The sequence below is a fragment of the Grus americana genome, chromosome 1 (genome assembly GCF_028858705.1).
Source record: "Grus americana isolate bGruAme1 chromosome 1, bGruAme1.mat, whole genome shotgun sequence".
NCBI lineage: Eukaryota > Metazoa > Chordata > Aves > Gruiformes > Gruidae > Grus > Grus americana.
The window spans coordinates 28768576-28840664 of record NC_072852.1 but is presented as its reverse complement, the minus strand read 5'-3'; the positions used below and the strand labels follow the sequence as shown (position 1 = coordinate 28840664).

At 40.1% G+C, this 72089-nt stretch overlaps 1 protein-coding gene across 1 annotated transcript; it reads left to right on the top strand.

The window, feature by feature from the left end:
* The first annotated feature begins 38085 nt into the window (after positions 1-38085).
* TES (testin LIM domain protein) lies at positions 38086-68389 on the top strand. Its single transcript, XM_054812462.1, has 7 exons — positions 38086-38322; positions 50224-50309; positions 60251-60503; positions 61621-61956; positions 65259-65474; positions 66037-66195; positions 67389-68389. Exons 1-7 carry the CDS (start codon positions 38296-38298, stop codon positions 67578-67580), a joined length of 1269 nt encoding a protein of 422 aa, XP_054668437.1. The 5' UTR covers positions 38086-38295; the 3' UTR covers positions 67581-68389.
* The last annotated feature ends 3700 nt before the right edge of the window (positions 68390-72089 follow it).

Here is a 72089-nt window from a genome sequence, read left to right as displayed (position 1 = left end):
ATTTTTATAATATAATGAAGCCTTTTAACTACACAAGACTAGTTGGTAGAATCTTTACTGCTCTTGTGGTTAAAACCAGTATAATTTCATGATATGATGAGGCATTAAAGTGTATTATGACACAGAGTTCAGTTTGGATTAGGTGATTTTTCCGTCTGAACTCCACAGTTTTTTGTGTTTTTTTAATATAGCTCTTAGGTTCTTGAAAGATAAAATTCAAAAAAACTTGCTGTGCCTAGGATTTTAGTGTTCAGAAAAACTGTTATTAGCACAACCTGATAGATGGTCTGAACCAGCACTCTTTCTCCTGTCAAATGTAATACTTCTTCCAGAACAGACCGCATTCCTATCATAGAAATAAGAAGCCCAGATTCAGGAAGATCTTTCATCAGTTGTCCGGAATCGAGTTGGTAAAGTTACTGTGTTACTTGCACTCTCACTCTTAAGTATGTTTTTAAGTGATGGGGAAGCTGAAGCATTCTGAATTTTAATTTCTGGATAAAATATTAATTTAAATTAATTTAGCTTTAAAAAACTAATTTCCCTTAAAAGTTCAATTTTAACAGCTCTGTTCGTTACCTTGCAAGGAGTTCCTTCTGAATGTAAGTCTCTCTTCTAACATAAAAGCTGCCAAGCCTTTCAGATGTTCTGCTAGACCTCAGGCAGACCTCAAACCCGGTATTAAATCATTACAGTCTAGGAGCACACCTTTGAAAGATGCTCGTATTACACTTTTTTTCTTCTTTTTTTTTGATGGAGATTAAAATATTCCCAAGAACTAATAGCAGTGAAGAGGAATTGCCAGTAATCCTCTGGACATCCCTAAAAGCAATCCTCAAAGACAAAATAAATGCTTTTTTGAAAGGCATAGCACTGGGCAGAGAAAATTCTTTTGATCCTTTAGGATCATAATTGCACATTTTAAGGAATGCAACACAAAAAAGTCCCACAGGTATACTGCTAAAATCTGCGAAGTGCAATAGAATGGAATTATAATAATTGTAAAAATAATAACAATTGTAATAATAATAATAATAGAACAACAACTTAAAACTAACTTGAGAGATGTATAAAATCAAACTTGGGAAGGACGGTGCTGACATTTTATCTGAGGGAGCAGCAGCCCTCCACCACAAGCCCACATATTTTCTATTTGTTTTTCACTAAACCAACAAAGAAGATGGAGCTCCAGGTTTTCCTGTCAAGAATAGGAACACAGAACAACAGCAATCCCAGGTCTCAGCACCGAGATAGAAATCTGCCTGATTACTATCACAGAACTTCAGCACCTCTCAGAGAATTGCTGGGAGAGTGGAAGAGTAAAATACTCATCATTAAGCCTTTTAGCACTCATAGAATTCTAGTCACTACTGGAAAATCTCTACTGAACTGTGAAGAGTATAAAGTAGCCAGCATTACAGTCATAAAATAAAATGTAAAAAAAACCAGAATTCATCTGCTTTTACAGCAGACCATATAGATTAAAATGCACTGCTACAGAAGTACTTCTGGTAGTGACTGTTCAAAAACCATCTATATCAAGGGGACTCTCTCCAGCTGAGGTTCAGCTCAAGATTAAGAGACGTCAGTTTGGGTGCCTGTATGTAGAAATCCTCACTGTGTTAGGTATCTAATCTTCCATTACAGTCAGTGGCTATCAAGGCAGCAATCAAAGAGCAATTCAGTTCACCTTGGAGTAGCTGGTCAGCTGAATCATTCTCCAGGCAGCTCTATTGACCAGATCTCCACTGAGTTTAAGGGAGTTTAGACAGCTAGCTCACAGGCAGACACACTGGTGTCTGAATCCCAAAACAAATCCCATCTCTTTAAAGGACTTGAAAACATGATATTCTGGCACCTCCTGAGTACAGTAGAGTTTTGTTCTGTTCCAGTCTGTTTCCACTAAGACTCAGCCTGCTCCCTGGCTTGGAAGAACAGCTGAAATGCTGTATGCCAATTAAGGTATGCAATTGCTGTTGTTCTACCTTTTGTATATGTGACAGGATGTATTATTTAATTGTATGATCATATGCTGTTATTTTTTCCCTCAAGAAGCTGTTTTATTGAGTGCAGAAGGCTGATGATACATGTGATAAAAGGAGACTTTCAGGCACAGAACAAGAGGACACTGCACACCTGTTTGAGATCTCCTTCCACAGTTCTCATATGATCTACCGAATCTTGTTCTCGAGTATTTCTCATGTTCTTTGCCATTGTATTCTTCAATGATTACTCCTCTCTCTTGTTGAATGTGTCTCTCGACTTCTCATTATTTTTTTGCAAGCAAGTGATTTTTTTCCCCCTCTTTCATCCTAATTCAGAGCATCCTAAGAAACACCTTACATGTAGAAGCTGGATACTTCAGTCCAGCCAAAACATTACAAAAAAAACCAGATAGGAAGGAACTGATCTGCGAAGTATTCTCAGACTACATATAATGTGCTTAGAAACACTGACTTCAATGAAAAATGACAGTAGTCACATTGAGAAAAGCACAAAGAAGGCTCTAGCAGTGATTTCTTATGTTAAGAAATTATTATAGTGCTCCAAGAACTGTAAAACCAAGCTTTGGGGGCCTCCTTAGACTGCTGAGGCTGAAACCTACAACCCACAACTTCCCAGGAGACTACACTAACCACACCACACTTTTTCATCCCATCTCTTAAAACTAGGCCACAGCTCAGCCAGGAGTTCCTGGTACAGAGAGCAAGTAATGTGGACTTTGATCTCGTAGCCCACTGATGAACACCATGAGAGGGAAGGGTCTTGGGACCCTACTCAAGGGCCTGCTTATGCATCATGGATTAAAACATCAGTGGAGAAAATGTACCATTGACTTGGGTAGCAGGGACTAGATGCCATTGTTGCAGCCAGGAAAACAAACCAGATCTCTGAAGCCTGGCCCTAGCCACTGCCCTTCCATCATTTATAAATGCATTTGGCTCCTACTCTAAAGAACTGCAGTAGCTTCTGCTGTATTAGAATGATTTCATAGAGATTTTTTAATCCCTTTTTCAAGTAAATGAACACAAAGACCTATAAATAGGTTTTAAATTACTGTCTCTATCACACACAGTTGTGGAGGACATGAAAACTCCTGGGAGTTTGATCTGTGTTAATTAAATCCAAAAAAATCTCCATAAGGTCTAAAGCATGCTTAATGAATTAACATGGAGGCCCTGTTGAGCAAAAGCCTTTTAAACTCCAGTGAAACAAATCAACTCACATTATTATCCACTTAACAAATTTAATCTGTCGCTTTATATCATGTGAAACCACAGGTTTTCATAAATGCTAATTAAAACCATTAAAAATGGAAATCTTCTTCTAAGGGGCTTATGCAAAGTGTGAATATTGATGCAAAGACATAGGCCTGTTTGTCCTTATGAATGAAAGATAGTACTTCTGCTAAAACAAACTGTACTTGAGAAATCTGCTGGGAGTAAGCATAGACACCTAAATAAATTTGAGACAGGGAGGGGCTTCAAAAAGCACCACTTAAAGGAAATTGGCATTGCCATTTCGCTGATGGGGTACCACGAGTTTTGAGGAATGCCATCACTCCTGAACCACAAAAAGCTGGAGAAAGGAAACCAAACTAAAATGAAAAATAAATCACCACCTGATTTGAATCCCTAGAATCCATACATATTGAAGCCAATTTAGTGATAATTTGATCCATGAGTTATTAATGCATGGGAATAGTGACGCTTATAGCAAAACAGTGGAACTCGTTTGTTTGTGCATCTGTTAGGATGCTCAGAGCACCCAAGTGAGTAACCCTCCTAGCAAGCGGCAGGAAGTGTGGGAATTCACATGGACTACACCCCTTCTTTAGCAACTGGTTTTACTCTGCCAAATTTTTTCCAAGCATGCACTGAGGAGCACGTGCACATGATTGCTGCCAGATTTTCTGCTGTTAGATCCTAAACAGGATGGCAGATTAGTAGGAAGTAACATGAAGAGTCCACAGTTTAAAAATCTGCTTGAAGTCCTTGTAAGCAGCCTTTAAATCTTGCTGTCTTTATACATTCATCTGATCTTTTCTGTTTGTCTTACATATACAGAGTTAGCTTTTTATTTTTTCCTCAAGCTCTTCAGACTAATTCACTTCCCAACACTTCAGCATAAATCAGAAACATTAGGGCCTCCTACAGAAAATCATACAAAATAACTACTTGAAGAGTCATCAGGAAATCACCTCATCTATTGCCCAGATCCACTGTGTGATAAACTGTACCCACGTCATTCCCGATGGATGTTCATACAATATGATTTTTAAAAGCCCCAGTGGTAGAAATTCCTTCACAGAAAACAAGACACTTCTCAGTAGGAGCACATGTAGGCCTTAGCATAAACTCAGTTTTTACTATTACCTATTTACTACTATTTGTTAAATCAGAAATCACTTACTTTTACTTGATTTTTATATTGATGTCATATTTCTATTATACATTAAAGTATATGCATATACATATTACATAACAGTATAGTTATGTTTATAACTTCATATTTGTATTTATAACATGAAAATTCTCCTGGCTATTTAATTTTATTAGACAAATATGCCTCACTATTAGAAACAGTATGCGTTTTTTAGAAGCTGCACATCATGTTTTTATCACAGTGACTATTTTCTTTTAATCTGAACTATCCTAATTATCAGGACCTCCAGACAATATTATTCATCTATAAATGACACTCGCTGCCTAACAAGAATTTATATTAACAGATGCCACAATATAGAATAAATAAGCTAAGTTTACCAAAAAGAGTTGTCACCTATTACTGGTAAATGTGATGGTATTTTATTCAATTGAGGAAATTCAAGACAGCTCTGAGTCACTCTCACTCACATGATGTTCAAGTGCCCACACATGAAAAATAATATACACAACTTTTTACCCCAGAAACTTTGTACCTCAAATGTCTTAGACTGATGCTTTCACTCTGGTTTCACTTTTTGTCAACATAACACTCTGAAAATGAAATTTTGCCAACATGGGAACACATCCTCAGACTTGTTTCAGGAGACACTAAGTTGGCTCAATCATTCCAACAAGGGATTTTTCCTCCATCAGGGGATTCCTTACATACTTTTGAGCCAGGATATTGTCTTTCCCCTTTTTCCTAAAACTTAGTCAGAATGGGAAAAGCAAAAAATGAAGGAGCACTACTGTGGTATCTGCTATTACAAAAAAGCTTCCAGTGAATGGGCCAAAACCAGGACACTGAAAAAGTGACAAAAAGCCACCTTTGTCACCTCTCTCTGATTCTGTGTCATAAGCAGGTAAGAAACTTGAGGAGACAGAAAAAAATCATAGCAGTAAACCAGATGTATTTAGGAGGGGAGAAAACTGAGTCATTTCTGAAAAGCCAGTAGTCGACTTCTCTCTTATTTTCAGTAGGACTCTTCAGAAGAAGGGAAAAAAAAAAAAAAAAACAACTATAAATCAACATATTGGGTGGCAGCAAAACTAACACCGTAAGAAGGAAAAAAAAAGGCCAGATAGTCAAGGTAGAGAAAACAATGGGCCATTTCCAAACTTAGAAATTCAACTATGGGCATATTAATTTAAAAAAAAATCCATGGGAGTATTTAGGCACGAATACAATAGTTATTTCTGAAATGGCAGAATGATAAGAAAGTGGCAGACTGACAAAAAGCCACAAGTTAGCCCAAACTTAGACATTGCCCTTAAGTTCTAGTGATAAAACCAAACTGGCATGGATGATTTCTCAGTTACTACTAACAACAGAGTGATATCTGATCAGTAAATAGTTATTCTGTTGGTGTTAGAGCATTTACAGCACTGAAAAATCACCATCGATGTCCACATTGGGTAGGAGGCACATGCACGTGCTCAGGACCTCGCGAACAGAGTCTCTGAGAATTTTGAGAGTGATTCAACAAAATACATAAAAACATAAAGAATAAAGAAAAACTTGTATTCCATCAGAAAGGAGAATGACATGCAAGTGCCAGGCTACATGCTTTGCATAAGGAAATTATTCATATCTATATTTACGAAAACTTAGTGTAAAACGAAACCAAAGCAAAATGGTAACATTAACATTTACGACATATAAGATAAACCTGACTTGTGTGTATGTTCATAGTTTATTGTAATAGTATTTTATCTTGTAAGTCAGGCAGCAGCTTTGCATTTAATAAACAGTTTTTTCTTCCAGCTATCACTACTTTTTACGTCTCTCACTTTTCTACCTTGTCCTTTCACTACCTTATCACCTACCAGCCTTAGTCTTATTAAGAACATGGCATCTTATTTTTTTACATATTCTCAAATAAGTAAGGCCAACAGAGAAACTTTCTGCGTTAGACAGCGGAAGTTAGAGGGAAAAGGGTCACAAAGATCCCGAAACTACAGTGAGTCATTCGGACATGACATAGAGACAATCTTATGGAAAAAGCTACCGATAAAAACGTGGCCAAGATAGAAGAAATTAGTTTAAACAATAATAGCAAGGAAAAAACCACCATTTTGGAATTCAAATACATGAAATTAAAAGAGCTTCTTAAAGCTACGGCAAATTTTATTTTTAAATTAGCTGTTTCACCTCCAGGCCTACCATAACCTCTTCTACTAAAAGGACAGTTTTTTCAGGTAAATGCATAGCCTTTCTTCCTTCTTAGGCCATGAGGAGAAAGGTCCTGATCATTGAGGGTAAGCAGAGAAGAGAAAAAGAGGATTTATGATACTTTCCGCCCAAAAGCTACTTTCAAAGTCATAGGGAGCTAGGCATCCTGCATTGTATACACATATGTAGACGTGTATATGTATTTTGTGCATGTACACCTACATATTGCCTATATATGCCTACGGAGTTTCAAGTACTCAATCTACATCACGAATTGGGTGACGCTGGACTCGGCACTTGCACAATGTGCACACACAAAACAAGTGCCCGCGGCACGACCTCAGAGCAGGCTGTGCCTCTGGAGCCATGGCGTGCACAGTTAGGGGCATCTCCTCCGTGGGAACATGAAGCCCTTGGATGCAAGACGGACGTTTCCTTCACGGACGCCAAGTCCTCGCTCTACACTCCAAGACTCGTTCCCACCAAAGAAACTGGTGGAGAAGCATAACTACGTTTAAGATCGATTTAAAAAGAGCATGCATGATCTCCTGTTTAAACATCACATGTTTTGCAATATGTTGTAAGAGTATAGATCCCCCTTTCTTTATCTCTAAAAATACGTAGTGACATTTGAAAGAAGGAAGTATGGTCCAAATATAGATGTGGGAGATTTCAGCATTGTCATCCTGTGCTGCTAAAAACTGCAATAAAATAACTAAACACCCATTGTTCCATATACACAGACCATTACAAGAAACTGAGCAATTATAGGACATTACATATTTTCCATACATTCAGGGTATGATTTTGATGTCTTTGCTCATATTAATAGTCCTTTACTTCTTGAGTAGCTGCACTTATGTCAGTGGTAGCACTCATGCAATATGAATATTCTAAAACTGTATTATTTTTTAATATTGTTTTATTGTTCTTTTAAAATATAAGTAAATTTAAATACATCCTTCCATTTTTGTGGGTTTATTTTGGAAGAAATTTTCTTTCAAGGATAAATGGACCAAAAAAATCACTGATATATATTTTACCAGAGTAAAATAATAAAATGCTTACTTTAAATCTTGGGTATGTCATGAAAAGATAATGGTCTGCAGATTAATTGAGAAGACAAGATTTTTTTCTATTAATTATGACTGTTAATTGAAAAAAATGTTCTATGTGCTTTGGAAAATATGAGGGAAGTGATTGCTATTAGGAAAGAAAAACCATCTTGGATTTTTGAGACTCTAGCATTTTGTGGTAAGTTGCTGAACACACCTATTTTTATATGACATCCAGTTCTACAGACACTTTGGGGGCAGTAGCACATGAATAGGCTTCTTGCCTCCATCAGATGTGCAGAATCTGAATGCCAATAAAACATCAGTTGAGGGGTTTTTTTTTCCTTTTTTTTTTTATAATGGGCTTTAAATATAAATTGACCAAAGAAGGGACAGAAAAATCAGGACCTGGTTACCTCCTCAGTGTCAGAGATTTTAAAGAACACAATGTCATTTTATTTTTTTCTCTCTCTTTCATCTAGCTTCCTTTTTCTCAGCTTGAGAAACCTCTGACTGTCAGAAAGGAGATTACTTTCCTACTACCTTGCACCCAGGCTAGCTATTCCAATTAGAAAATAAAGTTCTGGATCTGTCACTGTGCCATTCTAAAACTTCTGACCAAAATCAGCGATGATGCAACTTTATGTCCAATGCCATTTATACCTACTTCTTGCAATCGAGAGGTGAGAGGAAGTCAGTGTGTGAGAGTCTAATTGAGTGTGAAATCCTTAAGTTACACCAGATTCTACATCTTTCAAAACTCCACACCACATTTGCTGCTCTGTCTTTCATCAAAAGCACAACATAAAGCCAAGATAAGAGGGATCAAGGCTGGTAAACTATTCTTCCACCTCCACACATTAGGTTTTACATGGCTGGAAATCCTTCCTCCAGAAAAGCTCGACTGAAGAAGCGTGGCCCCGAGGAGGGCATCAGAGCTTGACCAGGACCAAGCCATCAGCCTTGCCCTGGCTGCGGGGCGCACCAGCTGGCAGGACGGGGACAGCCACGGCTGCCTCCCCTGTCGCTCTTCCCTTTGCTCTCCCCCAGCACGGGCGAGGATGCACAGCTGGAGCACGGAAAAGGAGCTGACTCAGGCCAGGTCATCAGCCAGCACCAACGACTAACAAGCACTGCACTTGCACACACTGCTGTAAGAGTGATTTTTAGCAGCATACATCAAAGAATATGATTCAGCCAAGAACAGCAGAGCTGTATCTAAACATCTTAGCGCTGACCTTGTGAAACACTACAATAGCCGTGTAATAACATCAACGTACCCAGTATATCACATGCAAAATTTTACACATAATAATGAACTTCACAGCATCTTCATAAAACAGATAAACACCCTGGTATCAGTGTTACTCTTTCCCTTAACACATTAGTTTTCTCATTTCATTAGACCTTTAAACTATGATACAAAGCATTTCATGGCAATGAAATGTCTTTTCCTGTTTGTCCAATACAATGACCCCCAACCTGTTCAGAACATCTCTGGGCATCGCTGTAATATAAATACATAATTAAATATTTTAGTTCTCATAGCTTGCTGCAATGAAGTTATGTCTTTTGACTTTTTTAAAATCAGTAATAACTGCTTTCTTGTTTCTATTTCCTGAAGAAATATTCTGAAAAATGTTACCTTCAGTAATGCTGCAGGTACATGATTTCCTGTATGTATTTTCTGTATTGGCTTTTCAGCACAGAACATGTTCTCCTTCAGTTCTAAATGAGCGACTCTGTCTCCCTTTAGACAAGGTCATGCTATATAAACCAAAGTCGCTTCCTCTTTTTCGCAGAAAACTCATTTCCCATTTATTAAACAGAAATGTTAAGCTGTGACTAATGTAAAAGCATAATTATTTTGACTACTGTCAGCCTCTTAGAGAAATTTCAGGATATTACTTTAACATTAGAAACAATAGGTATTTCTAAAATGCTATTCCTCTAACACAACTCCACTGAAGAGGCCGTGAAAATAGCACAGTATCTGTTAGCAAGTGTCCAACACTGCATATGATAAAAAATCAAATATACATGTTTAATGAATAACAATACGATTCAATACCAAAACCTAAACAAAAAAGAGTACAACTGATGACTATTTCCTTATGAGGACAACTGCATTTAGAAAAAATTAAGCTATGTAAATATTTTAATGTTGTCTTAAATTATGGGTATGATTTCTCTCCTTATTCACTTTAAGTGTTCCAGCAAATCGATACACAATTTGTGTTACATTTTGCAGATTATAATATTTTATAGATTTTTCAGTAAAATTTGAGTATACTTAACAAGCATTGTGACCGTTAGAGTCAGAAAATAGCATGTGACATTTAATTATTAACACTCAGGATACAAAACACATTTCTTGCTCTGAAAATGGCTCTGAATCAAATTTTTCTTCTATTGCATTTGGTGTTGAAACGTATTTTTTGTCTATATAAGTTTTAGATATTTTTCTGACCAATTCAGGAGTTTTCAGGAAATAAACTCTTTACATCAAATCTCATTTCTTCATTAATGTTGCATCTACTGTACACAAAAATGGCATCTCTGAAAGGAAAAAATACTATTCATTTAATGGAGGTTTCTTTTCCAAAGTTGTTGTGCGTATGTTTTTGCCTTGGGCATGTTCTCTTTTTCCATAAGAAATTTTTTTCCAGGCAAAACTTTCAGGAATTTTTTTTTTTTCCCTTTGTTTAGAATTTTAAGATGCACTTCAACATATTCAAGATGCAGTCAGCTCTGGACATTTCTGAAGTACATGGGTTTCTCAGAAACATCAGATGTAGTATGATGAGGGCTAATTAGTGCCTGTGAAATATGTCATTACGTTAGAAAATTTCTGATATGTAGACATAGAAGCCTACCATCAGCAGGTAATTCAGTGCTCTTCAGAACCTCTGGATTCATAACTTCTGAGCTTCTTAGTGCATGCTCATAAGAAGTAAGATATCTGTCCAGGAAATCCTCTGCTCAAGTCTCCTATTCTTCCCCTAAATAAGGATCAACATTTAGGTTCTGACATTCCTAACACCTACCAGTAACTTCCAAATCCGAAGGCCAAGAGTACATAATCACAAAGACTAGCAACTCTCTCCTCACATTTGGTTTCTAAATTCTTTATTATAACCAGTTTGCTTGCTATTTCTGAGTTTTGCCATTGAAACGCAAGTGACCAATACACACACTGACAGTTTACAACATTTTTGCGCTGCTGTCAGTCAGGCCAAAGCCGCAGCCCTTCTGCTGGCCGCTGAGGAACCAGGTTGGTACCCAGCAGCGTGTGGGAACCACCTGGGTTCCTCCCACCCCTGCTTGAGAGCTCACTGAAGGCCCCATTCCCATCTTCACATTAGACATAACAAAATCTGATCAAATGTGGGTTATCGACCCTCAGGGTGTCATTTTAGTTGATTTCCACCCACACTACCCTTCTCTATACTCCCACGGTTTCATTATATTGCTTTACCTGAAATTCCCTGACTATACACCCTGCTCCCCACCCACGCATACAAATTCTGCGCCTCAACATGCCATTTGGTTTGCATGCTCTTGTGAAGGAACTTTAAGGGAAAGCATCACCCCCAAAATCTCCCTTTTCCATAGTTTAACCTCACTGCAAAGTAAATTCTCATACCACTACAGCTATTATGGGAAGCTGAAGAGTTGTAACAGCAAATGGCAGAAACTGCTAAGTCAGTTAATAACGCTTAATGCATTCCTACTTTATAATGAATATATCCATTCTTTGTGTTCAATCCTTCATTCAGCATCAGTAGCAAAATCTCCTAAGCCTTTAGAGATGAACCAGACCTTGTAGCCTGTAATATTATACACAGCCTGCTGTGATAGGCTGTTCTAGAGCATCCTCTAAGAGCCAAAGCTTCTGACCTCTTTGTCTCTTTTTCCGGAATTTTTTATTGTCTCGACAGTCATGCTGAAGTAGGAAAAAGGAAATATTACTGGCATTTTAGTTATTATATATTTTGGTGTAGGAAGTTTTTCTATGCTTCCCTACTCTACTTACTGGTTACTTCCTCTTTATTCAATATGACTAATTCATAAACTGATAACAACTTAGTTCTTGTTAGAAACTCCCAGGAGGTGCTGTTGCGGCAGATGCTGGAGTTTAACTGCTGAGTCATTGTGTCATCTGATCGTACCAAAAATTACTTCTAAATTTACAGGTTTATATCAAAATTCAATCAAAATCACTAGATGGTAGTAAAATTCTTTGTTATGGATCTGTATTTGTAGATAACTACTGTAAAGCACTCAGGATTAAGAAAAGTTACTGCAGACCTTGACAGTAGAGCAGCACATTCAGTAGGACGGAGTGTCTGAGCATCCTATCCACCATTCAGTGGGACTGCATGTACCTGTCATCCTGGAAGAGTCCTGATGCTAAAAAATAGTATTTCTTAAGAAGAAAGAAAATTCTAGACATATAGCCTCAATTGACAGTCCTCAGTGTAGTGAACCACCATGTTTTGACACTGATTTCATTTGCGATCTATGGAGAGAGAGATTAATGTATTTTTAAAAGCTAAAACAAATGCATGATAATAATAGAAAATAGGAAGATGGAAATAAATACAAGAAAAATAATATAATTAGCAAGACAAGGAGACAAACAATGTATTGATGGCCTCTGTCCCTCCCAAAACATCTGTAAGAACACAGAAACTCCATACAGACATTGCAAGCTGGGTACCACCACAGGCTGTGTCCTCAGAGGGAGAGAGGCAGAGGGGAACCCAGGGAAGGGGGGGGAGCACTCCCTCAGGACCTCCTAGTGATTCTCTAGCTATGGAATAAAGAGAAGCGGGAATATAACCTGCAATAGCTGGGCATTGCCAGTAGTACCTACCAGTCCACACTGATAATATGCTTGCCCTAGCCAAACTAGTTGTCCCACTTTTTCCCTCAAAGATAAAAACCTAATTTCAGCAATCAAATTCTAAGTTTGATGTCCCGTACAGGTTCCCTTAACTAATATATACCCCATAATACCTCTTCTTAAAAAAGATGGCTATGTACTCTCCATCGATTGCCTGCTATCTGAATGCACAAATTATCCAAGTCCAGAAGAAGGAACTAAGCTATAAGAGAAGAATTAGTCATTTTGTACTGAGGCAATTCTATCTTTAGTCATGTATTAACAAGTAGATGTTTAATGACAAATGATAAATTATGTCACATATAAAGTTTTTTCTTTGTGGTAAATAACTGCATGTCATGCTAGAACAGGAACAATAATTATTTCTTTAAAGTCAAAAGGAGAGATCGTTGGAGTGAGAGCTGTACGGAGACATACATGTTGTCTTGTTCTGGCTCGAAATTTTATTCACAAGGCTTATTGAATGACTTACATACTTTTAAATTCCCTGAAAAAAAAACCAAACACCCCCCACCCCCCCCAAAAAAAAACCCAAAAAACCCCACAACCAACTGATTCCTGAAATTTATACAACTGAAGTATAGGTGCATACAAACCACTCACCCCACCGCATCTTCCTTTAAATGAGTAGCCAGGTAAAGAAATGGAAGAGCATTAGATAGAATAATATATTTCTGCAACTAGCATGAGGTCCATGATCCCATGATCACCTCTCTGGGTGTATTTAATATGGGCCTTACGCAGTGAGAGTTTGCAACCCAGAGACAGCAACCTCACTGCTCCCTAACACCGCTGTCCTCAACGGGCACAACCTGCTGCAGTGAAGAAGACAGTAAAAATGCTGAGTGAAAAGGTTTAGGCTCTGCGCTGCGGTGGGGAGCCCGCGCAGGGAGTAAGGCGTGAGGTACCGAAAGATATTTCAGAAGCAATTGCTGCTGCAGCGTGCGGTGGTCCGAGCACCATCAGTAGCGATCCCTAACCCGCCGTCAGCCACTAGAGGGAACACGTACATGTTAGAATTGTTAACATAGGAAAACCAGGTGTTTGCATTTTCTTAATTGTTTATACTTCTTTTAGAATTCTTTTCTCAAAATTGTCACCTACAGAATGTTTCTGTAATGTGCTCTACTGAGCTATTTCAAGTCAGAGAAAGTACAGCACTGAAGTTTAAGTGAAAGTGAAACGTTTTGAAGTGAAAAATTACCTGTGATTCAACTTTTTGCAACCCAGTCTGCCCCATTTACTTTCAGATTTGCAGAAAGGCCCAACAATACCACTGAGCTGTTTGTGAGTAAACCAGAGGGAGAACTTTTCAAGGAAAACAGCCTAACAAAAAATGCTGACTCACTGAAGAATCCTTTTTTGCAGAAATGAAAATTATATTTAAATTCAGTAAGTTCCTAATTTCAGCTTCCATGGAATTTCCGGGCAGAGCTAAAGTGTGAATTGCAATACCAGAGAAGTGGTTCTGCTCTCCTTCCCGGCTTTCTTGCATCTCAGGTGAGAGACACATCCAAGAAGCTCTTGGATAAGTCTGAGTTGGTCTATTTTTCAGAGACTGTTTCAGTTTGCATAAACAAATATGCACACTTATTGAGGCAGGATTTCTTTCCCATTCCTTATGACAAGAGGAATATTTACTATTCTGGAACCTCTTTCTCTGAGAAATTTGTAAAGCTTTTTGTTTATTCTAAGACAACAGAGGACCTTTTTAAGGTCAGAAACTTCTGTATATCAGAGAACCTTTGCCCCATTCAGCTCCAAATGTCTGTCATCTAGATTCTTAGTAGGGTTTTAAAAGTAGTAATTTAAGATCTTAAAATGATTTCCACACAATACTTCATAGACAACATAATAGCTGAAAAATATGCATAAGCTTCAATTAATAAAATACAAAAATGTATATTTGGAGTGGAGTGTTAATATGTACTGAGAAGGCTGACCTTTAAAGCACCAAATGAGGCAGTTAAATAAGGCAAAAATATGGCAGGGTTTGGGTTTTGGGGTTTTTTTATTATTATTAAAATGCGATTAAAAATTAAAATAAAAAATTTACACTAGGGACAGGCTACAGTCTCACAAGATCATCTATACAGTAAGGAAAAGAATTTTAAGAACTATTCATAATAGTGTTGCATCACTTTCAGGAGAAAAATACTTCACAAACCCATAAGGTGGCAGCAAACTCCTTTTTAGCTGAGAGCAGTCACTTTCTGTCCTCTTTCGCACAAAGTTGATGTTTTTGATGTGTTTCAACACGCCCCCCCCCCATCGTCCAATTAACACCCAAAAAAAATTCGTACAGCGGTAGCATATGTATTCCTCTAATTTAAAAAGTATTATTTCTCATCAGGAACATCAGATGCTTTCCTAAAGTAAAACCAAATGCCGTTTAGATCCTCGGGAAAAAAACCAAAGCTCCCACAATGAAAGGACCGAATGTGCCCCCCCTGCGAAGTGACTGGCAACTTCTTTTCACTACAAATCAGCTGATCTCAGTCCTCTGGCTATCGAATGAGCAAAACTAACAACAAGGCTTAACCAATGGTTCACTGCGATAAAATCCCCTTCTCTAAGTTTTCACCTTACTGAGCCCCATGCCGTTTTAATACTCAGCATCTCCGGAAAGCGTACATTTGCAAACAGCATGGAAAACATGTTACTTTTCACAGTCATGTTTACAGCTCAGAAATCTCTCCATCTGTGCACTGGAGAGGTTCGCTGTTAGAAATGAACAAGCTGTATTGTATATGAAATAGTTTCATTGCTTCCACAGCTCCACGGCTGCGACATAGGATCTGTGGTGCTGACAAGTCTGCAAGAGTCTCATCTAGGAGCCCTGCCCTGTTTTTCAAATCTGTTTGATGGAGGAAACAAGTTACCCTATGTTTGGGTTTCCCCAGATACATTTAATCTTTTTGCACTGAAGACGGGTGCAGGCAGAATGAGTGGCACTGCACGTCTGTCAAGGGTGTCAAGGCAGGGAGTTATGGCTGGGCTCCTGACCATGCAGAAATCCCAGACACGGATACTCTGCACACGCATTCCTAATTCAGTACGCACATAGTTAGCCCGGTACTGCTGCAAAGCGTTTGGTTCAGTGAATCTATTGCACAAATAGTCCCATAATTTCATTGTACTTTCTGATTCTGTACAAATGCTAGCCTATAGCACCCACTGTACATAAGCCACACTAACAAACACACACACACACAAAAATCACAGCTAAGTGTACATAGCAGCCATTTTAATTTTGGTCATAATATACATAAGCCTAACCACACTACTGGATAATTTTGATAACATACGCAAGACTAACCATGTTACTGCAGTCTATATGTAACAGCGAGAGCTTGTTTCTTCCGTTTCCGAATAAAGATGATTTTTTACACCTGCTACCCTTTCAATCTCATTCCGGAGTTTTGCAAATCTTAAATGTTAAAAGCTGCTCAGCTTGTAAAACACAGCAAGAATGAAGACTTGCATTTCTGGGTTGTCAGAGCCTCCCTTGGCTTCACCAACAAACTAATGGTAAGTGACTTGTGGAGATCCATAACAGTAAGAGCCAGCAGGCAGTGGAGCTAGACCTGAACCAGATCACACCGCCTCACGGTCTGCAGGATTTACAGCTACAACTTCAACCACTGTCACCTTTTCGTTGCCTGTGAAGGAGCAGTGAGGATTGAATTTGCTGTTTCCTGACTTTCTCACAGGTGTTTCCTATTCCTAGGCCTCTCCCAACTTAGTTCTCGTACAGTTCAGTAGGCACTGTTTTCCCTGTTTCTGCTTCCATAAACAATCACTGAACGTTGCATTTTGTCAACTGAGACAAAAGATATCAGTGCACACTATGCTCATATAGAAATACCCAGTGTCAGGATATTCCTCTGACCTTCAAAAACAACTTCCTTTTTTAACTGCACTTCATGCATTACTGTGAGCCATCTGTTTTTATGCTTTCCTGATTCCATGAGATCATGCATTACTTTGTCATAATTAATGCACCAATATTAATGATTATGCATTACTTTAAATCAAAAGAAGGAAAAAGAAAAAGAATTAAGCAAGCCCCATATCTGCTTATTAAATTAATATGATATCAGCTGTGAGCTAAACTTGTCAGAAAATTGAGCTGGTTTAGTTGAGAAGATTTATCAACAGAGCTTTTACATGGAAGAACTGTGACCTTTAGTTAGCACTATTCTTTCTTCTTTGGACTCTGTTCAAAATCTAAACTAACTTTGACTCTTGCAGCAAAGCAAAATAAGTAATAAAATGTCTTCTCTATGTAACAAAGAATAATTCTTAGGGCAGCTGGAAGACATTCCTGCTATAACACATACATATTTTGGGAATGGTTTAATGAAACCATAAAAAATACAGTGGTCTAATTCTGAAATGTTTTATATATTGAATACACAAATATTTATACATGGAATAAAATCATGACATGGGAAAGATATCTTCATTCAGCACTTACTTAAAGATATATGAATCAATAATAGGAATAAATCCTCTGATGTCATACAGTTATTCAGTTCCTTCAGAGCTAGAAACAGCTCTTAGGATTGCCTTCTTGGGCAATGGAAAACATGGGCCATTCATACTGCTACTTCTTATATCAGTGGTTACCTCATACCTCTTCCTTTTCTTCATGTGAGTTGTAACAATCTCAAGTTTATTTACATAAGCTGAATCCTTAGGAAAATTGAGCTTTTTAAGCAAGACACATCTTGGAGTTTCTATTTGTATTTAAACTGAAATGGTTGTTATGCTTTTAGAATAGAGTACAGCGCTGCCAGAGCTGGACTTCTTACCATTGCAAGAAGTTACCAGCCTCACCCTTTCATTCCGTTTTGCTTTCTGAGATGCCTGCTGAGTTGTGCCAATTAAACTGTTCGCAGAGCCACAAAATAAACGAGGCTGCTGTGATCCACCCACGCCGATGTGGGCACAGAAATGTGTACCTGGGCACGGTTAAGAAGAAGGGGACTGCTCTGGGGGAGTGAGTGGTGATTTAAATGTATCTCAAACTACAGCCTGAGGATGCTGTTTTGACAGATGCTTTGACAGTCAAAGGTGTCACAGTTCCCTCTGGTCACTTGTCTCCTCTCATCCCTTGACGGCAGAGTGAACTAATTCAAACAGATCAACTGGCAGAACATTACCCTTGTCTATGTTTCCTGCTGGCTTGGGAAGGCAAGAAAGTTCACTGCAGGATCAGACCAGCAGAAGAGAAGTGGTAAAACCCTGAAACTAGGAGCCAGAAGGTGTGGGATGGCCTCCTGCTAACACCAAGTTTGATCAGCTCCAACTAATGTGGAAAGGGAAGTGCAAAGGGTCAGCGTTTCACTGGAAACAAGTCTGCACCTTTCAAAAGGAAGAAGGCGGCTGGGGGTGAGGGGAACCATAAGTTCCTACCTTACAAAACTTAGACTGATGAGCTGGGAAGCTTTGGAGATCAATGGTTAATTGTAAATAACAAACTGGTGCCTATGATGTTATTTGTTTGGTTTTCTGCTTTACATAATAGTAATTAAATCTTAATTTTACTCCATTACTTTCTCAAAGTCAAATGCAACTTCAGTCCCTTAGTATTACAAAAGGGCAAAAGACAGTGGTATTGCCATCACTGATTCAAGCATTGATTAAAATTTGGTGGGGGGAAGGGTTTAAGCAGGATGGAGTGGAGGAATAAGAGGCAAAGAAATCAAAGTCATCCATATAAGACGAAACCCGCTGGCTAAACTCCTTTGCATTATGCCCACAGCTAGATAAATCACAACACTAGTGACTCACTACCCAGATTATCTTTGGGTCCTATGAGTAATTTGGTTGAAGTATTTGGTTGGGTTTCTACAACCCAAAGGAGCTTTCAATGTTACTTTCTTCTGAGCTTCTACAAATAGTCTTGCTTTTGATGAAAAACTCTAAGAGAAAGTTGCATACCTAATAATACCTGAGATAGCCAAACTAAGCAACATTTCTTGGAACCGTATTTAATGGTTACTCCCAGTTAAGATGTTAATCCATACAGTTCTCCTGCCACCTTTGCTTGGCTCTAACACATGTCCAAGAGGCCCTTCCAAGCTCAGCTGTTCTGCGGGTCTGTGATTTGGTGAAAATAAGTTAAATTACTCTGGCCTCAAGGCTGCAAATACACTCCACAGCTAGGGGTGATCCGACAAGAAAGAGTGTGATTAACTAAACATCAAAAATAAAAAAGAAACTGCTGTCTCTAAAGGACGAATCACATCACCCTAAGACTGGTGTCTAAGCCAGATGAATCACCCAGTAGTAGTACTTACTTCTTTCCATAGACTATAAAGGGAGCTCAGAGTGACTAGCTGTGACTCATACATTTAACTCCTACGCATCTACAATTGAATGATAAAAACCTCTGGCTTTAACAATGAGAGACAACTGTATCTGTCTTACAAGGGAATACAAGAAGTTGTAGACTACCCTACAATCTATGTTTATACCTGAGCAATAATGATGATTGGACAGATTTGTACTGAGCGATGATCTGTGGTAAGAGTAGGCACTGTCAGCAGCAGCACTGCTGTTCCACCACACACACCTCCTGCTGGCAGCTCTTTTCTCCCCAGGAGCTGGGGTGGGGGGGGGGGTTATTTATCTATTTATTTACTTATTCTGGTTTGGCGGTTGCCCTGTTTATTATTTTTCTTCAATTCAGATTACTGCTTCTTGTAGCTTCTAGGAACATCCACAGATAACAGTGTCTGGCTGAATGAGGCTTTTTCAGGCTGGTTCATGATTAAAAATCGCCTGCCTCTTTAGTCATTAGCTTCCTATTGATTAGGGAGCAATCTGCTGTTCATCCACCGTGGGGACCCCTATTTAGCTGGTAAATAGGAATGCAGCAAATGGAGTTTAGTATGGCAGCTTGTTTAGAGAAGGCTTAAAAAAAAACCTGCTCCAGGTGGTGTGGGACTTGCAGCAATGGTGGTGATGTGCCGTGTGGTGCAGTCTCTGTCACCAGCTGGAGAAAACACCCTGGCACATAAGAGACCTCAACCCTGATGGCAGTCTGGAGGGGATATGCTGTGGCCAGGTGACAGGGTGCAGGGAGTCTCTGGGCTGGGGCTCACGGTGGCCTCATTTGTGGGAGATGTGCTCTGCTGAGGCTGCCAGGTAAATGGGTTGTGGGATGAGGTGACTGACTGCACACCATCATGAAAGAGGAAGAGGAGATCGTGTCTTCCCAGACACCTGAGCCACACAATGAAGTGAGTAAGCACGGCACGAGGCTATGCGTGAACCCAAGGTGGATGGAGACTCCAGCAGTTGGGGAAACTGGAAGTTTATGACTTCTGGCACCAACAGAATGGGTCCTTCCTCTGCCTTCAGATCTGAGCTTACAGTGTCCTAAGAGCCCATGAAGAGGCACCGGCTCCACTGGGGAGAGTCTGAAGCCTGAAATGTGCATTAGCACCAAGATGGAAGTGGTGGCTGATAATGGTTGGAGGGGATGGAGCTGCTGTCACGGGAGGTCTGCTGTGGATCCGATCCAGGACATTGTGGAGAAACTGTTGGGGATCATGATGCCCTCAGACTATTATTTCTCATTGGTCATCCACACAGGCACCAAGGGAGACCTGGACCAAATCTAGGGGGTCTACAGAGCTCAAGAGGCAAAGGCAAAGCACATGGGAATCTGAGGGGAATTTTCCTCAATCCCACAGGTGAATGGGAAAGGCCTGGCAGGATTGAACATCCTCTGAGTTATCAGCTGGCTGCACGGCCAGTGTCACAAGCAGTACTTTGGCTTTTATGACCATGCTGTAAATTCCTTTTTCCCTGATAGGAGATGAAGTCAGAGGGAGATGTAGGTCACAGTCAATATTTATTAGAGCACCTTTTATTAAATAAGCTGATGTTATTAATAGCAGATAACTATTCACACAGTACTTTTCCCTCACTTAAACACACATACACAGTTACCAGTTGGAGCAACGGTTAAAAGGCCAACCCCAGCTGCTTACTCAGAAGCAGAGGGTCATATTGATGCATCAGTGGCTTTTATGTAGGTGTTGAAAATAATACCTCCAACGGTCTTTTGTTTAACCAGCTGTATATGCAATTCTGTAGTATTCATCTGCATACAGCAGCCACCATTGCTTCTTGATGTGGTCTGAGCTACACAACCCGTTGTTGATGCTAGTGTAAGCTAATGGCCAAGTACAGATTCAGCAAACTCTTCATGTCCTGATTTTATCTGTTTTTGTGGATTCGAAAGGACCACTAGTCTGTGGAGATCCTGGAAGACCTTCTTCACATGCTTCTTCTCAGCATATACTTTTCCTCTCTTCAGACTGCTGTTTTCTGGTTGATATTTCTCCATCCACACCCATAGATACCTACAGAACCCATCCACACAAATTCACACAGAAAGGGCTCTAATAACAACCACAGGTCTCTGTTTCAGGAATGAGGACTGCTGGCAAAAGATGGGATCCATTTGGAAAAGGTGGCCAACTTGGCAATGCACCTCAGTAAAGCAGTGCAAGAGTTTGCAGTTAAGTGAGGGGAAAGAAGTTAGTTATTGTTAGCACAAGAGGCAGGGTGGTGGGAACAAGAAAGCCCTCAGGAAGGATTAAACAAGTCAAGAGTTCCTACCCATATGCAGTTGCACACAGTTTGGGAGGAGTAAGACCTCTGCATGCACATGCAGAACTATGACTGGAACAGTTGGTAAGTGGTGGGACAGCTTGAATGACAGGACCTCACTGGTGGGTGGACACAAGATCTCCAGAAAAGACAGGCAGAGAGAAGAGGAGGGGGCCTTTTATGTGAAGGAGCCGTTTGAGTGTGCGGAGCTCTTCTCTGGAATAGGCAACAGACTGGGTGAGGACTTGTGAGTCAGGGTCAGAGATGAGACCACTGAACGTGCCACTGTAGTGGGAGTTTGTTACTGACCACACAATCAGGGTCAGGAAGTGGATGAACCTTTTTTTTAAGCAACTCAAAGTAGTCTCTAGATCACAGATTCTTATGGGGGACTTTATCTTCCCTGACAGCCACTGAAGGGGCAACAAAGTAGGATGACAATCTACGAGGTATCTGGAGGGTGTCAGGGACAACTTCTTACCGCAGATGTTAGGTGGGCCAACCATAATCGTGAACAAGAAAAAACTGGTTGGCAATGTGATATTCAATGGCAGCCTTGGCTGTAGTGACCAGGAAACAGTGAAGTTCAAGATCCCAAGGGGAAGGAGAAGGGCAAATATACAGACCCCATCTTCACGAGAGCAAGCTTTGCCTTTCTCAAGGAACTGGTAGATGGGATCCTGTGGGAGGCATCTCTGAAAGCCAAAAAGAGTTCAAGAGAGCTGGCAGGTACTTAAGGGAAACCTCCAAGTGCAAAAACAGTCCATCCTGATACTCAGGAAAATGAGCAGACATTTCAGGACACCAGCTTGTCTGAACAGGGAACACAACTAAGCTCCAGTGTAAAAAAGGCAGTATATAGGAGGTAGAAGCAAGGGCAAGCTACCAAGAATAATATAGAAACATTGCCTGGACATGAAGGGATGGTGAGATACTCAATGTCTTCTGTGGCCCAGTCTTCACCTGGCGCTTGTGCTTAGAGGTGGGATTCAAGAAGACAACTACCACCAGTGGAAGGGAATAGAGTTATCTTTATGAAATATTGAACCATACAAATCCAAGGGATCAGATTGTATGCATCTGATTGCTTGCCACCATCACTGTAAGGCTGATTTGCACCATATCTGAAAGACAGGAAATCAGCAGAGGTCCTGATGATTGGAGAAAGGCAAATGTTGCATTCATCTTAATACCTTGCTGATCTGAGAAACGGCAATCTGATCAGCCACATATAGTCCCCAGAAAAATCACAGAACATGCCCTCTTGGAAGCTAAGAAAGCAAAGGTTATTGGGAATAGCTAGGACAGATATACCAAAAGTATGCCATGGTTAACGAATCCAATGCCGAATGCCTTTTATGATGAAATGACTACATCTGTGGATGTGGGGAGGACAATGGATATCATCTACCTTGATTTTAGCAAGGCTTTGAGATCTTCCACAGCATTCTTGTACCTATGTTGAGATACAGTCTAGGTAGATGAACTACTAGATGGGTGTGCTGGTTTTGGCTGGGATAGAGTTAAATTTCTTCATAGTAGCTCGTATGGGGTTGTGTTTCGGATTTGTGTTGAAAACAGTGATGATAACCCAGGGATGTTTTCGTTCCTGCTGAGCAGTGCTGACACAGAGCCAAGGCCTCTTCTGCTTCTCACACCACCCCACCAGCGAAGAGGCTGGGGGTGCACAAGGAGTTGGGAGGGGACACAGCCGGGACAGCTGACCCCAACTGACCAAAGGGATATCCCAGACCATATGGCGTCATGCTCAGCAATAAAACTAGGGGGGTACACTGGCAGGGACTGGCTGGGCATCAGTCAGTTGGTGGTGAGCAACTGTTTTCTTTTGCATTGTTTGTTTTTCTTGGATTTTATTTTCCTTTCTCTTTGTGGTGTTGGGGCTTTTTCTTCTTCAAATTTTTTTTTTTAAATTTCTTTTTAGTTATTAAATTGTCTTTTTCTCAACCCATGAGCTTTCCTCATTTTTACCCTTCTGATTGTGCTCCCATACCACTGAGGGGGAGTGAGTGAGCAACTGTGTGGTGCTTAGTTGCCACCTGGGGTTAAACCACAATGCAGGGTAAAAAAATGTCTGGTTCTTCAGGCCAACTGTGTACTGGGTTGTGAAAAAAAAAAAAAAAAGAGAGACTGCAGCCACTAAGTCAAGGGAAGTGATTAATCCCCTCAACTTGGTACTCATTAAACCACTTCCAGTGGGGCTCCCCACATTCAGTTTGGGGCCCCTCAGTACATTAAAGTCACTGACCAACTGGAGAGAGTTCAGCAGCAAAGAGCCACCAAGATTGTCAGTAACTGGAGCACTTGCCTTGTGAGGAGAGGCTGAAGGAGCTGAGCTTGTTCAGCTTGTTCAGTAGAGGCAGCTTCAGGGAACTTAGGGACCACCAAGAGGACAGAGACAGGCTTTTTACTAAGGTGCGGTCAGAAAATGAGAAACAGTGCCCATAAATTGAAAGATGGGATGTCCTGACCTCATACAAGGAAAACATTTTTCACTATGAGTATAATTAAGCACTGGGAGCGGGTTGCCCAAAGAGGTTGCATAAACTCTATCCTTGGATGTTTTCAATACCCAAGAGGATGAAGCCCTGAGCAATGTAGTCTGAGAGTTGATCCTGCTCTGACCAGGAGGTTGGCGCAGATGAGCACCTTTCCAATCTGAATGATTCTGTGAAATATTCTTTCTCCCCTCCATCATTTGTATGCAGTGACAAATCATGGGTAACTCTGTGAATGACAGTGGACATAACTGAGAATGGCGAGGCTCCCACTCCCATCCATCCCTGCAGCAGCAACTCTGGAAATCCCATCTGGCTTTCCAAATTCAATTCTTAGTTTCCTTTATATAACCTTAAAAACACTTACAAAGATGAATCTTTTGAGAACAGTATCACCTTCCCCTCACTGACCCCTGAAGTATGCCAAGATTACAATCTGTGGTATTCTCAGATCTCATTGTAGTTTGATGATCTGCTTCTCACCAGATTCACCTTCCCTTCAAAAAAGAAAAGAAAATAATGAACTATTTTTCCCACCAAAAAAAAAAAAAAGGTTATACCAAAATTGTGATGGCAGCCATGGTAGAATTTCATCCTTAGTTATATTAGAATTTCAAAGCAGAAGGCATACTTGTGTTATACTATACTAAAATGGGGTTTACAATTTAAATCATAATTATCTCTGAAAGCTAATTCAAAATCACTGGCATTTTATAATGATCATCTAAAGATGTGAAAGTCTGTAAAGCAACTAGAGCATTCTCAGACTTCACAACAAGACTACTTTTAATGTAATTATAGCAATTAAGACCCTTCTATTAATAACTTTCTTTTCAGATTAACAAGCCACTTATGTAGTACAATATAAAGAGGCTTCTAATTACAGTGACAACATTATGATTTTTGAAAACTGTTTAATAATGTCTGATAAGTGACTGCCAACTTGCATTAAGATGTTTTAGGAATCCTGCATAGACCTGATATTTGATAAACCTGTTTTGAAGACACGATTTGAATTGCAAATTGAATTCAAAGGAAAATGCAGCATTCTTCTGCCAGAAGGAGTAGAATCTTTATTTGCAGCGCTGAGCAGACCTTTAAAAGCATGGTAGCACTTGATAAAACAAGTTTGTAATTCGTTGTTATTTGATGTAGCTGGCCATCTGATGCAAAGCACACTGATGACAGAAAAAATTCTCTTAATAATCTGAGTGGATCAAAATCTTAAGTAAATTATCTGGTTTAAACAAGGCATCCGCTCAACAGGAAACGTAAGCTAGTCCAGAAGAAATAAATACATACATATGTTATTAGAATTAACTAACATTAGGAAATAGTAAAATGTTGGAACTGAGTCGCTATTTGATTGCTCCAGAGCATTGTATCTATTTTAGATTTTATGAACTGACTCCCTTGCTGCATATGAAGCTCTTGGATTCTTGAATTTTTTTTTTTTTCCTAAATGTCATATGGGTTTAAGGGAGAGTTATTATTCATATTTTATACATGGATACTGAGATACAGAAACATCAGATTTTTCAAAAGAGAAATCAGTAAGATTTAAAGAAAGCTGAATTTTTCTGAAATTTTTATCTCCAATACGTTATTTGGAGTCATGTAAACATTTCAGGTTACTGAGCCTAGAGTGAATGATTGCCAAGCTACATGGTATTGACAGCTATCAAACTGAGCTACCAAATAGTGACAAGTTTTTGTGAACAAAATTTTTCAGAAGTTTATAATATGGCAAAGTTAGAATCAAATTCACCTATTCTTTAGAAAACACGAAAAGAGAAATCCTAGACTTACTTTCTGCAAAAATTCAAGTACTCACTGCACAGATTAGAAATATTAGACTTACAGTTGGATTCACTTTTGGAGGGAATAATTGACTTAACAAAAAGGCAGATTTACTTCACCTGATGGCATTTGTGAAGCTGGGCTGAACTTGACAAATGGGTTTAATTAAAAAAAAAAAAAAAGGCCATTTACTGGGGACATTTACAAAACCAGGAAAGAAGGGTATACTTTCTTCCCAAACCTTATCTGGTTTGATAGTGCATAATAAAGTTGCCAGGGATTATAGAAATTGCCCAGTTTATATATTCTAAGTGTGACTACACTCACAACTATCCCACATTAGTTGGGATGGATAATTACCCAGAAGCAAGGGCTGCTCCTTCACACCAGGGATTCTGCACAAAAAGATATATTTCAGAAAAAGAACGTTTCTTGTCAAAGCCGTTCTGCTCAGCACAAAATATTTTAAGTACACACTTGGTGAGACAAAATGTTTCCTTACCTTAAAGGTTACAGGATTTGTGGGGGAGATTCAGTATTAAAAGACAAGGTATTAGACGAGGATCTCCCATACAGTTGAAGGCACTAATCACAAGACTATCCAAGAGGAGATCAGTACATTCACTTAGCTTGTTTGCTGGATGTAGCCATTAACTTCTACTCAAAATGCCTTCAAAAATGAGCCTCTAGCTGTCGGTAAAATTTCCAATGAAACAGGCACAAGAATTTTTAACTCTCACAAAAGAAGGCAAAATATTCTCCACAATTCATGTTCTAGGAAACACCTTAATTATCTGGCATTAACAATAAATCAACTTATTTCTCTGCTCTATTGTTCCACCTCCACAAGCAAATAAAACAAAAAAGAAACAACAATAAACAAATTTAAAAAAAAGACGTATGCTGGGTAGGATGTGAGGCAGCAAAGCTTTCATCTCAAATAGTTGATGTCTGGCAAAATTATAACAAACTGAAAATAGACCCTGTACCGGAAAGCGTTGGATAGCCTTGGCTATTGCTACTATATTTTGTCATTCATGGAAAAATGAGCAAAGAAATAAATGAAAGAAAAAAGCATTGAGAAGCAGACATGTACGTGGGCACACTGACTGCTGACTTTCTTTTCTTGTGTACCTTTTTGTATATATTCTCTTAGTAACAGATAAATACAAGATGCTATCAAGCTATATTAAAATACTTTTTCTTGAGAAAGAAAGGCAAAACATGGAGAAGAAAAGTAAAATAAGACTTCAGCCACTCCATATAAGGGAGTGGGAAGAAGATGGAAACCAAATAACAGAGAAGCAAAGGGTAAGCGAATGCATACATAGAAAAAAACAAGGAAAATATATAAAAAGCTCTAATCCGATGAACCATGTTGTTCATACTGTTTGTTTTTATTAATGTTTTGTGAATTCTTTAGTCTTTACCAGTAAAGGAGTACAGCTGATGCATATATAAAACAGCTGTCAGAAATTCTGCTGTAATTTTTCATGCCTAATACATACAGAAAAGAACAAATACACCACATGCGCAATGAAGTGAAAACATAAAATGAGATACAATTTCAACAGCTTGCTTTCTTCAGCATTCATGCATCATATTCTGTCCAAAGCTTTGAGACAGCAATACACCCATTGTTCATTAGAACTAGATGTTTGACCAGTCAATGATTTGGTTTTCAGTCCTTAGCTTATATACTGTAACTATTTTACTACTGCCCATTGAACAAGCCAGAATCTAGGCAGTACTGTACTTCAAGGCGTGCAAACATACTGATAATCTTTGGGACTCACAGATTTGTGTCTTCCTCTGTGGTATGTACAATAGGCAGTTTCTCAGTGATACAGTATAAAAGACATGAATTCTAGAGTGTCTCCTGAACAACCAGCCTCTGCTGGTCCCACCTTCAAGGTCCAATCCTTAATCCCCTGTAGACATCATTTTGTAGTAAAGTTTTCTCACGGCTGTATGTAATAGTCCTACCATTTCTGCTTCTGCAATAACTTCTCCCTTTACCTGGCCCCCTCATTGTGGAGTTCCATGAGAACTTCTCTGCTCCCAGCTACACCATCCTGCCCCTCTCACTCTGCCCTCTCTGGTGTTTGATTTCCTCCATAACCCATTCATCTTACTAAGCTGACAGGAAACTAATTCATCAAAAGATGAATACATTTCTTCTGGTCTACTGAGTTGTACTGGCTACTCAAGGAATCAGAGAAGCACCGGAGATGGCACAAGGAAGGTCATGAGACTGCGCAAAGGGCAGCAGGGAGGGAAGGAGGAATAAACAGAGCTGCTGCTTTAGTCAGAAATGGCTGTTAGACATGATCAGTTGTCTTCTCTAATTGCTCCTCAACTACTTAAGTACCTTTACTGAATTATTTTTTTAAGCACGTAAAAATGATTTTATTTCTCCCCAAAACACACTGGTCAGTTGTAAAGAAGCCAATAAACCATTCAAAGTCACTGGCACTATGTGGCTGTGTAAAGCTGAACACCTAGGCAAACTACGTGTAGAACAAGGCCTAACAAAGACCAAATGCAGTAAGTGTACGTAAGCATCAACCTGTGGCTGAACTCACACCTTTGTAGGCTCTTTGTCACAGGAAAAGAAATCAAGTTTCCTGGAAGCTTTTGCAAATTCTTTGTCATTTGCTGAAAATGCAGTTTTCTCTGATTCTTAATCTGTTCTTGAGACAATGTCACCTTTTTTGTAGTGAATACCACTCCGGCAGCTCAGTTCTCTTGAGCCGGGCTTTTCATCTGTTTCAGAGTTAGAAAACCTCTACACTACAGGCCTCCAAGTCAAACATCAGAATACAACGGCCAAAGTGAAATGCATGTGACACTCTCCACAGCTCCCACAGATATAAATGACACCTTTTCAATTTAAATGAAGGCACAAATGTAGGTAAATTCCCTCCATGGATGACTTAATAATCTCAACTAGCATTCCCATCTGCTGGATCAGCGTGTCCTCGTTTTGGCTGAGAGTTAATTTTCTTTCTAGTCACTGATATAGTGCTGTGTTTTGGTTTTAGCAGGAGAATAATGTTGATAACAGATTGATGTTTTTAATTGTTGCTAGGTAGTTGTAGTGCCTACACTAAGTCAAGGACTTTTCAGCTCCTCACACCCTGCCAGGTGCAGCAGAAGCTGGGAGAGCACAGCCAGGACAGCTGACCCAGACTGGCCAAAGGGATATTCCCTACCATGTAACATCATGCTCCCTATGGAACTGGGGAAGCGAGCCGGGAGGCAGAATCGCTGCTCAGAAAACAGACTGGGCATCAGGAGGTTTTTTTTCCCTTCCGCATGTGGTGAGCAACTGCATTTGTGTATCATTTGCTTTATATATATAAAAAAATACATATATATAAAAATATATATATAAAATATATATAATAAATATTATTGTTATTACTATTAGTAGTATTATTATTCTCTTCCTTTGTTTTCCTATTAAACTGTCTTTATCTCAACTCACGAGGGTTTTTTTCCATTCTCGTCCCCATTCCCTTGGGGGGACGAGGGGTGAGTGAGTGGCTGCGTGGTGCTTAGTTACCAGATGGGATTAAACCACAACAAGGGCCTAAATTTGTATTTAAATAGAGGCAACAAGTGCTAGACTCATAGCAAAGTCATATTATTATATGACACCACTTAAGTCTGAAGAAGGATTTGAGTGCAGTAGAAAATCTTCCAGGACTGAAAAAAAAAGAGAAGTAGCAAGCCCAAGCAGGGAGTTTACTTACTGTAGTTTTGACAATTGTCCTATTTTTTTAATTTTTTTTTACTGTATACCATACCTAACACCAGAAACTATAAAGCATTCCCACTGAGACTAGTCCTTTGACAAGCTGTAAGTTACTGGGTAAGATCTCAAATGGGTACCTTTTCGGTTGGGCTAAGAGTGGGTTTGATCAGTGATAGAAAAAGCAAGAGCACCTGATCTATTGAAGTGGCAGCTTGGAGATGTATTACCCTAATGACAACCTCAATCCACTTGAGAGAAAAATTTCTGCTTGCAGAGCCAAGCCAGGATATTTTTCAGTGGCTATAAAAGGAGTCTGGTATTCAGGAAAGCTAATGATCAGTGCCTGTTTCCTAAGAGTTAACAGGCTTGCTTTTCTCAGATGTGGGTGGCAGGTATCGTAAGGGTCTGTAATTATGAACGGACACATAAAGAATTCAATTACCTATTAATGTTCCTTCGCATTTGTAGTCATAAAAGCATGATGTCATATACTGTAACTACTTTCTTTCAATAGTGTTAGACATCATCTCTGCAAGCCCAGGCTGAAGTTATTAAATATACATTATAGCAAGAGTCGCTATGTTTCTATCCAGCTGGTACTTATGTTATCCCTTTTTAGACATGATATACAATCTTTATGTAAATTATTACTAATGGAAAATCTAAGAACTGCATAACATTTGCTGGAGCTCTCTTGCATGGGAAAGAAGCCAAACAAGTGCTCGTAACATTATATTGTTAGCAGAGCAGTATAGGAAATTATTTCACATCCCATAGTTTTCTGAGAGATCAAAAATTGTCTTGCATTGCATTGAAATGAAACCAAGAATGTTCAAAGTGAGAAACCTGACAGAAACACCCTTTGCCTTTACTGAACTAATTACCCCTGTAGTAAAAGCATTCACCATGGTTACATTTTTCTAGTCCGTGCCAGGCAGAGCACGATCAGATATTGGTCTTCCATAATTCATGTAAATACCTTAATCCTATGTGAGATGGAAATATTTTTTCCTGTGTTCTCCCACTGTGATCAGAAATTCCACTCCTAGTGTTTAAATTCCAGCAAAAAGTTTAGATTTCAAAGAACTGGCCTGTTCTCATGACAAAATAAAAACTGTTTGGCATAAAATTTCCAAATAATTCTAGTTTCAAGATTTTGCTACTAGACATTGAGAGACAACTGACATAAAAGATAAATATAATTTTTTTTGATCTCTCTTCAGATGGAAAATACAAGTGTCTAGATAGCTGTTCCAAATCAAAGTAAAACATTAGAATCCAACAGAAATTATAATAAGGAAAAACTGCCACAACAGAATTCCTAAAAAAAAAAAAAATCATATTTAACTTTTGCTGTTTTTTCACATATTTAGGTGAGATAGCACCTATGAGTACTGTCAAAAATCAAATCACAGAATCACAGAATGGCTGAGGTTGGCAGGGACCTCTGGAGGTCATCTGGTTTAACCCCCCCACTCAAGCAAGGTCACCTACAGCACGTTGCACAAGACCATGTCCAGATGACTTTTGAATATCTCCAAGGAGGGAGACTCCACAACCTGTGCTAGTGCTCGGTCACCCTCACAGTAAAAAAGTGTTTCCTGATGTTCAGACAGAGCCTCCAGTGTTTTAGTTTGTGCCCATCACCTCTTGTCCTGTCATGGGGCACCACTGAAAAGAGGCTGGCTCCGTCCTCTTTGCACTCTCCCTTCAGATATCTACAAAGCCTTCTCCAGGCTAAACAGTCCCAGCTCTCTCAGCCTTTCCTCATATAAAAGATGCTCCAGTTCCTTAATCATACATGCTGACCTTCACTGGACTCTCTCCAGTATACCTATGCCTCTCTTGTACTGGGGAGCCCAGGACTGGACACAGCACTCCAGGGATGGCCTTACCAGTGCTAGGTAAAGGGGAAAGATCACCTCCCTCGACCTGCTGGCAACACTCCTCCTCATGCAGCTCAGGATACCAGTCGCCGCCTTTGCCACAAGGACACATTGCTGGCTCAGAGTCTACTTGGTGTCCACCAGGACCCCCAGGACCTTTTCTGCAAAGCTGCTTTCCAGCTGGTCAGCTCCCAGCATGTACCAGTGCCTGGGGTTGTTCCTCCCCAGTTGCAGGACTTTGCAATTCCCTTTGTTGAACTGCATGAGGTTCCTGTCAGCCCATTTCTCCAGCCTGCCAAGATCCCTCTGGATGTCAGCATGACCCTCTGGTGTATCAGTCACACCTACCAGTTTTGTGTCATCAGCAAGCTTGCTGAGGATACACTCTGCCCCATCATCCATTAATGAAGAAGCTGCTGTCATCTACCAAGCAGTCATCTCATCATAAAAGGTTATTAGGTTGGTCAAGTATGACTTCCCCTTGGTGAATCCATGCTGACTATCTTTTTGTCCTTTATATGCCTGGAAATGATTTCCAGGATTAGCTCCATCACTTTCACAGGGATCAAGGTGAGGCTGACTGGCCTGTAGTTCCCTCAGTTCTCCTCCTTGCTCTTTCTGAAGATAGGAGTGACACTTTGTGGTGGGTTGACCCTGGCTGGAGGCCAGGTGCCCACCAGAGCCGCTCTCTCACTCCCCTCATTCACTAAACAGGGGAGAAAAGGCATAACGAAATGCTTGTGGGTCGAGATAAGGACAGGGAGAGATCACTCACTAATTATCGTCACGAGCAAAACAGACCAAACTTAGAGAGGGAATTCATCTAATTTATTACTAGGCAAAACAGAGTAGAGGAATGAGAAAATAAAATCAACTCTTAAAACACTTCCCCCCACCCCTCCCATCTTCCCGGGCTCAACTTCACTCCCGGCTTCAACCTTCCCCCCCTCAGCGGCACAGGGGGACGGGGAATGGGGGTTACGGTCACTCCATCACACCGTGTTTCTGCCGCTTCTTCATCCTCAGGGGGAGGACTCCTCTCATTGTTCCCCTGCTCCAGCATGGAGTCCCTCTCACGGGGTGCAGACCTTCAGGAGCAAACTGCCCCAGCGTGGGGTCCCCCACGGGGTCACAAGTCCTGCCAGCAAACCTGCCCTGGCGCGGGCTCCCCTCTTCACGGGTCCACCGGTCCGGCCTGGAACTTGCTCCAGCGTGGGCTTCCCACGGGCCGCAGCCTCCTTCAGGTGCCTCCACCTGCTCCGGCATGGGGTCCTCCACGGGCTGCAGGTGGAATCTCTACACCCCCTCATCCTTCCTCCGTGGGCTGCAGGGGGACAGCCTGCTTCACCATGGCCTTCACCACGGGCTGCAGGGGGATCTCTGCTCCGGCGCCTGGAGCTCCTCCTCCCCCTCCATCTGCACTGACCTTGGTGTCTGCAGAGTTTCTCACATCTTCTCACTCCTCTCTCCGGCTGCAAAAGCTCCCTCTCCAAGTGTTTTTCCCCTTCTTAAATATGTTATCACAGAGGCGCTGATTGGCTTGGCCTTGGCCAGCGGCGGGCCCGTCTTAGAGCCGGCTGGCATTGGCTCTGTCAGACACAGGGGGAGCTTCTAGCAGCTTCTCACAGAAGCCACCTCTGTAGCCCCCCCGCCACCAAAACCCTGCCACGCAAACCCAACACACACTTGCTTTCCTCCAGTCTTCAGGCACTTCTCCCAGTCACCATGATCAATCAAAAATTACCAATTGGCCTCACAATGGCACCATCCAGCTTCCTTGGCACTCATGGGTACCTCCCATCAGGGCCCATACACTTCCATATGTCCAGTTTGCTTCAGTATGCCCTGACCTGATCCTCTTCCACCAAAGGTACGTCTTCCTTGCTCCAGTCTTTTCCCCTGGTCTGTGGGATTTCTGAAGGCCAGGCTTATTAGTAAAGACTGAGGTGAAGATGGCTTTCAGTACCTCAGCCTTTTGCATGTCCTGTGTCACGAGGGCCCCTGCCCCATTCAGCAGCAGGCCTACATTTCCCCTACTCTTCCTTTTGCTACTTGTGTACCTAAGAACCCCTTCTTGTTGCTTTTGACATCACTTGTCAGGTTCAACTCCAGGTGGGCTTTGCCTTTCATAAGCATGTCTTTGCATGCCTGGACAGTGCCTCCGTATTCCTCCCAGGTCACCTGTCCCTGCTTCCACCTTCTGTACACTCCCTTTTTATGTCTGAGTTTTGCCAGGAGCTCCTTGTTCATCCATGAATGAAATATTTACGGAAACTTACTATACCATAAGCTTTTCAAAGAACAAGTGTATCTCTGGCTTTACTTATTATTTTTCTGATACCATATTTTTTTATATATATATATTTTAAAATATAATTAATGATTAATTTTGAGAAAGTGTTGGGGGTTTTTTTGGTCTAAGTAAATTTACCTCAATTAGAGATTTAATAATGCAGGAACCTTCTTCATGTTGGCGTGTTTGTGACTGATTTTGTGACTGAAATTAATTAAAGAATTAGCTCCATTCTCCACTACATAAATTCTGAGTAATATCCAGTAAAGTCTAAAAGTTACGCGCTATAATGCTTGATTTCTATGCTAGGGCACCTAAAGCACATAGAGTTCACGGAGCAGTTCCATAATCCAGAACAGACTCCAAGCCATGAAGCATACTGAGGAAGAACCACAATCAGCAAGCAGCTGCCTCCCAACTTATCTGAATGACCCATACTTGATAGAAAACATCTCTGCCTGTTGGGAAACAGAGCCTCCTCCTATCCCAGTTCTTTCAAAGAACAAAGCACAGCTCATTCTTTCTTTTTAGAAGAGGTTTTTCATTTGTTTTCTCTCCTCCCCTTCTCTTTCTGCCTCTAATACTGTCCACAAGGTAGAAGATACAAGTTCAAGTTCCTCATCTGATTGCAGGACGATTTGATTTTCCCAGCAAGTTCCATAATCATGAAGTTGCAGCACATTTTTTCACCATTCTGCTTTGCTGGTGTTTCAAGAACTGAAGATTTACAGGGACAGGCAAGTAGAAAAAGAAAGAGTGTGACGGTAGCCTGTGTGAAGGGTTCTCTGGATGACCGTTCCTCCTAACCTGTAATACTGTAGCTTTACCCCATATCTGGTTAATGCAGGTCTTGGGACTGCATACCCACTAAGATAGACATACTGTTCTCTGACTATTTCAATGGATCTCTTTCTCCCTTCAAAAGCATAGTTAAAACATCTCATTTAACTATGTAGCCAAAGTCTGGTAGCTAGGCCACAGTTCTAACAGATGGAAGCTGTAGTTTGAATTTCCATCAGGCTGAGGAAAGCTTACAACTTTGTATTTCAACCTATCTACATAAGCATTACCAAAAAAGTGGGGCAGAGCCTCTTCTCACTATATTCTTTTAAAAAAGCAATAGCTGTCACTGAATTTCGTAAGGACCTTAAATCAGCTTCTATTTCATGCATGGTCCGAAACTTCCTAACACATTAAGCCTCTCTGAAAAGTTAAATACAATGAAGCTTACTCTCTAGATCTTGAATGGACCAAGCATGAAACACATATCAAATTACTCTGTCAATACTAACATTCACAGAATCTCAAATCTAAGTCACAAAAAGTAGAACAATTAGCATTAACGTACAATGGAGAACTAAGTATATGCTCAGCTGGGAAGCAGATAATCAGTAATGCAGTAAGATTTGCAGCTTAGGCACCCAAGTTCCCTTCTGCGTTTTTTATTGGACCTATCCCGAGACATTCCATGTAACATTCCTTTGTTTTATCCAAATGGATACAAAAAGGCAAATGTTATTCCTTTCTCAAACTGAAACGTTTTTTGAAAACTAAATTAGTGTATTAAGCCACTTTGAGGCAAGACAGATTCCTATATTTACTTTACACTTAAGATTATACTTAGAAAAAAAATCTTAAAAGCACACAGTGTCATTAGTTATAACATATGAAGCTCTGAGTAAACAGCACAACTAGAAGAATTTAGCTGGAAGCTAGTCTGAAGTATTTGCTTCAAAGTTTAAACAAAAGAACTGTTTATTAAATAACAGGTTTAATAGAAACAAATTTTCAGCATTGCTAAGTCATTATGATACTATCCTTTCTCTCATTCGAGAATGGACTTATAAATCATCTGTACAATCTACATATCAAATGTTTGGAGATACATACTTACTCCAAATGCATTCATCATTATGGTATCTGAATGCAAAGAAAATTATAAAACCAACAGGACAATCTGACAGATCGTCCACTCTCTGTTGTCTCTGTTCCCAGAAGTGTGTATGGTAGAAATATTAGCTTTTTCCCATCTTCTGCCTGTTGTCTCCATGAACGTTGCTGTGGGAAAGTTAATGCTGGGATGTGTCTTGCTCTTTCTTCAAAAAATACTAATATTTAAAACAGGTATTCAATATTTCCTAGACAGTTATGAAAAACCTCAGCTCTGTGCTCTGGCACATTTCAATGCTGTGCACCCGGCAACTTTAGAATCCTTAAGGGGAAGAGGGATACAGGATCACATTCACTGAATAGGAACTTACTTCTGCCAGAATAATTGAAGTCATAGAAAACACAGAAAATACTTAAAATGCATTTCTTTATTGATCCAGATCTCAGAGGAAGGGTGTTCCAACAGCAATCTGCTGGTTTGCAAAATATAAGTCTTATATTACTGTCTGCATTTTCCATTACATATATTAATTTCTATGCTTCATATACAAATTCATAGATAGGAAGGCTGTTAAAGTTTACTATATTTTGGCACTAAATTACACAATTGAAAGATGCACAAATCACAACCAGAGCATCTCCAACTCAAGAGATTCAAGAAAAATATAAGCAAAAGAAATTATTGTTAACCCAGCAGTGTCATAGCTTAGTAGGGGGAAAAAAAAGAATAAAAATGTCATGATCAAAACTATTATTATGCTATTATTCCCAGGGAGATAAGAATAAGCAAAATACACTTAAATCACAAAAGATTTTGTTTCACTTTTTTAGCTTCCTAAAATGCAAATATGGTTCTACATCCATTCCCATATGAAAAGCATATAATGAGGACTATGAGACTTTCATTTCTCTGCTTAGCACAGTCAAAGGTACCTAGCAAGTCTTTGTAATTGCTGGCATTTTCCACTATTACATTATATCATTCAACAGCACATTCACAGAACAGGAATCATCTCCTGCTCAGTCCTTTCATCTTAGTCTGAGAAAGTTACATGGATGGTATTTAAACTATATTGGTCCCAGGTGTACCACCATTTCAGGCACTCTAAGTTCCCTTTGTCTTTCACCCCCAAAACCAGCAGGAAGGAAACACTAAACCAAACAAAACAGAATGAGAACAAGAAATGAAAAACAAAATTTCAAAACCAACCAAACAAAATTCACGCAATAGCCCTCAATATTCACCTCCCTTCAGAACAGACACAGACTGAGCACAGCAGCATTACCTGATGGTCTATGTCCTCTCATTTTTTCTAATGTTACAGCTTGAGACCATTTTCTCTTAGCTTTGTACTGAACTTCTTGGCCAAGGTCTGCTGCATAGATTCATTGGTAGGAGCAGTCAGCCCATGCCATACACCATGATGCCTGTTCCAGCAGAAAAGTCAGAGTTTTGCTTGTACCTCTTAACAGGCAACAAACAGACCCAGTCTCATTTTTGCTTTGTTGCAAACACAACAAGTGATGGCAGACAAAAAAAAATTCAATACTGAAAGAGAAGTATATTTGGCCTCTGAAGAAATAAAATGACTTGAGACTTACTTGAGAAAAGTTGGTACGTGTGGAGAGAAAAGACTAGATTCTGCAGATGAATGATAATCTACCAAACTACTTACAATTATTGCCTAGGGTAGCTATAAAGTCTGTAGGAATGTTTGTTACTTTTTCCGAAGACCAAAATAAATATGAAAGAAGAAAATAAGTATGGAAGTATTCAATCTTGCAAACGCTTAATTGTTCTGTCATTTTATATTACATATATATTATATATGTTTTATATTATCAGTGACATCCCAAGACTGATCACGTGCATATGAGTTTGAAGACTGGGATCAAAGTCTAAATTTTTTTCACAGTATTCATTCAGTGCCAATGAGAGAAAAATTTTTTGTTTGGTTCAATGAATAGACAAAAATCACTATTGTGAAACGTGCAGAAACCCATGATGAGATCAGGTTCTGGAATGTCAAAACCTCTTGAGTAGATTCAGGTGGAAGCAAATCCACCTGGGCAAAACTAGTAATTTCCTCCTGATGTAGTGGAGGTGAGAGGGAACAGAATTAGGCCACAGAATTTGCATCAACGAGCAGTTCTACACAATCTCAGGGGACTGGGCTAGGCAGAAGGCCAGCAGCAGGGTTTGGGCTGGGCAGAAGGTCAGCAGTAGGGTCCTGTCCCAATCGCCCCATAACCAATGCTCCTCCTTTGCCTCAACGAGAGCTCGGCCCCAGCAGGGTGAAATTTTAACTGTTTTTACAAAGCTGTGCCCAGCCTCTCCCCAGCACAGCCTGAGCACCAGGCAGCCTCCTAGGCCGCCAGCAGGAAGGTGGAGGCTGGGGCCCGGCCCTGGCGGGCATGGCACGGTGGAGAAGCGGCTGAGGGAACAGCCTCGGCAAGGCAAGGCCTCGCCTGCTCTCGCCTCCCACTCCTACTCATGTCAATAAATGAGTCCGAGATTTTTTTTTTTTTTTTTCCTCCAGAAGCACCGCGTTTCCAGGCGTCTGTACTCGAAGGTAAAGCGCTGCGCCAGCAAATGCCTTCCCGGTGACCTTATCATCCCACCAGCGATGACTCAAAAGCCCTGCCCGCAGGCCTGCCGCCCGCCAAGCCCGGCTCCCCCGCTGTCGGCACCGGGACGGGCAGGGCAGACAGGGCCGGGTAGGGCGGCGCGGCGGCGGCGGGTGATTGGCTGGCGGGCCCGCGGGCGGCCGGGCGGGGATTGGCTGCTGCCCTGCCTTTGTTCGGCTGCAGCCACTGCCGCAGGGCAGCGGAAGTTTGAGCGCGGCGGTGGCCGGTGTCACCTCGCCTCAGCGCACCGCAGCCCGGCGTCGCCGGACAGGAGCTGCCTCGCACCCCGCCCTGCTCCGGAGTCCGGCCCGGCCAGGCGGCAACATGGACCTGGAGAATAAAGTGAAAAAGGTAAGGTGGGGGCTGTCTGCCGAGTTACCTGCCGTGCCGGCCGGCGTCCCTCTCCTCAGCGGGTGGCGGCCGCGGGTCCCCCTCGGCGCTGGAGTCCCCTCCCGAGCGCTGGGATCGGCCGCGGAGCGGTGCGTCCCTCCCGGCGCCCTGCCTCTCCCGCTCAGGCTCCATCGCCCCATCGCAAAGGTGGGGGGAGGTGAGAGGCAGGGAGAGCTGCCGGCGAAATGACCTCTGCTGCCTCGCCCTCGAGAGGAACAAAACACTTCTCCTCCGGTCCCGACGCTGATTAAGAGGCTGCAGTTTGTTCCCCAGGTAGCCAAGTGGGTACTCCTGTCCTGTCTTGCAAGTAAAAACATGTATCCCCCCCAAAAAACCCTGATATCTAATAGTTGTGCTCAGTGTGTGTGTGAAACCTAAATTACGTGCTGTTCGTCGATATGCTGAAGATTAATTTCTGACCTTTGATGTGACTAGCCCATTACAAATGTGTTGTCAGCTTTTGTATCGATTACTCTCCTGAGACAGAAACTTAGAGGTGGTTTGCTGGGGGAGGGGGGGAGAGTTTTTTTGGGTTGGTTTTTTTTTTAAGGCATATTGACTAGTTTGCTTGGAGTAGCTGGCAAGAAGTAAAGGATAAGTAACAGAAGTGAGAAGTAATCCAATTGTATTAGATATCTTTCCAAAACTTGCTATTTAAAACTTTGTTTGTAAAACTGATTTAATGCAGGACACACCTCTGTATCTGTGTTTTTTTAGTGCTTTTGCCAATTAAATGCAGCACTGAAGTGAGGACTTCTTTTAGTAAGAACTTCTTTGTCCCTCTGTTAGGACACTATTTGATAAAGGCAGAAAGAGCTTTGTATATGAACATGGATTAAATCTGTACATAACCCGCATTGATATACCAAAGCTAGTCTCTTGAAATGCATGTTGTATGGACATATGTGGTTTGTATCCCTGAATTATTATGTTTAAGGGTAGTAACTTGTTTTAAATTATATATGTGTGCTTTTGTATACCTGTATACTTTTCAAACTTTCAGGCTAGAAACTGACTCAGATATGGAAATAGTCGTGCAGCATGGAAGGTTACCTGTTAAGTCAAGGCTGAATCCTAGTGAAGCAGGTTGGCCTTGGGTTACAGCTTTCTCCAAGTCATGTAACCACATGTGATAATGTCAGCTGGATGAGCTTCTTAGTTTGGAGAAACTGCGTGTATCATCCCTCAGTCAACTTGAGGATATCAGTGTATAGATGGGTGTAGCTAAGTGCTATCACTGCATTTACAGGCTAGTTGTGTGCATAGAGTTGTCCCCTATGTGTGACTGTATGTAATGAAAACAAGCTTCTTAAGGTGATTTGCTTATACTTTCTAAGCCCATTTTGAAACTTGATGGCTTCACAGAGCTTGGTCACTGAAAGTTTTTGAACTCCAGGAGGGGGGAGATGCATATTTGTGGAAGATACAGCATTCCTATTCAGAATTTCTCTATCTAAAGAGAAAATAAACATGTGCTGTGAAATACAGATAAAAATCTGCTGATAATGGAGTCTTGATTTGAGTGAACTTGTAGTGGCTGAACATCTACTTTAAATTGCACTGTAATTATTGGGTAGTTATGTGTGTTGTAAGTTTATTTGACTATTTTTGGTCACGTTTTACTCTTCTTTCATAAATTTAAGATTCCTGAAGATTTTTCTGAACTCGCTCAGACAGATGCAGAAGTTGGTGCAACAGTAGAAAGCAGCAAAGCTCTGTTTATAGAAAGTAATTTTTATTTTCTATTCTGTTCAAGTTTACTATTAATACTGCTAAGAGATGTTTATGAAGAGTTCTTCACATTTTCTCTGTTTCTATTAAACATATGTTCAGAATACTTCTGTTCTTCCTGTGTCTCCCCTCCTTTGTTTACATCTCCTCATCACCTTCTTTCTCTTTATAACTTAGATGAAGCTCATTTGCCAGGGGAACAGAGGATCTGGGACAAGTCAATGCAGGGACAACTGGGAAGCTTTGCTATGTACCCATGTGTTTGGTACTAAATCCTTTTCTTCTTTTTTGACTACCAATACTTACTTAATAAAAACCTCTTCAGATTTGGAATACTGGAATGAATAACAGTCAACTCTGCAATAGCTGCATGTCTTCAGTCTTCACCCTTTAATTCCTATTCTCAACCTGTTTGTTTCCTTATCTTTACTTCTCTCTTTTTTTTTTTTTTCTCTTCCCTCCCCCAACTTCCCCCTTTCTTGAAAGGTAGAAGAACATTTTGGGAAGTTTCTAGTGAAATTTATCAAAATCAATAAACTACTTGGCCTTTAAGAAAAACTTGTCTTGAGGTGGAGATGTCCCTGTCAGATTTTTAGTCCATCAGCAGTAATTGGTTACTTAACCACACATCGTGGTTCTCACCCCTGACTTTAGGTCCTGTACCCAGGGCTGAAATAACTTGTCTTTTCACAAAATCTGCTTGCTACCTTATGTTAACTTTTTATTTGGTAGTGATGTGTACCTATTTACTGCCGGGCAAATGAAGATAAATGTTAGGAGCTAATGAGTGGCTGACCTGCCTGTTGGGTAGGAAGTTCCAAGAACACTGGGCAGAAGAAAGCAGGAATTGCCACGTTGTCCCCAAATAAGTTGCCATTCCCTTGCTTTTCTGAACTTACATTCTGAGTTTAGAAGTTGGCTGTTCTGTAACCCTGGCGTTCAGCAGAGCAGAGGGAAGTGAATGCCTGGTGGAACAGCGCAGGGTGTGGAGGCTGTGACACCCAGCTGATGCTGTAAAGGAACAATTTCTGCCTCCCACCCACAACTGCTAATGTGTGACTACACAGGGTAGTATAATGGGACATCTTCTGCTTCTAGAAAACTCGAGATGAAGTTTCCAAGGTGACATTTCTAAGATTTCTTCAAGTGTCAGTAGTCCATGAGTCCATTCTGCAGTTGTGAGCTTCTGCATTGTCTCTCTGGAAAGCTCATGTTGGCTTTCAAGTAGCTGGGACTGTACTGGAGAAAAACACATGCATATATGTGAATAGTGCATCTATATATATGTGTCTGGGTTTGTACAAAAAGAAAACACTTCTGAACTGGCTGAGGAAAGTCTGTTTTCATTGTTGATACCAGGTTTAGGGTTTTTTTTTCCCCCAAATTTAACAGTTCTAGCACAGTTCATCGGACAGGAGTTGCTTCCCTTCCAGTACAAGACCACTAGGGCTCAAACAACCTACCTGTCCTTCAGCAGGAAGAACTACTGCCCCACCTGCTGCAATTTCAAGCGCATCCTTTTAGTAGTAAATAGCTTATGTATTTGCTGTCAGGTAACAGAAAAGCAGCAGTCCTGTGTAACATACCCTTCTTAAGTGTTTGGCTGTGAGGAATCTAAGGACACAATTACTTCAGCTCAGACTTTTAATTTAACTACTTCTGTTTGGTTTATTTTGTGCTGTAAAACTCCTCTTGCTGTCTCCACAAGTGGCCAGAGGAAGCAAGCACCTGTGTAGCCAGATGTCTCTCTTGGTCTGAATCCTGAATTCTGAACAACCACAATCTGCAAGAAACACAGATTTCAGAAAGAATATTCAGCACTGAGAATATATGCAGAACATATATGTATATGTGGAATAACCTGTAACTTTTCTGTAGTCAGGTCACTGTGCTTCTTGGAGACACAAAATGACTAGCAAACATCTAGGCAGTGAATAGCGTGGGAAAACATAGTTGCAGGGCGGGCTTTTTAGCTGCTATATGAATACTAAATCTGATAGCTTACTGTGTGTTACAATTTCCCTTTAAAGGGAATGGGGAGTTTAAGGCTGACTATACAGTTTTCTCCTTTTTCTCAGGAGGAATTGGGTTTGCTCTTGCATTTCAGGATCATGAAGATAGCTTTGTATATAAAAATAGATTGCATAACAGATCTGAAGCCTAAAAACTAGATCCAGCTTGAAAAGTACTTGTGCAACAAACAGACCACTATTTCTCCCAAATACAATATACACTGTGTTCTCAAACCTTGCTTTGGGGGTATAGGGAGAATGAAGATTTAATGCTTTTTGTTGAAGACCCTGTTAGAACAAAGTGCTGTAGTCTGGATTCCTGCCCTGTCTGTCACCTCTATGAACTTGGTAAAATGAATCAGTAGGTCATGGTTCTGCTTTGCAGTCCTGCTGGCAGCATGGTCTCATGCTTCATGAGAGAAAATAAGAATCTGGCAGCAAGTTTGTTCTGTATAAGCTTTCACAGTACAATAATTGCTTTATAAAATAAACTTTGATTGCAGTGGAGAAGGGGCAGAGGAGTTTGGGGAGAAGAGGTGCAACTTCTTCAGTGTGTTTTTTTTTCCTATGGCATGAGACTTGGTTTGTTCTGTTGCGGTGGAAAACCAAACACAGAGTGCTTTAGACATTGTTAAGTCAACAACTGTAATGTTCTTTGATAAATGAATGGTGAATAAAGTATGTATAGGAGCAAAGTCAACTTTTTCATGTTTTGCAAAGCATGATTTAGTAATATTTGCTGGGCTCCGCTTCCTGGTTGAGGTCATTGTTTGTTGTGGTGTTACTGCCATGGAAACCCATGATTGTAGAGCTTTTTTGCTGTTCCTTATGTATAGCAAGATCAAGGAAATGCAAATTTATTCATGGGTGAGTTTTGCCTGCAAGGAGAAGTATGAAAACAAGTGTGGAGGTGTGAGCGGAACTACTTCAGTTTTGTTAACAAGGAAACGAGTAACTGCTTCCTGCATATGTTATGGTGGGATTTTTTTTCCCCTCTAAACTTTAAAAAAAAAAAAAAGTATAAAAAATTAGTGTGAATTGTTTTCAGGAACACCTGTCTGAAGGCACACCCCTAGTTACTTTTTGTCCATTGTTCCTGGATATCAGCTTGGCAAAGACAGCTAAGCTAAATTAAACTTTTTTCTTCTGTGGCAAAAGTTCCCCCCAGGTATTTGACCATAAAATATCATTAAATGCCTGAATAACAAGCCAAGAAACCCTTTGGATGCAGGACTGCATGACTTCTAAGATCAGGGGAAACTTTCTTTGATATGGCATAGTTATAAATCGAGTATTAAACAGTAACATGAAAAAGTAAGTTACAGTATTCTGTCTTTTAAAGGCACAAAGATCTGTTTCTGCAAATGTTCCTGGAAAAAACATATTTGTTCTTTCCTCTAAGTAAAATAATAATGGTGAGTAGCAGTTGTGAATTAAATTTTATCGGTAAAAGTTGATTAAAACCACATTTCTTTTACCTCAAGAAAGTATACTGAACATATCTTGCAAATTAATGGCTTCTTTCTAACAAATACGAAGTTTACAGATGTAATGTAATGGAATAGATGTAAATATATATATTGTGCTGTATTTAAAAAATATATTTTACAATCTATTTAAAATAGATATGCATGTTTGGTTCATATGTAACACACATCCCATACACATTTATGTGTTTTATATAGGGTATATACATAATAAAACCCCTACTATATACTTTCCATTAACATGAAGAATTGGTGAGGTGGTTCTAGGTGCTGAAGACCTGCAGGAGGAGTAGGGCTGTGAAGATGAAAGCTTGTCAAGCCTGTTATCTAGGGTCTCAGACTTGGTCAAGTGTAAAGAGAGTTAAGGAGGCTTCTGTCATCACAATTCCAGATTAGATTAGATGTAACTGTACTCTGGTACTGCTGTGTGTATGTTTCTGGTCTTTTCGTTTTTCTTTTTTTAAAGTCTGCCTAACTCTCCCTTTGTGCCTTGTTTCCATGTCTGAGGTTGTATAGCTGCAGCTTCTAAAAGCACTGGCTGAAAAAAAAGTTGATCTTTAATCTTCCTGCAAGATCTTTAGATTCTAATAAGTGAATAGGTAGATTTCCATGTCTGCTTCTCCAAACCTAACATTAGAAGATGTGACTGGGTAAGAGCACTGATGTCAAAACAAAATTCACAAATATTGTGAAAATACCTCTGCAGTATTGGGTGATGGATAGTGCTGTATTGGAGGTTAATAGACAATGTTATAGTGTGTGTCAACTGCATTCAAACTTAGCTAGCATAATACTGGACTTTGTGTATAAACACCACTTGTTTTCTACCCAGCTGAGATATTTTTAATAGCTGTAAGTCTTTTGACAGTAGACTGTGTAGCTATGTCTTAAATATTTATATTCTGAACTGTTTGATATTTAGTTGAAGACATCCCAATAAAATAAATTCTTAGTACTAGTGTACTATCATAAGCTGCTGCAGCTCCTTGATTTATTCTTCTGCCGGTCCCGCCCGGGTCATCTTTCAAATATTTTTTTCGGATGCAACCACTTTGGCATCCTTCTTTCTGTGCAAATAGACTTCCTTACCCAAGCTTCTCCATCTTAATCCCAGTCAACTTTTCCCTAAATATAAATGCATATTTAAAAAAAGCTAGGACAGACTTGCCATCAATTTTAATAGACATGTTAAATAATAACAAATATAGAGTGGTTTGTGGGATGCTGCTCTTCAGTACAGATGAAACTTTTTTTCTCTCTTCTCATACAGTGTCTGTAAAAGTCTTATAAGATCATTATCCAGATATAATCATGTCTTTTGTGGGCAGGTTTTTTTCATTCTAGAATCATAAGAAATAACATAGGTTACAGCATCTAAACTTTACAAACAGAAGACTTATTTTCATTTCCAGTTTGTTGTGTTTCCCTAATAGAGAAGACTTCTGCTGGTACAGAACATAGTGATACCTGATCAGGTCTCAGCAATAAAGCACACACACCACATGAGATTTCTAATGCACTTTGTTCACATGGTCTTTTTTTGCATACTTGGCTTTACCTTCACTTCTTTGGAAGTTCCTAAAGTACATTAGGATATGCTACAAATATGTTCTGTTGTGCTACACAGGTGTTTTTCTCAAGTTTACGCTGGAAATGGGGAACAGCATCACTTAATGTAGCCCCTCAAACATCCAAAAGGATCAATAGTTAGGTAATCTTCAAACAAGATCATCCCTGGGATTTTATGGTAAATCCAAGAATAGCTTTAGTGTGGATCTCTTCACGTCTGCCCTTGGACCACTCAAGGACATGGGAGAAAAATTCTCTTCACTGCCCTTTTTGTAGTCTATTCTGGGGCTCGCTGTTAATTATTACAGCCCACTAATGACAACTTTCTCACTGTATATCCATAACCTTTCAAATTCTGGAGAGGTCTCAAACCATGGAAAGTCTTTGGATCTTCTGCAGAGGCTAAGTACTAGTATTGTGTCTTACTGTCTGTGGCAAGGTGAAAGATTAATATGGCTCACCTGTTTGGTGATGCAGACATCCTCTTGGGGGGTAAAAATGAGAAGGAGCCTAGACCTGAGTTATCTCTGGTCTTTTGGTGGACTGAGGAGGTAAAAGAGATCTTCTGGGAGGGAGACCTTTGTAAAGGGGCAGGAAGGTTGGAGCAGCTAGCTTTATTCCAGGGCTATATTTGTGCTGAGTGTGATGACTATTAAATTGTAAATATTAAAATAATTAAAGACTTCTAGTGGAACTCTGTCAGGATACTCTTGGTATGGTTTGTGCCCAGCGGCTCAGTGGGAGGGAACAGAAATGACAGAATCAGACTCTGTACAGTGATAATATGAAAGACAGTGGGCAGAAGCTGCAATGTGAAAAATTCTGATTAAACATCTTTCCTCCGTGTGGTCCAACATCATAATAGGCTCTTCAGTCTGCATCTGGACAAGGTCCTGGGCAAATCTGATTTAGTTGCATCTGCTCTTTGTGGGCAGTCGGGTCACCTCCAGAGAGCCCTTTCAACTTAAAATAATCTATGCTCATTAAAAGCAAGTATAGGCAAGCTTTAAAAACTACTGCTCTGTCTTATGCTTTAATTTATCTATGATTTCTTGTTTAGCAAACTTAACCATATTTTACCACCTAAGATCATCCTGCAGACTAAACCGGCCATCTACCTCTACATGCATAATCTATTTGAGTCCATGATTTATTTTTCATAGCCTCCCATGTGTGGTGATGCTTTGTTGTCTGATGGTCTGTGAAATCTCCTTTATTTATAGGAATACAAATTCTGAAATTAGCATTCTAAAACTGCTACGAAGCAGGACTTCAATATTTGCCAGCAAGTTTAAATTAATGGGAGGGAGCAACAGGATTTGTTGAACTTGACCAGGAATGAAAGTCCAATAAACTTAACAATAAACTCTTCTGATAAGCCATGCTTAAGCTATTTCATAGCAACTGCTGTGTTTTTCTTGCCCATCTGAACAAACTATTAAGCACTTGAATTGGACCATTTGGGTTTTTAAGATGACAGTAAGCTTCTATGCATGGCTCCTTAATGTAAAGATACCCAGCTTTTGACACTATTCCGGTCTGAACTGAAACGGGGCAGTCTTTCACTAATTCTCACTTAACTGTATCCATTTGAAATTCTTTGCCCTTGAGGACTGCTTAATCTTGAAAGCAGCATGCAACGCATGATCTCAATCATATTTATATTGTCTTCCGTACTTGGACTATTTAAATCTGTATTGGGTATGTTAGTAATACCAGATGGTTTCAGATAGCTTTTGCTGTAAAATGAAAATTAATGGCAGTAGACAGGCAGGAACCTTCTTCTGGCAGTGTTTCAGCTGACCTATCTGTGCCACTTCTCCCATAACTCCATTTATGGGGAAAATGGGTTCCCTCCTGTTCTCAGGCATGCGTTCCTGCTGCAGGGCGTGCTCAGCCTGTCCTGTATCTCGGGGTGCTCCAGCACTGAGCCAGCCATGGCCTTTGAAAGGCATGGGGAATGAACGTAGGCAGCAGCAGTGAAGAAGCACACTGCAGCTTTAGGCTCTCTGAATTTCTCAAATTACAGCAGAATTGTCCGCTGAAGAGGAAGCAGTCACTTCTGAGGCTACCTTACCACTGAAATGGGTCCTGCCCATTACAGGACTGTGGAGGAATATTTGACATGCACTGACTTTTAGATAGTCAAACTCAAAACCACTGTGTGTTATATCTTTATTTTTGGCCACACAGTTTCTCTGTCAGAACAAAGGCAGAGGCTGTGCCGGCATCTGGAATCGTGTCTAATTTGGTTCTCAATGTGCTCCTTAGTTTTGAGCTAAACCTTTTCCATAAGGTGACCCGATATTGCATATAGAAAGGTCATTCCCTTCTTTCTGTTTCACAGCAAACTGAGAAATGCATTTCAAAACAAGTCTATCTCATTTGCTAATTAAATTTATTTGTCTCAAGCTGCATAAGCATTTACTTAATGATGTGGTCTTTATTACTGGGGAGGCAACGTGGAATCCTGTATTTCTGAAAAAAATCTGCTCTGAGACTGCTGGTTGTGAAGATGCAAGTAGGCTGGTTGTTGTCCGTATAGTCTGGGGAGGGAGTATGTTTTGGGTGGAGTGGTTACACAGCAAGTATTTCCTCTCCTTAATTTGCTTCTGGAGAGGTATTTTTAGGTTAAAAACCCTTAAATGTTGGGGAGGCTTGGAAACAATATATTAAAAAAATTGCAAAAAACATTTTAATTTGCTTACTTGCATTTCAGATCCTGTTTTAGGAACTCTTGAAGTGTTAAGGCTATTGCTCTGTGTACAGTACAATAGTGCTCTGTACACAAGTGATCTTGGGTTTCTAAGCCTTCTAATTACAACACAAAATTATCATTATTCCCCTTTCTTTCTCTTCCCCTCTTTTTAATGGAAGGGAGACCCCAAGCATAAAGAACTAATGCCAGTTTGTAGCTGCAGTAGCAGCAAGAGAAAATGGGTACATATTTGCTTGCTGCTTTTGGTTTTTGTTTGTTTGGGGTTTTTTGGGGGGGTGGGGAGGGTGTTTTAGGGCAATGCAAACATATTTCAAGTTTAACGGGTTTTTAGGGAGGATGGCATTAAAAAACAAGCAAAAAACCAAACCCCAAACAAAAACAACCTGTCCTGAAAAAAAGAACACAATTGTTTTGTGTTGCTTTAGCTTCCTCTTTAGTGAACATCCTGGCCAACATTTGTTCTCTGTGTGTGACTTGACAAGAGTGCTCAGTTGTTTTCTGACGTATGGGGTGTGCATATGGCGGGGCTCTGTATTCCAGGTGAGAAGATCCCTGTAAACACCCATCCTGAGTGGAGACAAACTTTATTAACCCCTTAGCTTTATATATCCAACATAGACAAAAATGTAGTTGATGAAAGAGAACTTAATCTTTAAAGTTGTTTATTTTAGATGTCTACTGGTCTGGCTTCAGTTTAGTGCCTATAGCATGTGAACTTCTTGAGCCCTTAGGCTGATAAAGATGTCACCATGATCACAGCAGGCTTGTATTTCTTCCCGATAAGAAAGGAAGAAATAATTTCATGTCCCTCTGTCCGTCCCCGCAGTTGAAAGCGGTAGCTTAATAGCTGCCAAAGTATCTCTTATTTCTAAATAGATGATGATCTGCAGGAAAGTTTTGTAACTTCCTCAGCGATGTCTAATGACTGTGGAGGGCAGTGATCCTTCAAATTACAAAATAACTGAAAACATGGTCTTCCCTGCATCTTACCATGTGTTGAGCAAGTGGTTGTGAATAATGTGTTCTTCCACTTTGGACAGAAACAAGTTGAAAGTTGAGCTGTTTATATCCTGTATGTACAAAAATAGTGGTATGACTTCTCAGAGTAAATCGCAAACTTCTTAATAAAACTGTATCACCACATCTAATAAACCCTGGCATTTTATTATTGTTGCCAGAACTAAGATTAGTACCAGAACTTGCCAGCTCTAGCTCACTTACCATTCATGGTAAAAGCCAAAATGGAGGTGAGCTGTCTCCTTCACAGTGACCATCCCTCCCACTGCGTCCACCCACAGCTAACTGGGAGCTGCTGGAGCGCTGGATTCCCCTCTGTGTGTCGGGCAGGAGCCTGCACACCCAACCGTGGCCGCTGTTCCCTGGCCCTTCATCCCTCTGATTTAAGAGCGATGTTCCCCAAGGGCCTAAAGAGCTGGAGTAAGGCATTTTAAATTTACTGTGTTATATGAATGCATTAGTTATGGTGCTTGGTGTCTATTTTTCACCTCGAACTTCCAGTGGCTGTTACTTAAATTTGCTGATGTGTTGATATATTGTGTGAATAGTTGGCCTTTACTCTATGCTGTTTTTTTATATTCTCTCATATTTCCTCTGTGTTATGAATTGGTCATCTGTCCTTTTTAATCTTTTCACAGTGAAACCCTTTGCATATCATTTATAGTCATTGCTTTAGCTAACTGCTGTTTCTCTTTCTCCTCGGAAAGTAAGCTGGTATTAGTCCACTTGAATGTAACTGTAAAGGGTATGTTCTGCTCTCAGTCACTATCAGAGTAGTCCCAAATACATTTGGGAACATTAGACTAATCACTTTGTTTTCTTTATTCCTATCAGATGTTCAGGTTAGTGCATATAAATGTGGGAACTGTTTATTTCTTGATCTCCTGTATTTTGCCAAGTCATACTGCAAATCACTTTGTCCTGACAGCTGGATTAAATGTCCTTTGACTAGAGGTCTTATGGCCTCACTCACTGTGGTTTCACAGCCACAGACCTAAGGAAGGGCTGCAAAGAATCTGCTGCTTTCCTTGTGTGAAGTTTGCAGAGTGAGGTGGGCTGGGGAGACAAGTCACCATAAAAATGCTTGGTTTTGGCTAAGGCTAACTCTTCCCGCTAGCTCAACCCTTTGAACAGGCTTGTGTGAACACTGTCACTTACGGAGGTACAACAGAAAGGTGAGTGGACCCCAGAATACTGTCCTGATGTCAGCTTAGTCAATGCTTGTTTGCTTTAGTTGTGGATTGTACGTTATGAAGGCAGCAGAAGTAAGATCATTCATGCAGCATATTTCTTGAAGCTGACTGTTGCCATCTTGCTCTGTACACAGATGGGCTTGGGCCATGAGCAAGGATTTGGTGCCCCCTGCTTAAAGTGCAAGGATAAGTGTGAAGGATTTGAGCTTCATTTCTGGAGGTAAGTGACACCAGATGTCTCAAGCTGTGACTCAGCACCACAGATTTTGGTACATGAATGCAAATGTGTAAGTAACTGCTTTGTTGTCTCTTTCAATTAAACTATTCAGATGCTTTAAAGAAGCTATGTCTAGGTTCAGGGTCAGGGCTTCTCAGCTGCATTACAGCTGAGTGTTGAAGTATGTAATCACTTATGAACATAACTTCATCTGCACTGAAGTCAGTGGTAGTACTTCTACTGAAGCATTTGCTTTAGCTTAATAAACAGTTGAAGTAGATTTGTAAAAACACTTCTATCCCTACGGTAAGAGAGATGACAGGGAAGAAGCGTGCTTTATGTCAGTATTTAAAATGCTCTCTCAGCTCCTGACCAAATACATAAGCTTTGATCTGAGATTTTAGGTAAAATTATCTTATCTATGTTGAAGCTTTGTCTACATCTACAAATGACTTTGAGGGGGCAGAGGTGTCATAATTCAAGTATGTTAGATAGTACTTGGCCTTGGATGATGCATTGTTCTTAAACCAGTAAGAGTTGATGACAGTAGTGGTAAGTAGCCTATGCTGTGATCTATGCCATTCTGCAGAAACTTTGTATTCCATTAAGGCCTTTCTTGTTTTACTGTAACAAGATAGATATATATATATAGCTACCCCAGTTCACTGATTATACTGGGTGTGCTTTAAGATGTAGCTTAGTGATTCTAATTTAAAAAAAAAAAATCCCTCTCAAAGGGAGCAGCCTGGAAAAGACATTAAAATAATAATTGTTAGTAGCACTAGCACACACTAGCAATGAAAATGATTACATTTCACCAATGCTATTTAGCTCTAGTCATAACTGTATCTGCAATAGGGTTTTATTTTGTAGGGGTTTTTTAAGGTAGTCTTTACATCCCAGCCATAGTGGCATCAGGTGCAGATAAGGCCTAGAAGATTTTACATCTTTGCCCAAGTATTTGACTGCAGCTGAGACTCAGTTTAGAAAATAACCAGACCACAGCAAAAACTTGTTATAAGTTGATGAGGGTATAGCTTCTTGGTTATGTATCTGTAATATGTAGCTATAGAAACAACTTACAAATAACCACATGGAGCAAGAAGTGGTAATATGCTAATAAATGTGATCATCTAAAAATAAATTATTAATTTATGGAAAGACTTTTTCAATATGTAGTCAGTGACTGAGGGGACTCGTGTAGAGGTACTAGGAAAATAAAACAGAACACAGTTAATGTGTGTAGGTAACTTTAGTAAAACAATTTAAAAAATTGCAGGAGTAAATAGTGGTGTTTATCCATGGTTAGATGAGAAATTATGTCATTTCCTACTTGAGAGAAAGCTCTTTTGTTCATAGTCAGTGTGATAGATGGGGAAATCACAAGTAGGGGAGGAAAAAAAGATTACTCCAGTTAACTTTTCTTCAACTCTTTCTTTTTGTCCTCTTTTTCTTAGTTCTCGTTGTTAGACCTTGTAATTCCTAGCTTATTCTTTAACAGGGGAGAATTTGGGATAGAAGGAAATAAAATGTCTAAAGTGATTTAGTCACATAATAGCATGATTACCAAGTCAGAATGTGTCTGCTTCTGTGTGTGTATTTGGAGGGGTGTGTGTGTGTTTTCTCTATACACATTTCACTGCTCCTGTGGTTAGGGCTCATTGTGCCAGGTCATGAATACAAAGCTCATCAAAGCAATCTCTCCTGAAAAGCAAGAGCTTGTAGACAGCAGTGGATTAAAGAGCAAGTAAGAAAAAGACATAAACCCAGTGGCTATTCAGTTATAGATTTGATTTCCAAATTAAATCTTATAGGATAGACCAGGTAAATAAGGTGTCTGGAAGTAGTCTGAGAAGCATCATCTATGTGTGCCAGACAAATGTGGCACATGGCTCTGAAACAGTTGAAGTTAGCCATTGCAGCAATTCAAGAATGGCTTTGAAAATAGCTGTTTCCCCAGCACAGCTGCTACTGGGGACACTAAGGGTGGGAATCTGAAGTCTGAAATCATTTTGTGTACGCAGTTTTCAAAGGAAAAAATAGATTAATATGCTTTGCATGATGCAGAGATTTTTTTGGAGTCCACCACTTGAACAGAAAGGGATGGATTCCAAATATCTATTCACTTAGTCATGTTAGCCTTAAAATCTGAAACTGTATTTTAAGTAGAAGCAAACTGTAGCACAATTGGACGGAATACTGCCTTTATAACATGAACAATCAAAATCAGTTCAAGCTTAATCACTGAGTTCACTATTGCTCAGCTGTAAAAGGTAGGTGTTGTAGTAGGGATTGTAGTTAGAGAAACCGCTACACATGGCGGGGAAGAATAACTGGTGGGTTGACCCCAGCCAGCAGCCAAGCACCCACGCAGCTGCTCACTCCCTGTACCCTCACAGCAGGGTGGGGGAGTGAAAAGAGAACAAAAGTGAGAAAACTCATAGGTTGAAATAAAGTCAGTTTAACAGGTGAAGGAAAGCAGGTGGGGGAGCGAGCAAGTGATGCAAAGGCAGTCACTCACCACCTCTCACCAGCAGACTGCCCAGCCAGTCTCCAAGCACTGTCCACTTTGTAAGTTAGAAACCCTGCCTTCTTCATCCTCTACCCCGTCTTACTGCTGTGCATGACATTATATACCATGGACTATTCCTCTGGCCAGTTTGAGTCAGCTGTGGCCCCTCCCAGCTTCTTACCCACCCCCAGCTTACTTGCTGAGGTGGGGGCAGAGTCCAAAAAAGAGGAAGCCTTGACACTGCCAGAAGCGCTCAGCAATAGCAAGCACGATCAACGCTGTTCTAGTTACAAATACAAAGCACAGCACTGTATGGGCATTATGAAAAAGTTACCTCCGTACAAGCCAGATCCAGACCAGTGAGTGAGGCAGCAGTTGTGTTCGCAGGCTGCAGTCCCTGCTGTGGTCTATGTAGGGGTGGCACTGCCCTCTCCTGGGTGGAGCTGAGGAGCTTCAGTGGATCATGTAATTCTTGGTCTAATACAGGAAATCTGCAGTGTACCTCAAAGAGCTAGGATGTAATTTATTACTGTATTTCTGTACAAAAGAGCCTCAGTTCTACCTTTGGGGAGTCAGATTGGAAAGTGCACGGGAAAAAAATACAACTATACCTGTCTAGTAGCAGGGGTTTGCATGAAGTTGCTATACTATTTTTCTCTGTACTGGGAGTGTTTGGAAAATACCTTTTCTGGGGTGGCAAGTGCTCTTTAAGCACTTTGTGCTATAATTCTTGTGTGGGATGGTTATATAGGTGCAGAACTGTTAAATTGGGCTAGGATAGAAATGGTGGTAAACAGAGCCCTTAGTAAAATTTCTCCTGAAATTTTGAAGTTCTGAAAGGCTCAGTGTTGTGAGCTGAACACAAACTGAATACAGTGAGAGCCACGGTCTACAACGGTAGCTGAACAGTGAACAACTACCCGCTTTATCTTAGTGTGTTAATAGTTTTTGCTTTTAAAACTGTCCTCAGAATCATGCTTCTCTCAAAGTGTAACAGCAGGAGCAGGCAGGGTCTTCTCAGTTCAGGTGTTAGAGTTCCTTCAGACTGCAAAACTGCCTCTGCAAAATTAGCAGGGCAGGCTGGCTGTAAGAGATTGCTACTCGGATAAATGTTTGCTCTTTGGGAATATATCCCACTAGAGGGAGGTGTGGGACAGGAGTTGAAAGTTGCCAAAAGTAGGAGGGAAGGTTCTGATTTGTCTTGGTCGTGTATATAGTGGAAAGTGGTAATTGTCTCCAGCATGGCTTGCCAAGATATTAAAAAGCTTCTGGAGACAAGAATCTTAAGCTTGGGAACAACCGTTTTCAGCATCTGGCTTCTCTGCACAGATACAATCCCTGGAAGGCAGGGAGAGCTTTAAGTTGGCTTTAATGTTTTCTGATACAGCTGTGACAGGCAAGTACTGAGGCACAGTTCAGAGCATTTATAATTACTATAGCTGCATTAACAGCAAGAAAACATAACAGAAGGAATCATAGGAAGGACACAAGCCTCAGGACTTAACAGGTATTTGTGGAGGGCTTCTCTGCACTTGCAGCTGCTGCATCCTGTCACTAGGAGCCACTGCAAAGCCAGTGTAGGAAGGGTCATGATCGGAATTAGTTTTTGTGGTGGGTTGACCCTGGCTGGAGGCCAGGTGCCCCCCAAAGCTGCTCTCTACTCCCCTCTTCAGCTGGGCAGGGGAGAGAAAATATAACAAAAGGCTCGTGGGTTAAGGACAGGGAGAGATCACTCACCAGTTACCATCACGGGCGAAACAGACTCGACTTGGGGAAAATTAATTTCATTTATTACCAATCAAATCAGAGTAATGAGAAATAAAAACTAAATCTTAAAAACACCTTCCTCCCCACCCCTCCCGTCTTCCTAGGCTCAACTTCACTCCTGATTTCTCTCCCTCCTCCCACCCCAGCAGCACAGGGGGACAGGGAATGGGGGTTGGGGTCAGTTCATGACACATTGTCTCTCCCACCCCTTCCTCCTTAAGGGAGGACTCCTCATACTCTGCCCCTGCTCCAGCATGAGGTCCCTCCCACAGGAGACTGTCTTCCACCAACTTCTCCAACATGAGTCCTTCCCATGGGCTGCAGTTCTTCACAAACTGCTCCAGAATGGGGATCTTCCACAGGATGCAGACCTTCAGGAGCAGACTGCTCCAGCGTGGGTCCCCCACGGGGTCACAAGTCCTGCCGGCATACCCACTCTTGTGCGGGCTCCTCTGTCCATGGGGCCACAGGTCCTGTCAGGAGCCTGCTCCAGTGCAGGCTTCCCACAGGGTCACAGCTTCCTTTGGGCATCTACCTGCTCCAGCATGGAGTCCTCCACGGGCTGTAGGTGGATATCTGCTCCACCATGGACCTCCACAGGCTGTAGGGGGACAGCCTGTCTCACCATGGTCTTCTCTACAGGCTGCAGTGGAATCTTTGCTCTGGCACCTGGAGCACCTCCTGCCCCCTTCTTCACTGACCTTGGTGTCTGGAGGGTTGTTCCTCTCACATGTTCTCACTCCTCTCTCTGGCTGTAGACTGCTCCTGTTTGCTTTTTGGGTGTTTTTTTTCTTAAATACATTATCCCAGAGGCACTACCACCGTGGCTGATGCGCTCATCCTTGGCCAGCAGCGGGTCCGTCTTGGAGCCAGCTGGCGTTGGCTCTGTCGGACATGGGGGAAGCTTCTAGCAGCTTCTCACAGAAGCCACCCTTGTAGCCTCCCCCACTACCAAAACTTTGCCACACAAACCCAATACATTTTTCCTCTCCATACACCAAAACACAGAAAAGTAGGAGGATGTTTGACACTTGATTTTGGAGAAGGAACTGGAAGTCTTTGATCCTTGCTGCCAGTAGACATCCAGAACACAGGAACTTACCAGCTTGGGAGAGATCGTGGAATCTGCTTATCTTCCTTCTTCCTCTTTCTACCAACCCAAGACCTGGAAGCAAGACACAATCTACTAGATCTGTCTTTTACAGTGATTTGCAACTTCAAATTCCACAAATTTTGAAACTTCCTCGTTATCTTCCATGTTTTGAATGGGGGAAAAGCTTCCCAAACTACTCAGAATTGACTGGAGGAACATTTTTCTCCTTTGCTGAAGTCATGAGAGCTGTGAACACTTAAGCAGGAGTCCCCAATGCTGCCTTCAGCAGGGATCTTGCTGAATATTCTCAAGTGAAGGGAAAATCCTTTTGATAATGCAGATGGAGAGAACAAGCAATTCTCACTGTCTGTCTTTGATAGAGCCAAAGGAGAAAAATTTAAGTCTATACATATAGACACACACACGTGTTTATATATAGATGTCTCTGTGTGTGTGTGTATATATAATAGCAACTGGTTTTCCTGGCACAAGTCAAGTGTTTGCTTTAACACAAAAAATAAAAATTAAGCATCAGTTACCAGACAGATCTGTGACGTGTAAGTTTGAGGTAATGGAATGGGGTTGCTTCAGTAAGATAGCTGTATTGTAGTCAAAGAAACTACTAGCTGATTTAGTCTAAGTAGAAGTAATTGGCCTTATCCTTGCTGCAGAAGGGACAGTGACTAATGAACAGGGCTCTTATGCAGCAGCTTAGTGGAAGAAGGTATGATTAAATTGTAAACAGTACTCTGTAGGAAGAATTATGTGTGTAAATGTCGACTGGAAACTTTTCAAGAAAAGGGATGATAGATCAGGACAGGAAACCTTTTTTTTTTTTTTTTTTTGGCTGTTAGTAACATACAGACATCTTCATGTGGCTGAGATCCTTGGGGAGCAGGGAAGATGGCAACAGCCTTGGGGATTTTCCTTGGATTTACTGAGATATGCTGACATCGGTTGTGACTCTGCATTTTCCATGTTCTTTCTGGATCGTTTTCTCCTGCATTTGGAGATGTAATAATCCACAAACTCTAATGCCAGGGCCACTACATTTGCAATGTTGTTACACAGCCCTTGTAATAGCTTCTTGCAAACTCCATGTAGGCAAAGTGTCATTCAATTGATCTTGAAAGAGCAAGGAGGCAACATTAGACTGAAATATGTACTCAGTCAAATTCTTACTTAAATTAAGTTGGGGGCAGGGCGGAGATTAGTGAGTATCTCATTCTTTTCAATCAAAGTATAAAGCACAGTAGTTCTATGCTGGTTTTTCACAGCGGGACCTAGGAAGGACCTGAAAACAGGTTGTATGCTTTTACTTCTCTGCAAGTATCTGCTCATATATTTATCAGGACAACGGAAAAATCTCTCAAGGATATTGAAATTAGTGAAACTTGTTAAACCTTCAAGGTGGGACTGAAGACAATAAAAGCAATTGATTTAGAGTACTCTCCTGGTTGGAAACAGAAATAGGATCTCAAAGTTGTTCTGCATTCTGAGAGAGTACTACTAGAAAATGAATATGCAATTTCATGACAGAACATGAGCAAAAATAAGGTGCCCTTGTGGCTTTTCCAGCACGTGTGAAAGTCTCAGGGGAAGAATTCCACTACAGCTTGTTGGGGATGGTCTGGTCTCAGCAGGTTGACAATGCTGCTTTGCTGTAGTTGGGTGCTGTATGGAGTGGGGAGAGCTGCACAAACTGTCAGGCTGCCGTTGTCACCACACAAGCAGTACAACAGTATGAACTGTTCCTTATAGTTGCAAACTGTTTTGCAAACAGAGCCGTTCTGAACAGCAAGACTATTCTTTACTTGCATGAGCCTGTGCAGGTTACCTGAGAACATCCGGTTGTTCACAAATGTTATTAGATCACGTCCTGTCAAGAGGCAAGACTAAGACTGAGGCTTACTATTGCTAAAGACTTAAGTTGAAAAAGTGAAGAAAATATCTAGTATGCTATTGCTCAAATGGACTAACTGCTTGAGTTCAAGTTGCATGTGTGCTGTGAGGCGTATAGCTGCATGATGGTCGTCATGTAATGGTGAACTAAACCTGCAAAAAGTGAGATCTGATTCTGTCACCTGGTATTAGGTGTCAAAGAAGACATGATTGAGAGTTGGTAATAAGGTATAATCACCTTAAAAGATGAGTGAAGTGACCATAAATTGCTTTACTAGTATATTAAATAGTCTCTTAAGTATTGGCTAAGTAAAGGACAGGTGTAGACTGATGCTGAAGATCTCGCAACTTTTATGTTAGGAGTCCTTGAACTGCGTAGTACAGCATTTAACCTTAACGGGCAATGTTAGTTCATACTCGAATGTTTTTGGGAGATTGCAAAGTGCTTAGTATTTACTAGGTATGCAGATAAGTATCAGCTTTGAAATTCTATGTATCTTTCCTGTTGTGGAAATGAGCTGGAAGTCATGCAAGCTGTCAGACAACCAACACTTCAATTATGGATCTCTAAGTTTTTATATGTTGCAAAGTGGAGTCTGTTCTTAACATTTTTATTTTCCTTGTTATTTTTAGAGTGGAGTGGCCCATTTCTACTGGAGAGTTAGCTATTTTTATTTGGAGTGGGCTTCCTAACTTAAGTTACCTTAACTTATGATTGCTCTATAATCACACGACCAGGGCAGCGTTCATCACACACTGAAATGATAGTACCCCACATCATAAAGTGGTGTACGTATATAGAGTGTATCTCTGGGACTGGCTGTGCATCACTTCACATGACTAGTTATATGCAGGTCCTCCTTATTCCTTCTGGTCCCATCACCTAATGGGCCTGCTGAAGTCATGGCGTGTTCTTGTCATGTACCTGTTAGATGCCTTAAGATAAGTGTTATGGTTTAACCTGGCTGGCAGTTAAAACAACTACATGGCCATATGCTTGCTCCCCAGCTGTGCAGTGGGTTGGGGGGGAGAATTGAAAATGGAGAAAAACAAACAAACCAAAAAAAAACCCCAAACCTTCATGGGTTGAGATAAAGACAGTTTAATAGGACAGAAAAGAAAGGTAATAACTAAAAAAATATACAAAACAAGTGATGAACAGCACAATTGTGCACCACCCAAAGCCAATGCTCCACAAGACCCCGAGCTGGCCTACCCCCCAGTTACATATGGAACATGACATCATATGGTATGAAATATCCCTTGGCCAGTTGGGGTCAGCTGTCCTGGCTGTGTCCCCTCCTAGCTTCTTGTGCACCCCCAGCCTCCTTGTTGGCAGAGCAGTATGAGAAGCTGAAAAGTCCTTGACTGCCTGGCAACAGCTAAAATGTCAGTGTATTATCAACATTATTCTCATCCTAAATCCAAAACACAGTGCTATACCATCTGCTAGGAAGAAAATTAACTTAATCCCTGCCAAAACCAGGTCAATAAGGTATGTATCTTGCCTTCAAGACTTTAGAAAGCGAGATGCAGAACCATGTTAGAGTTCAATGTGTTTTGGTGAGCAGGGTCAAGAAGCATTTTATAGGAAATAGTTTTATACTGTTCGCTATGTGAAGAATAAATAATGGGATAAAATATTACTCATTCCTTTTCAAACTAGGGATCCAGAAGGTTGATCTGTTTTCTTAGGCTATAATAAGAACCTTTAGTTAACATCCAACTTTACTAATTTTCATATGCTGTGGCTGACTGCTTTGAACTGAAGCTCTGGGGAAGCCATTAATAAATAGTAAACTAGCTTGTCTAATCTAAGGTTCTGTTTATTATATGTGAATTGTTTAATTATGCTTAAGGTAATAAATTGCTATCTAATATCCCTTAATCAAAGCAGTTCAAATGTGTTGTATATGAAAGAATACCATTTATATCTAAGTAAAGCCTTCTACCTTTTAAGGATGTTATCTGTGAAAATTCTCTGTACAGCCTGTGCCAGAGTACCTCTCACTTGGTTCAGAGCTGTCTGAAAGGCTTTGTCCATATAAGCTTTTCACTTTTCTTTCATCTTCTCTCTTAAATGCTGAACTTTGAACAGAACTTAATGCAATTACACTGTATATATGGCTGTATACATTTTTTTCCTTTCTAGGAAATATTTGTTTCCACTTGACAGCAACCCTGTGATAACCAGATATCATAGATACAGTGAAATGCATGTGAAGATAGTAGTATAGTGTGTGTAACTTTGAGTCTATAAAGAGAACCTGAAAAACTAAAAGCACAAATAAATGGTTGCTGGGTGATCATGTTGATGCATCTAAGTTAACTCATGGGTCCCTACCCATAATGAATGTGGTAGGTGGGTGATAATGGACATGTATGTGTGTGATCAGTAGTGAGATGTAACTGAAGGACTGATGTACCATCAAATTCAAAATGCATTAGTATAGTTGACCGTTATCTATCTGATCAGAATTTCTGTGAACAAACAATGTAAATAACATAACAAGAGAAATAAAGGATATCATCAAGAGATGTTTGGCATATTGCAGAATAACTTGTATATTCTGTAATCAAAGCCCAGAAAACAAGGTTTTGGGTTCCCAGTGATGTTGTTACTACTTTCAGCTGAGACTGTAACTTTGTTACTGTTTCCATAAATTTCAGAAAAATATGCCGCAACTGCAAATGTGGCCAGGAAGAGCACGATGTCCTCACAAGCAATGAGGAAGATCGGAAAGTGGGGAAGCTCTTTGAAGATACAAAGTACACGACCCTTATTGCAAAGCTGAAGAATGATGGCATTCCCATGTATAAACGCAATGTAATGATACTGACTAATCCAGTGCCAGCCAAGAAGAACATTTCCATCAATACTGTGACGTATGAGTGGGCTCCTCCTGTTCAGAATCAGACACTCGTAAGTCCAACCCACTTTTACTTCATGTTCAAAGCAAGAGTTGATGGGAGATAGAGAAGTAGATAAATTTGCCTCTTCTAGTCATTCTGTATGTACCTCTTCTTTTCTTCCTTCTCAAAACTGAAAAGATGGTGCCTGCTTAATGAGTCTTACTTGAGTCATCTTGCAGATATGGATGCTTGTCTATGGAACTTCTTGAGAACCAGAGAGATAAGGAGGTTTTTAATAAATAGGATTAAGAGTTACCTGCTAAGTCCCTGGAGTGCAATTTCTCTAACCTGCCTTTTTTTAGTAAACTTGAAAAATTTGCATGGACTGTGAGCTAAAAAAAAAATAAAAAATCAAACCCTACAACAATTTATGTCATTGTTTAAAGTTAAGGGGAACGCTCAGTCTTGCATATAGCTTTTACTGTATATGGTAAGAACAAGGTTAGTGTTGACATGTAAAAGAAGAGCTCTTTTGCAGTATGTTTTCAGCTGAAGTAGATTGAGATGGTAGATAGCCTTCTGAGGATTTTGCTTCCCTTTTCAGACTTTGATTGCTAATTTACTCTACTGCAGTGTTGTGTGATCCATGCTGGAATCACATTATCTCTTCACCTACCTTTCAAAATATCCTTTTTCAGTGAATTAAACTTTGAGCATCCAAATCAACTGTAATTTAATATTCAGTTACTACTTTGATTTTCAGGCTTGCCCTTGCTTTATTAAAGCTAGAGCCTTTTTTATTTAGCTAGAATTATTTCTGCAATGGGCTGTGTGCCCCAGGCAAACTATTTCAGCTTCTATGATGATCAGTAGTTTTAGATAGCTTTGAAGAGACAAGGTGCTGTGTAAATGTTAATTATTGTTTACTCTGAGAAGTAATAATTCTGTTCTGTAAAAGGCTTAAAAGGAAGCCTGTCTCTGACTCTGGGAGGAAGCCAATTAATGCATCTGCTGTATTTTATCTCCATCTACTGTGTTTTGGGAGCTTAATGTTTATGGAAAGAACCTTGTTTTTGACAAATTTGACTGTCGCTAACAACAGTAGAGATGATTTTAGTCACGTGTTTGCTTAAAAGGATGGGTCTGTAGTTGAAGTGGCATCTGATATCTAATTCCTCCTGGTTCAGGCTAGACAGTATATGCAGATGCTACCAAAGGAGAAGCAGCCTGTTGCTGGCTCGGAAGGCGCACAGTACAGGAAGAAGCAGTTGGCAAAGCAGCTGCCTGCTCACGATCAGGATCCTTCAAAATGCCACGAGCTCTCCCCCAATGAAGTTAAGCAGATGGAACAATTTGTGAAGAAGTACAAAAATGAGGCGCTTGGCGTAGGAGATGTCAAGCTCCCTGGTGAGATGGAAACGAGACCTACTGACAAGAATAATGTGAACAATGGTGACAGAAGCACCTCAGCCGCTGTAGGAGCGATGGAGGACAAGTCCCCAGATCGGAAGGCACCTCAGTATGTAAGTATAAGAAAGGAAAGATAAAATAAAAGGGTATATTATCATCAGAGTGCTCTCTTTGTTTTAACCCAATTGACTTTTTTGTTAACTTGGAATAGTGAAAACCTGGGGAGGGAAAGAAAGAAGGGGAACTGGAAAACAGTGTGAATGTCCACACAGAATCCTGGTTTATGACCAAATTTAGTGCATTGCAGTAAATAACTTCCTAGGTGACCTTTTCATCCTCGTTGCAAAAACATGTTAGCTTGGAGATAGAGTTTAGCAGGGTGGCTGGTACAGAATAATAATCAAGAAACTTGTGTAGTCCTATGGACTAATTGCTACACTTTTCTCCTCTTGGAGAGTTTAGTTTAGTTTTAGAAGCCTGTTTTTTTCCTCTTTCTTGGAAGAGCACCAAAATTACCCACTGACAAATTGTGTTTAAAATGAAATAAAACTAAAAAATAATAAAGTAACACCTCTCCCTCCCGTGTCCAACAATCCAAGCCGTATAGCGGCTGTTTTGACTAGCCTTGTTTTCATATTCAGATCTATTTTTTAACTATTTTTTTTGGCATCTGATTTCTGCCTTGTAATAGCTCAACAAAATAGAAGTATGTAAAACTACCTAGTTTTCACTAATATTTCTGAAACTGTAGCCTTAAGTATTTCTGGCATAACTCACTAACTTCTGCTGTGTATGTCTCTGCTACCAATTATGATAGAAAATAGGAACAGGATTACCGAAATAACATTAAATTAGTTTAGTGAAGTGATTAGTCTAGACCTTCACTTCAGAGTGGCAAAAGCTCTTGTAACTTGATTTCCAGAAATGTTACTATTACATGTATGAATCCTAAAAATTATTTGTCTCCAGGTTACTTACAGAAAATGAATATACAAGTTCTAGATGGAGATAAAAGTCTGTTCGTTAACGTGGTTGTAGAATATGGCTTTCCGTGATATTAGGGGGTGTGGTGGGCTGCTTTTTGGTGTGGTTTTGTTGTTGTTTGTTTTTAACTCATACTGTATATTACTTCTGGTGTAATTCATGTTGAATATGAAATTAACACTTGGCTTTGAACATGCCCACTTACCTTAGTCATATGCTGTGCCATTTGGTTACCTGTAGCTACTTCCTAAAACTAATTATTAAGTTATTTTTGCCATTATCTTGTCATGGAGATTGTAAGATACTAAAAAGTTATTTTTATCGTGGCTTGATTAGGTTGCTGTCACTTTGTCTTAACTCAGCCTCTCCTGCTGGGTTACTTTAGTTTCACCACAGCAATTCTTCACTTATCTCCTTGAGAAAGACTTGCAGAAATACACACCTTGCGCTGTACCCTGCTGGCCAACTGGCTGGGACTACATTAAGTCAAGGACAGGAAGCACTCTGTCCTCTTGAGTAACTGTATCAAAAGGTGCTTCCTTTTTACATTACACCCATTTATTACTTCCAAACTTTTCTTACTCAAGCTCCTGAGTATACCTCCTACTGTTTAGGCTAGGCTTATCTCATCACTGTGCACAGTGATTTAGAAAGTGTCTTAGAAATGCTTAATAATCTAAGTGAACATTTGAGTTGTTTATCTATTGTTAGCTACTGAGTTTATCCTGGGCTAAATAATCAGGATTTAGATAAATTATTTTAAGTATTTTTTTGTCTGATTTCTTCAATGTGACTTAGTCTCAGCTATATGCTGTAGCATTATCTCAACTTCTTTTTTTAACAATTCAAAATAAACCAATACAGAGAAGAGCTCAAATACCTTGCAAAAGAATTGACATCCTTGTCTACACTTTTTTCTATCCATTAGTTCTGCATCTTTGCTCTCCAGATCTTCTTGTACTTTGTCTTTCAGATTGAGTCTGAAAGCATGTATTCCTGTTGCTGTGGTAAATAGTCTTTTGAAAGATTAATTTTCGTTATAGGTAATGGATTGCAATTCTTTTAAACCTGATTAAGAAAAAACAACAAAACACAATTCTCCACTATTAATGTACATATACCTATAATAATTGCCTCTGATTTAAAAATAAATAAACTAATCTAGTTCACCATAACTGAAAACTGAATAACAGTAAAATGGATATTCAGCACATTTTCATCTCATAAAGCAGCAAATCTCTTTATGCACCTTTTAACCACCCAGGCTGGGGATGTTGCAAATGGTGGGTAAGTGAATCATCTTGCCTTCATCTGGGTCCATACAACTACTAAACCTTCCAATTAACTTCTTTTGGAGTATGAGGTCTAAAGTAGAAAGAAGAGTCAAAAAGCTTTATATACATATATATTTGCACTTCCCCTTTCATTCTGTTCCAAGCTGTTGTTCTTCCCCTTTTGGTGCCTTTCTATGTATATTTTGAAATTGCTTGTCTGAAACAAGTGTGAGGATCTGATTGGTATGCCTTCCAGCTGAGACTGTGAGACACTTTAGATGTTTTTTATATATATATACACATACAATTAAAAAATTGTGGCTGGGCTTGTAGTGACGTGAATCGTAGAGAAGACCTTCCCAGGATGTTCAACCCAGTCCACAGACCAATTGGAGTGCAGGAAATGCCAAACTAATGATTGAACTATAGATTAAAATTTTTGTTTCAGTAACATAAACCACCTATGTTTTTGACTTGAAAACAAACCCCTCTCTGTAAGCAGATATAGGGCAGGAGACTGACTATGAACTTTTTAGAGCTATTTGTAGTGTGGCTGTGTTTATAAACTTCGTAGTCCCTTTTCCATAATCAATCTCTACATCCAGAGATCATTAATCACAGGCGATTGGACAAGAGCCATGAGTGACTAGCATCCCTAGAACACAGCTTTAAACAGAATGAGCTTGAAATACCACAAAATGTTTTTATCACCAGTGATGTAGATATGGCTTGATCTTCTCACTACCTATAAGTACAGCCATTTTCTTGTCATGTGTTCTAGTCATAGTCTAGCTGGTTAGCTTTGATTGGAGGCTTATTATTTTCTCCTTATTCTTGAGTGTATGTAAGGCTCATAGAACATAACATGAATTTTAATTGCCTGTTGGTTTTTTTTAAGAACTGGACTGTAGTTGTAAGAATGCGAGTATGGCAAAATAATCCATTTATGTGTCACTAGTGCTATGTCAGTAGAATGCTCATCATCTTGAATTGCTTAGTTAAACCTGTACTGTGCAATCATGTCGCACTACCTGATCATGGGAGTAAACTAAAGCTTTCAGTCTGGGAAAGTGGGATTTATTAGATGTGTTGATAATATGTAATTGCTATAAATGTACCTCCTCAAAGACTTATTTAACTTAATAACTTGTTTCCAGTCCTGCTATCGCTGCAAACTGAACATGAAAGAAGGTGACCCAGCTGTCTACGCAGAACGTGCTGGCTATGACAAATTGTGGCACCCAGCTTGTTTTGTCTGTTGCACCTGCAGTGAACTTCTGGTAGACATGATATATTTCTGGAAGAATGGTAACCTGTACTGTGGAAGACATTATTGTGATAGCGAAAAACCCCGCTGTGCTGGATGTGATGAGGTAGGAAATACCGTAGTCCTTTGTTTTAGCATATGAGTTTGCTCCTCTCAGATGTGAATATGATTCTTAGTAAAATATTTCAGTGCAGGGTTATGATGTGCCTTCGCAAGTTTTAGCTGATCATCATTGCAAGGAACTGAAATTGATATGGAAAATCCACATTCAGGGATATCCGTAGTTTGCTTTGGATTTGGTGGGGATTTTCTGCAGTCTACGGAGACGTGGGATGTAATACATGAGTACAAATTCTATGAAGTCCCAAGTATGCAGTTGTTTCCTCATGATGGTCACTAGGGGGAGCGCCTTACTAAATTACACCTTGTGCAGCGTAGAGAACAGCCTGCCTGGTGTCTTTGGCATCTGTTGGCTCTTAATAAACGTGATGGAGGCTTTTGGAAAACAGTCAAACAAATGAATGCATTTGGTTTTGTTGTTGAAATAATTTGAAGCGGTGGAATCACCAAGAGTTCCTTGGAAATTACAAAGTATCCTGAGGCTAGCTTTAGTAAAAGAAATACTATTTAAATGCATATATTAATATTTGTTTGTATCTTTCTCATAGCTAATATTCAGCAATGAATATACTCAAGCGGAAGGTCAAAACTGGCATCTGAAACACTTCTGCTGTTTTGACTGTGACTGCGTTTTGGCTGGGGAAATTTATGTAATGGTGAATGACAAGCCAGTCTGCAAACCCTGCTACGTGAAGAACCATGCTGCGGTAAGATCTGTATGGACGTGTTGGTGTTGTGAAGGAAGGGAACATACATCTATGGAGCTTGAAACTCTTACTTTCTCCTAGTGTGGGAGTATCTGAAGAGTATAAATTGAATACAAGTTTAGACTCAAATCAATCATCTTTTTCCCCTTTGAAAAAAAACTAAAAGCAGACAAGTATTAATTCATAAACTTGAACAAAAGCCACTGGCAGGGGGGAGGCTGTTCTGAAAATAACTTTGCCAGTGGTCAAGCAGGATTTTGTAACAGGAGTAGGAAAGTAGGTGAAGATGAGTTATGCTGCTAGATGTTTAGTTCGTGTCCATCATAGTTCGTTTGTGACCAGTGGGATTCAACTTCAGCTGGTCTGCTAAAAGCATGTAGTGGCAACTGCAGTCTAGGTACTTGGTTTCTTTGTATTTCTAACAACGTGAGTTATAAAAGAGTGACTGATGGGATAAAGCTGGAGGTTTGGGAAAGGATGGTAGTTCTTGGTTCCTAGGTATGCTAGGAACTCTAATCTGAGATGATGGTCCATTCATATCTATCAATTCTCTAGCTGTTAGTTGAGAGCTCAGTCTAATGTGCATCTACAGTGTTTACATAGTAAATGGAGGGGAAAAAACTATTATCTCTAGCTGGCAGTTGATAAGCTTCTGAGGTAGATGTGTGGAATTATCTTTTGGAGAGGCCTTTTTTGGTCTCAAAACGTTAACTTCCTTGAGATCTAAATGATAATTTTTGAGAACCAGATTTTAAGATGAATTACATCCAAGACTTTCTAGTAACCTGTAATTCTTTGGCATTGCTTTACAGCTACCAATGCACAGGAAGATTTGTAACTAATCTCTTCAAATGTGTGGGTTATATGAAGATCTGTGCTGTTTGGCACAAGTTTTTTTCATTATTTAGCATTGGAAAATCCCAACTAATCTGTCTAAGTTTAGCCCCAGTAGCAACTAACTTATTGTGTGCATTTCATCATTTTGTGTCTTCAGCTGCATTTTGATCAGAAAATCTGCTTTAAAAATAAAGTAAAATCAAAAGCTGGAGACTTAATTCAAAGGTTTCTTTTAACACCTTCAACACCTTAACACCTGTCTGTCTTCTCCAAAAACACTTAAGAATTTCAGCCTTTGTTGTACTTGTAGAGAGGGTGTGTATGCTTCACTTAAGTGTTGTTTTGTTTCTGAACAGATCTGCCAAGGCTGTCATAATGCTATAGATCCAGAAGTTCAGCGTGTGACATACAACAACTTCAACTGGCATGCTACGCAGGAGTGCTTCTTGTGTTCCTGTTGCAGCAAGTGTCTAATTGGCCAGAAGTTCATGCCGGTGGAAGGGATGGTCTTTTGCTCAGTGGAATGTAAGAAAAAGATGATGTCTTAAGAGAAGACGTGCACAGAACCAAGCATTGCTGTGTTCCAAAGGCCCTTGCATTTCTACTGTAAAATATATAGCATTGGGGCATTTAAAATTATTGAAAGTATTAAATAGCATTTTCCCAAAGATTTTTTTTTTAAAGACTAAAACTTGCTATGTAATCTTCACTACTTAGGCATAATAATACTTCCTTTTTTTTGGAATATGTTCCCTGAGCCTTATGTCAAATGACTTCATATCCCAGAAATGTAAGAAAAAAATGTTATGAACTATATATGCTTTGAGGGATCTCTTTACCGTGAAGGATCTTTTTGCTGTATCTTGTCTAATGGAAGAAGAAAATGTGAAAATGCTCCATTTTTTCCTGTTTCGTATGATAAATGTAACTCTTCCACTTTTGGTTTCACTAATTTATCATTTTTATCGTTTCCCTGCTTTCATCAAGCACTTTAGAGAAAATGATCAGCTTTAGCACCGCACACAGTTTTGTTCACTAGACCTCAAATATGCAGGGAGAATGAAGCTTAGGGAAAAAAAAATGTTGCCTGTAATCATTTGCTTGTTGTTGACACATGGGTTCTTGAGGGATAGTGGCTACTCTAACATCTAGTTTGTAAAGTAACTCTGCTCCAGTAGAAAAGTGTGGTGGCTCATGCTTCTCTTTCTTACAACTATTTATGCCTGGAAAAGTTTTCATTTTATGAATATTGAAGTTACTTTACAGATATTTTTATTTTTTGGAGGGGTACAGAGAAAATATGAGAGGAGGTCTTGTCCAGATTTAAAAAAAAAATAATTAAAAAATTCATTAACATTAGTGGGTGTCACTCTTATCCTTTCAGAACCAGCTTCTGTGTTTTCATGAATGTTCTTTTTATAAATGGTGCCTTCTGTCAGGGGGATGTGGCACACAATATGCATTTCCAAGAATGTAATTCTGCAGAAGGATCATACTTAGGCTTTTGACTTGTAAGTTCTTAACCAAAGCACAAAGAAGTCTTTCCCAGAAGACTTCCAGTATTTGAGTAAAGAAAAAAAAAAAAAAAAAAACACAAGCTTTGCTTACTAGATAAACCAAATGTGTGGTTCTCTTTCTTTTTCTTAAGATTTACTGATCTACAGTGAAACTTGTTAGCTACCTTTGTGCCAAACAGTGCATGGAGAATTTTTGTCCTGAAAAAAACCCAAACAATAAAAATAACATAATTTAAAAAAATCTATGCAAGTCTTCAGCTCTTTTTAAGTTTTATAGTGGCTGCATTGTAACACCAATAAAAATTAGCGTTGTTCGCTTGAGTTCTCTACTCATTCTGTTCTTGTTGAATCCCCTTTAGGGGACACAAAGAGGAGGAATGTTTCCATACTTCTCTTTAGCTTTGATGTTGTTTAAAAAAAAAAAAAACCAAACAACACTTAAGGCCTGTATTACTGTAAAGTGTTTACTGTCTTGTGTAATATTGCTGATGTGCTTATAGGTGCAAAACAGTGGGTCTTGTTCCAACAAATACACAACTTCAGAACTTAATGTGAATTTACTTTTTGTTCACATAAACTATGGCCTTAATTATATTAAGACATAGCATGGGAAGTTTTGAGTCAGCACAACTGAGCTAATGTGCTGAGAAGTGCACTGTGTTCCTTGGAGTTACTGCAAAAATAAGTCACTGGTGTGAGAACTTTGTTGTCTAAATTGAGATGTAAACTTTAGGTCCATGTTCTGGAAGCCTGTGCAGCTCTTTCTCAGGGATCCTCAGGATGTACAAACAAGTGTGTGTATCTTCCAGCAGATACCAATGGCGCTGTATTCCTGTCAGATTTGCAGTTTTAAACCAAGGAAAAATGGGATGCCTTGGTAAAAGAAGGTATTTCCAGTTTTCCATTTAAGTGCTCCTTTATCTGTATCACATGCTGTGAGAGTGCCACTCAGAGGGTGAGATAAGGTCTTATTTAATTATTATCTATGAGGATGGCTTAATATTGCCTGGGTTTTACTTGTCTTGAGTGCATCTGTCCTCACCCACTCACTAACATCTAATCTAGAAGGTCCAGCTGATCTTTATAAAGAACTCTTTGTGAAAAGCTGATGTGCAACTTTCCCTGCCCCTCCCTTGCCACCCCATCTAACAGCTCTATTTCTCCTTAATGTGATTGCTTGCACTGATGGCAGTCTTACTTTTCACTTTAAACCTTGTTCAGTGCAGTTTTGTTTATTAAACTTTATTATTGTGTAACCTTCATTCCCTGAGGACTTACTCATTCCATCAAGACAGAATTGCTAAGGAAGTTCATGTCAAACCAAACATCTCAATAGCCCGTCATCTTCTAGGACTGGCTTTTTCTGTGCCCTTTGTAAGGCATGCTGGCTTGCCATCTTAAGCTACCTCTTCTTGAGAAGGTTAATCTTCCCTTGCCTGCTGGATCTCTTCTGGCTCTCTTCCCTGGAACCTGACACATCTAGGTGTTTCTGGTATGGGGTATTATGTCCATGCAGTAATTGGAAAAGATCATGTGCAGATGATACAGAGGGGAGACAAAGATACTGCTGTGTGACTACGCAATAGATCAGGAGATGATTAGGAGTATTATCAGGTCTTGTAATGAGCTAGGAAGGAATTTATGTTCCTGAAGATAATGCTTTTAATGTTAGCTGAAAGATATGTCAACACAGTGGAGCTTAAAAACAAGCATTAAGGAGATTTCATTCTGTCACTGCCATAATAAAAATGTTGGCAGTTAAGTATTAGGGTTTTTTCCTCTTGTATTTTTTGGCTATTTTATCATGGAGGTCCCTTTGGATCTATTTATCTTAGTAAGCTAAGAATAGAAGCTGGAAGCTTTTTGCATACTTCAGTAATAAAAGTACATACTTTGCACATGAAATTTTGAACTCAAAGTATGAAAGTTGAAGCTCTACGCTTAAGACTAGACCTTTGTTGGTAAGAAAGCCTTATAAGCACTCGTTATAACAGCGTATTTCTCTTTTCAGGCATAGTTAATTGGGTGCAAGAAACAGCCTGAAGAGGCACTTAGCCAGCTCTATTTATCATGCCACCACCAGAGTGACATTTGATTTTAACTCTTCACATGTTGAGCACCAAATGAAGGCAAAGATTCACAGCAGAAGACAAGTTTGACCTTGTCACTATCAGCATGTGTGAGCAGGAAAAGCCCAAATTTACCCTCAGGATGTAACTTTCTGCCTGTCTTAGCTCTCTGTGTTCTGTGTTGCATTTTGTGTGGCTACTGTGACAGTGTAGGTTGTTATGACTCCAAGTTTGAGTTTTTAGAGTAGAATTGTGTTTTTAGGAACTGGATGTGAAGAACAAGTAGGGTTATACAGTAGAACAAGTTAACAGTAGGGATTGAACAAAAATGGAGTGTAGCTTGAGCTACGGCAGCGGAGGGCACCAAAGACACCATCCTGCCACTGGCCCAACTGGGACATCTGGGAATTTGATTTTTCTTTTCCATATGGCAGTGACAGTCAGCCTTTTCAAAGAAGCCCTAAAATTACCAGGTTTCTATCCACTTACGCTTCTAACGCTCCATGAAATTCTGAAATTTGTCTGGTGCCTAAAAATTACAGACAAGGTGCAATGCCATTGAGATTATCGGTAAATCCTGCTTCACTTAACCTGTTGATAACCTTGGCTGGAGCATCTCTGTATTACCTGTTGGTTGACTGCAGAGCCCAGGCGCCTTCACCAGCACCAGGAGGCCCATTGTACAAGCGTTGCAACCCAGCTGCTTCTGTGCCCATGAGAGCAAAGGAGGTCTGTGGCACTCTGAGCATGCCCATGTCCTGCTGCTCTTCGGGAGATAGGGATGTTTACGAACATGACAGGCTTTTAGCACGCTTACGTTTTAATCTTTTTTAACCACTTCATACAGTAAAATTTAGCTGTGTATGTCATTCCAAATGTTAGTGCATTAATAGGACACTTTATAATCTGGATGAAGAAAAAGTGATGCCCTTACAGCTTTTACGGTACAAAGAACAAGGTTTTCTTTATTTTTTTATGACTTACTACTACAGAAACATTTTTTATGAACACTAGACAAAACATTTCCTTTCTCTGAGAAGAGGTAAAGTCAAGGCCAAGTCAGTTCTATATAGGGATGGTATTTTGGAGGACACCTTAGCGTACAGACACAATTAGCTTTGGATTTCATGAGACCTCTACTACCATTATATAGTCAGAATCCAATATTGCCTTTTATTTAAGGAGGAGTTATCCTGTGGGTCTGTAAAGTCCAAGCTGGCAAAGGCTTTGCAAAAACTTTAAAAGAACAAAGCTAAAAAAATGCATCTTTGAATTAGTAACAGATACTTATACGTGGTAGGAATAACCTGTAAATTTATTGAGATTAGAATTGCATCTAAAACTTATTATACATATGCTAGAAAGAAAAGAAAAACATACTTTAAGCAGCTTTTTATATGTATATTTTACCTCTAGAAATCTAATGGCCGTGTCTTTTAAAATACATGCTAATGAGCAATCAATACAGCAA

Bases quoted from the DNA above. Each gene is read 5' to 3' on its own strand.
- TES (XM_054812462.1), top strand. From the start codon at position 38,296: ATGGACCTGGAGAATAAAGTGAAAAAG. The intron at 38,323-50,223 runs GTAAGGTGGGGG...CTCTGTACACAG, and splicing joins TGGAGAATAAAGTGAAAAAG to ATGGGCTTGGGCCATGAGCA. The intron at 66,196-67,388 runs GTAAGATCTGTA...GTTTCTGAACAG, and splicing joins ACGTGAAGAACCATGCTGCG to ATCTGCCAAGGCTGTCATAA.